This window comes from Myxine glutinosa, unplaced genomic scaffold (assembly GCF_964187855.1).
Source record: "Myxine glutinosa unplaced genomic scaffold, kmMyxGlut1.1 SCAFFOLD_2833, whole genome shotgun sequence".
In the NCBI taxonomy this organism is placed as follows: domain Eukaryota; kingdom Metazoa; phylum Chordata; class Myxini; order Myxiniformes; family Myxinidae; genus Myxine; species Myxine glutinosa.
In genome coordinates this window covers 1-57405 of record NW_027618927.1, presented here as the reverse complement: position 1 = coordinate 57405, position 57405 = coordinate 1, and the positions used below count along the sequence as shown (strand labels likewise).

The following is a 57405-nucleotide window of genomic DNA, read 5'->3' as shown; positions in this document are numbered from 1 at the left end:
TGCACTTTGCAATAACGACAAAGGGATTGCTGTTACGATTATATTTACGATATTATTAGAATTAACGCTATTTTTATTATTATGAAAACAACACTACTGCATTAAAAAAACCTGGGCTAATTTGTCCGAAGCGGCCTGAAGGTGAGGCATGAAGGCATGAAGCCTAAGGCCTATATATATGTACTGTGTCGTTGGAAGATCCGTAACACGTATGCGTTTAGATATTTGATGGTCATTTTAACAATCGGTTTGTTTGTGTTTCACACTGAATGAAAAACGTAAAGATAGAGCATGGCGATTGTGATATATGACAGGTTCGACGATATGTTCGGCCTGAACAACATTGGAATCAAAATGCCGGAGTGTGGAGTCAGCCGCCGTACTGCCGTAATGACATCAGACGTAATCACATAACCCTGTTATGTGACCAGATCCTCATCTCTGATTGGTATACGTTTGAGGGGACATGCAAGCATACATACATACATACATACATACATACGTACATACATACATACATACATACATACACACACACATACGGATGGACGCACACTGTTCTAGACTGCTTTGCCCTATGGGCTACGCCATAAAAAGAAAAGAAAGCAAAGCCAATCCACATTTGTTTTGTATTCAGACTTCTTTTACCTATGCTAAACATTACGAAAACGGCTAAAACAATAGAAAACATTGATGGCGATCTTGACCTTTTGACCTCAAAAGGAATGCGCTTCAGTGACCAAATATGCAAACCCTGCTCAAATTTCAAATCGATTGAATGAAAATTGATGATTTAAACCTTGACTTTTGACCTTTTGACCTAAAAAAAAAAACCCGATCAGCTTCTAGCTTTTCATTGGTGAACCAATTCAGTGACCCAATATGCAAATTGTTAAAATTTCCATTCAATTGCATGTAAATTGACGATTTTATGTGATGCTGACCTTTGACCTTTTGATCAAATTATTCATGTCTTCTTCATATTCTCATAATACAGTTTTATGGAAAATTTGATGACGAAGCTCAAATGGTAAATTGAAATATATCATTTGGATAAAAATTGATGATTTTAGGTGACGCTGTCCTTTGACTTTTTGACAAAATTATTAATTTGTCTTCTCCATATTCTCATAACATGGCTTTGTCGAAAATTTGATGACAATTTCTCAACTGGTTAAAAAAAGTCACGGCCCAGACGTGCGAAGGGAGGAGGCAAGACTTGCCGGTTGTGCCGCCTCCCTGTCGCCTGGGATGGAGAGGACCAGGAGGTGTGTCAAATACATCCGTTTTGAAGACAGTGAACATTGACCTGAGGATGGCAGTTTTATATGACGAGATGGTGGGCGGTGTTGTGCCGTTCGATGTGCGTTTGGGTGATCTGAGTCTGGAGCTTGGTGGGACTTGTGTGCCCTGTGCTACCGGGTGGGAAGGCCAGGGTTTTGACGGACCTCCTCTTGTAGAGCTCCATCCATTGAGGATGTGTGAGAGCGAGGTGAGATTGAGGATTCGTGCCGTGTGCGGTGGTTTCGGAGTGCACGGTGGCTTTGGTAGGGCGGAGGGCCGTGCACGCGGCTCCCGAGGTTGCGTGAATCGTTTGGGACATGGCCTGGCTTGGCGGCTTGCTGGGTTTCTCTGACCTCGTCATGCTGGTGGGAGCAAGGGCCTGGGATTTGACGACTCCCTTTATGCCATGCAATGCCTGCAGGGAACCGAACCCCGTGAGATCCAGTAACGTGCCGAATACTACGGCTTCGTGGGTTGTTTTGGTAGGGGCAGGAGGAGGTGCCCATGGCCAGATGTGTTTTGCCAAATCTAACCCTTCGAGGAGAACACGTATGCCCACACAGGGAGGGCCGCCTGAGATTTTGTGGACCCGAGTGGAAAGAGGGCCTGAGATTTGGCAGACCTGAGTGGAACACGGCCTGAGATTTGGTGGATCTGATTGAGAGGGAAGCATGAGATTTGGCGGACCCGAGTGGGAGGGGGGCCTGATAAAGATGAGGATCGGTGACGGTGACAATTGCATGCGCACACACACACAGACACACACACACACACACACACACACACACACACACACACACACACACACACACACACACACACACACACACACACACACACACACACACGAGTCATGGTTTGCATATGCACATGCACAATAATGGTTTGCACACATGTTTGGCTTTGGCTTTGCTGTTGGTTTTGCTTTTGCACGTTTTGTTTTGTTTTTCGTGACATCATATGCTGTGTATTGTTACACCACATTATTTTTATGCATTACTAGCCGAAAGCACCCGGCGTTGCCCGGGTTATTTTTGAATGAATTTACTTCTATTATTCAGATTTTACTCGCGGCCGTAGAAGATTGACTACTATAATTCAGCTCAGCTTTTAATTGCGAAATGGGCCCAGCCTGGCCTCACCACCTAGCCGATAACCTTCCCGGGCCCGTCCCGACATTTTTTGTTTTAGAGGTTTCCTCCTATCTTTCACCGTTCAGGAGATTAGCGCGTGCAGACAAACAAACAAACAAACAAAAACTTTCTTTTACATATACAGATATACACGTATACATAGTGTGCACATGTTGTATTGTCACACGTTACATGTGTCTACACATGTTGTGCAGGGATATGTTGTGTACACGCGTCTTGTGCGTGACATATTGCACATATTTTGTGCGTACATCCACACACACATGCACACACATGTACATACGCACACATGTGTACATACACGTACGTGTGCATGCGGACATACACACACACGTGCGCACACCCCGGTAGATCAACTTTTCATCTCCTGAGACTCACCCACGTGTGGGTATAGCAAGCAAAAACAACTTACACACACACACACACACACACACACACACACACACACACACACACACACACACACACACACACACACACACACGCGCGCGCGCGCATTAGGCCGAGTAGCCTGTGAAATGCCACCCATATCTCCAACATCCAATTGAATTGATGCATTTGCAAAGAATCGCAGTGCCGCGGACAATTGTTGGAGGGGATTCAGCTCATTGCTCCTCATTGTAAGTTGCTGCAGGTCATCTTAAAACATTACATTCAGCAGCCAACGGAATGATTCCTTCGAGAGTCTGTAACTCCGGACAAATTTGATATTGTCAAACTTCTCCAGAGAATTGCATCTATCCTCTAACATACCCGAAGCATGTCGGCGAACTGCCCTATTGCTCTCCTCTTCTGCCTCCTCTTGATCTAATTCAAGATGGAGGTCATGTCTTTTCGAAGCTGTTCCATGCGCTCACGCTTTCGAAGCTAAGTAATCTTTCACAATTGTGTTTTTGTCGAGACTGTATCTATCTTTCGGTGTGTGTACCTATAGCGTATCTTTAGGAAAATTTTCGGTGCTAATTTTTCGTACATGTATACACAATCGTCGGTTAATGCGTATCGAGTATTCTGAGGCCTAGTACTCGTAGGCTTAGGCTACCGTACCGTCTCCGACCTTGTGGTTTTGTTTTTCTCTCAGCGGTTCGTCGAATGCGCTGCAATTATTTTCGTTCTCTGTTTCGTCCCAGTCGTTCACCTCATACCTCCTTGTTTAATATCTCTACTCAAAAAAAAACAAACCCAAAAAAATATTTCCTTCTCAGGTCTTATTCGTTTATTTGTTGTTCTTATTTGTTCGTTCGTTCTTCGTTCACTTTGTTCGCGATCACGCGATCACGTGGTTAGAAATGTATAATCTCTCCCCTGAACAACTATTTTCTCTCATATATTATAACACCTTTTTCTTCTTCTCCTACAAAAGGATGCTTTCGTCTTGCTCACCAAATCTATTCATTCCAAAAAAAACAAAAAAAAACATCTCTTACAGTTCCTCTTTTCTACATTCCCTAAACTCTCCAGAACTCCACCCCTCCTTCAGCGTCCTCAAACGTATTTTTGACTCGAAGGTCTCAAACTCATTTTGCAAAAAATGTTCCTTTCCCATGAATCGTACACTTTTCAAAATCCAATCTCACCCCTCCCCTCCAAATATTCCCCATCCCCCCTTCCCTCCAAAACTTCCCCATCCCCCCTCCCCTCCAAAACTTCCCCATCATCCCTCCCCTCCAAATCCTCCACATCACCCATCCCTTTCAAATCTCCCCCCTTGCCCCTTCCCTCCCCTCCCTCCTAAACTCCCCCCACACCCCTCCCCTCTGAGACTCTCCCTCGCTCCTCCCCTCCTAGACTCCCCTCTCACCCCTCCTCCTTAAAGCATCCTCCCTGCTTCTTCCCCCTTCCAACTTTCACCTTCATCTCCCCCAACCTTCTGCCTCGCTCTTCCCCCTCCTCAAAAAACACCTCACTGTGCCTCACCCAATCTCCATCAAACCTTTTGTCCACCACATTCTTCCCTTTCTCCAAGCTATTCTGAAATCTCTGAAATCTCTGACACACCTTCAACAGCTCTCCCTACCTCTTCCACCTCTTCCACATCTTACCCTACCCCTCCTCCCCCCTGTTCTGTATCTGATGCTCCCCCTTCCTCTTCATTAACGGTATGGACCTCAAACATCCGGGGCCTTCGCTCAAACTTGACTGATCTCTCCATACAGGTTGCTTCTGACAAAACAGATGTGATCTGCTTAACAGAAACTTTCCTCCTTCATGATGTCTCTGATTCCTTGGTATCTCTCCCAGGTTACTCCCTCCTCCGGTATGATAGACCTGAGCCTCGTCCTGGAGGTGGGGTTGCTATCTTTATAAAAAACTCTTCCTCACTCGCCCTCCACTGCCCTCTCTCCACCTCACCCCCAGGAATACCTTTGGCTACGGCTTCCCCTTTGCTCCCACCTTTTGTTCATATGTGTGTTGTACCATCCACCAAACAGTGATGACTCCATCTACATCTCGCTGTCTGATAATATGGACCAACTTCTAGCTACCCATCCCAACTCTCTCTTCCTCATATGTGGTGATTTCAATTGTCACCATGCCAGTTGGCTGGGTGTGGGTACCGCTCTCACCAGCCATGGCTCTTCAGCAAAGGACTTCTGCGACTCACTGGGACTGACACAATCTGTCAATTTCCCGACCCGGATCTCAGTCAACGGAGCATCTTCTCTTCTGGACTTGGTTATGACTAACTTCCCTGAAAATGTCTGCTGCTCTTCTTCTGCTCCAATCGGCTCATCTGATCATGTGCTTGTCAAAGTGGACATCTCTCTGACCATTCTCAGAGAGCCTCCTCATTGTCGACGAGTCTGGCATTTCACTCAGGCCAACTGGCACGGTCTTCAAGCAGCCATCAATCATCTGGACTGGTCTCCCATCTCGACCGCCTCTGACATCAACTCATCCTGGGAATTCTTTCAAAGTAAATTGCTCTCTCTCATGCACAGATTTATCCCATCTCGTCTTCAGTTGTCATGCCCTTCCTCCCGTCCATGGTACACGGCATATTGTGGTGAGGCTGTTGCCCTGAAACAACTTGCTTTCGTCTCCTGGAAAGCAAATCCAACGGAAGGAAATCTCATTTCCTTTCACAAAGCCCGAAACAAGTGTGTGTCCACCCTCAGGAGAGCCAGGAAACAATATCTCACCGTTCTCAAGACCGAACTCTCTTATCTGTCTCCCTCTTCCAAATCCTGGTGGCGTCTGGTCATATCTATTTCTGGTGTTTGTTCCCCCTCCATCCCCTCCCTCACCTCAAATGGCTTAACGGCTGACTCCGCACGTGAAAAAGCTGAATGCCTCAACTCTGTGTTCGCCTCTAAATCTTGTGTCCCAAACCCATCCCTCTCTGTACCCACCGTACCCAGTCATACCCAGCTGCTCCTGGACTCTGTGTCCTTTCCTCCTGACAAGGTGGAAAAGTTTGTGTCAACCCTCGACTCTGATTCTGCAACTGGTCCTGACGGCATCAGCCCACGGGTCCTAAAATCATGTACTTCCGCTCTTTCACTCCCTCTTTCTGTTCTCTTCACCCTCTCTTTTGCTCAAGGTCATCTGCCATCTGCTTGGAAATCAGCCAACATCACCGTTTTGCACAAAAAGGTGCAAAAACAGATCCTAGCAACTACAGACCAATCAGCCTTCTCCCAATTATCAGCAAAGTCATGGAATCCATCATTGCTTCAGATATGAAATCTTTCCTCTTCTCCAATGGCTTGATCTCTGATCATCAATTTGGTTTCAGACCTGGTCACTCTACTCTGGACATGCTGCTTCTGCTTTCTCAACGATGGATGGAGGTCCTCAACACCAAACAGGAAATTAGAGCTGTCTCCCTTGACATTTCACGTGCCTTCGATATGGTCTGGCACCCTGCTCTGCTCACCAAACTCTCCTCCTTTGGTATCCATGGAAATCTCCACGCATGGCTGGCGGACTTCCTCTCTGGTCGTAGTCAACGTGTGGCCCTGAATGGGTTTCTCTCATCTCCTTTTCCTGTTCAGGCTGGAGTTCCCCAAGGTAGTGTTCTGGGGCCTGTGCTTTTTCTGGTCTTCATCAATGATCTCTCTGACTCTCTTGAAAACCCTCTCTATCTCTTTGCTGACGACTCTACTCTCTGTCGCTCCATTCCTCATCCCTCAGATCAGCAGTCTGCAGCCTCCTCACTCTCTGCAGACCTGGACAAAATCACAGACTGGGCAAACAAATGGAACATGTCTTTCAATCCTGATAAATCTCACACTCTAACGATGTCTCTCCGAAAAGACCGACTGGACAACCCTCCCATCCACTTTCTGAATAATCCTCTCCAAGAAGTTCTGTCACTCAAGCTTTTGGGTCTCACTATTTGCCATGATCTTTCCTGGGAAAACCACATTTCAAATCTGGCCTCCAAAGCCAGTCGCCGACTGGGCATCCTCCATCGTGCGAAGTCCTTCCTTGGCACACCTGAGCTCCTCACCACATACAAGGCTTTCATCCGCAGCTCTATGGAATACTGCTCTCCCCTCTGGTCTGGTGCTCCTGCCTCACACCTAGCTCGTCTTCACGCTGTTGAAACCAAAGCGTTCAGAATCATTGGAATCTCCCGCGATGAAGCTAACTCCAAGGGCCTTTCACTCACTCACCGCAGGCAGGTTGGTGGTCTTTCCGTCTTCTACCGACTCCTCTCTGGCCTTGCCCACCCAGCTCTCTCTGGGCTCTGTCCCCCAAATATTCCTACAGGTCGCACAAGATCTGCCTGCAACCCTCTGATGGTTAAACTGCCAAAATCAAGACTTTCTGCTCACCTTCACTCCTTCATTCCTCTTTTCTCCCGCCTCTGGAACAAACTCCCTCACTCTCTTCAATCCCATTCCACCCTCCAGGTCTTTAAAACAGCTGTTCACCACCATCTCTTATCCTCCCCCATCCAAAGCCTTGATCTTTTCTACCCCCGCTAATTTCGGTCCCCTTGTGTTTTATACCTCTCCCCCCCCCCCCCTTCCCACGCCTCCTCCCCCCAAGCCCTCTCCCTCCCACACTTCTCCCTGCTCTCAAATGTTGTGGTTGTGTGCTTCCCCTTCTCTCCCCAGCTTGTCTTCCGCTCCCTCTTTTTGTATATTTTGTTTGTCTGGTTGATTTGTTTGTGAAATAAATGTTAGCTCTTTCACGAGCCTCGATTCAGTATACAAAAAAAAAAAAATAATAATAATAATAATTCAAGCACTCCTAATGCAGCCATATTCACCATCCCATGTAACCTACCAATTATAATTGCAATGCAATGCAAAATTCAAGGTCTTAAATGCACTCTTAAACATGCCCTCGCCGACATGTAAAAGTTTATATGTTGTTTAAATGGTTAATTATGATTAAGTTTTGACCACGCATTAGATAAACACTCTTCGGCGATTGGAGACTAACATTCAACGGGTGATCATCGCACGATTAGCGATTCTACGCTCGTCTAAATATTAAACGCCTTTTGTAAATTCGGCCCGAAATATTTTACAATAACAGTGTTAATTCTGATAAATAGGTAACAGTAAGGGTGGGGTTATATGTGTAAAACGCAGTCATAATACTAGAAGGGCACTCGGTAGAGCGCATCCCTCCGCCAGGCTGAACAGTTTATGTTTTGTTTGAACAGTTTGTTTATGTCGGAGGTGTAATCCCACTGATAGGCCGGATCTGGACTCGGACCTGAACCTAAATCTAATCGGCTTGTTCTTGTCACCAAACCAACTCATCCCCCAAGTTTAGTCATATCTCGTCCATAACGTGAACTGATTAGACTAAGCATTGTCCCTGTCGAATTATGATGTCATAATTAAGGCACCAATGCCGTTATTGTTAACATCCCTTATCCCCCATACAATGTTCCTAACAATGAGCTATGTTTCAATTTTTTCCATGCAGCGGTTTTGGAGATATAGAGGTGCAACATTTTTCGGTTTTTCCAAGATGGCGCCTGTACCACATGACCTATGACGTCATGATTATCATTAAAATATTCGAAAGGAGGAGGCGCTCCTATGGTGATAATTTCGTGTCCATCAGACCAACAGTTGCTGAATTTTTTAAAATAATGATTGCATAAGTGTTGTACTTGTCGAATTATAACGTTATAACGAAGGCACCGATGACATCATCATTAACATATCTTATTCCCCATCGGGAGTATTTTAGTGGGGCTGCTTAACTGATGAATTGTGCCTTTTCCCTTAAAAGCATGAAACTTGGCACATGGCTAGAATACCCCAAAATAAAGATTTTTAGTCCAGGGGGCATCTCCAATTTCACCCCATATGGCGGCCATCTTGAAATTCAGGATGGCCGTCATACAAGACCTGTTTTGATGAATATCTCCATAATTAGAACAGATATCAAAATGGTTGAAGTGCCTATACCTACATTTTTAGGGTCTAGGAATCCAATGGCAACATAAAATATTCAATAGTATATGGCAGCCATCTTGAAATCCAAGATGGCCGCCATAACAGACCTGTTTTGATGAATATCTCCATAATTAGAACAGCTATCTAAATGGTTGCAGTGCCTACACCTACATTTTTAGGGTCTAGGAATCCAATGGTAACATAAAATATTAAGCAGTCATATGAAAATATTAATTTTGCATAGTATCATGCATACTGGGAATGCATATAAATACTCTTAACAGGTTGGCATTCTTCAGTGATTAAAAGTGTCTATGACATCGCAGACTGTAACTGTGCCATCTTGTGGTTTTCTAGTCTTTGCTACATTCTCCATCACATGCGCAGAGAGAAGTACAGGGAAGTGCAGCTTTCTTACACCGGCAACGACCAGTACATCCTTTTTTGCACCCACACTTAACAAGTTCATTGCAGATCTTTGCAGCCTCTGGAAGTGTTGTCCATATTGGTTTGAACTGGCCAGCAGACGTTTTTTGCCAACCCCATTCAGTGGGGCTTGGTAGATCAGGCTTAGCATGCAATGCTTGTCCCCAGCATAGTGCGCCTTGGTATACTGCCCGCTTTACGTGCTGCACAAGGGCATCATGTGTTGGTGGAATTGATTCCACAGGTCTGCCCTTCTTTGCAAACAGTTTCTTTCGTACAATGTTAATGTCAGTAGCAGTACTTGTGCGATCATACAACAGAATAACAAATCTCTCAATGACGTTCATGCAGGTTTCAGTTATCTCTGTGCTCTGGTGGCAAATTTCTGCTAGTACCTCTGTGAGCTCAGGGAATGATTCCCACACATTCCATGCAGTTACCTTTCCACGCCCATTAAACGCTGAAGAAGTGTCACACCCTGTTAGTGCATGAAACATGGGGAGGGCTTTAGATTTCTCAGGGCCAAGAGCTGTGGCTATATCAGGTGCAGAGATAAATCGCATGTTCTTGCCTGTCCCAAATTGTAACCATATCATCACTGAAAGCTTCTGGGATGCTGTAACTGCAAGCACGACAACATCTGTGTCCACAGTTTGTATGAGGACCTCACTATGCCCTCTCTGTGTTGCATCAGCAGCATGTAGGAACATCCGACCATCTGCCTCTTCCTGAGTGCACGGGGAGAGTGATTCTAGATCAATGCGTGGTGGAGCAGTAAGAACCTCTGTATCAAGTGTGACAACTAGCTCCTTGCGCTGGTCTTCAAATGATTTAATTGTTTCATTGGAAAGGAAGCTGAAGAGTTCACGCTTGTTTTCATCAACTCGAAGAAAGTTCTGCCACTGTCCAGGAATTGCAACTGAGGTATCTACTCGTCGGCGAACCCCCTTGCCACGCTTTTCACGGGTCATGCTCTTAAGGCTGTCGGGTAGGTAACGGTCCCACACCAGATCAAGTCGGGTTGCAGATTTGTACTGTGAGAAAACAAATGGGATGAAGACCTTTTCGGCATATTCGCCAAATGTTTTGACTGTGCCAACATCGGGCTTTAGCTTTTGAACAATTACTGCCCCGTCAAGTATGACACATGTCACCTCTGGCATCTGTGTGCTTGATGGTGAAAGTTCCTCTAAGCAGTCCAAAAGGTCGCTCTTTGTACCAGGTCGAAGCTTCCCATCCTTGGACAGAGATGGAGGGAAAGATTGATTTTCATGACGGAAAAATTCATCCAGGCTTCCCTCGCGGGTTTGACAGGCAATATAGAGGCGAGAAAACAGTTGAACATCACTCGTCAATGAGGCTACCTTGTGTTTATCTGTCAGCTGGTCTGTTACTGATGAGCTGCCAAACAGAGGTAACTTTTTGCGCGGGACGACATCATTCAAAGGCTTTGAGCGTTCAATCAGCCTCTCTTGCACAAATGACTCCAGAGCCTCCTTTCCCACTTTCTGCACGTCTTTCACACTTTGTACGACTGATGCACTTGCTATATCCTTTGTGTCAAGGACCAAAAGGTCAGCGGTTTCTTCAAGAAATGGATTACCTAGCTCCTCGATAACTGATACAAGTGATCTGACATGTTTGTCAAAGGTCATCTGGGTGCTTTTATTCTGATCATGATGCAGTGATGGCGCTTTGCTTTCATGTTGCTCCTGTGCAGTCTCAAACTCATCAATCACCCTTGAGACCTCTGGACCTGCAACCATCCATCTTTGCAGAGCATGGGCATTGTCCAGCAGACCCACAGCTCCTCCATCTCCCTTGATACGTGCATTGTTCTGTTCATGTGCATGATCTGTAGCAATTGAAGAAAATTTGCGTTGGGTCTTTTGTACCGTGAACATGCCAGCTCGGAAATTATCCAGACCTTTAGGGTGTGTCTTGTGCAAGTCCATCATATCACGCAAATGGACTGTGACCCATCTTGCATAGTGCGTATGGTCAAGAGCAAAGAACCACGGAAGAAGCTCCCATAAAGCATCTAAGTACATTTCAAAGTCAGCCTCCCTCAATGAGCGCACAAAGGTCAGGATGCTGTTCTCCAATGCCATCGTGAGACTCCAGTATTGGAACTGTGGGTGTTCCAATATGTTGCCATTGGATTTTATGTTGCCATTGGATTCCTAGATCCAATGGCTAACTCCCGCTCTAGCAGGGAAAATGGCCTTTAAAATGCATGTTGTGTTGTGTTGTTGTATTGGATTCCTAGACCCTAAAAATGTAGGTATAGGCACTTCAACCATTTTGATATCTGTTCTAATTATGGAGATATTCATCAAAATAGGTCTTGTATGATGGCCATCTTGGATTTCAAGATGGCCGCCATATGGGGTGAAATTGGGGATGCCCCCTGGACTAAAAATCTTTCTTTTCGGGTATTCTAGCCATGTGCCAAGTTTCATGCTTTTAAGGGAAAAGGCACAATCGATCCGAATTTTTTAGCTAAGCCGCCCAGCTATTTGGCAATGAGCCAGGTCTCAATTTTTTCCATGTAGTGGTTTCAGAGATATAGAGGTGCGAATTTTTTCGAAGTTGGCGCCTGCACCACGTGACCTATGACGTCATAATAATCATTAAACTATTCCACAGGAGGAGGCCCTCTCATGGTGAAAATTTCATGTCAATCGGACCAACGGTTGCCGAGAAAATGATTTTTTAAAATGCAGACACGTACGGCGTACGGCGTACGGTACACGGCACACGTATGTACCTGAATGCTTAACCCCGCTTTTCGCTTCGCGAGCACAGGGTAACAAACAGAGAGGGGTGAAAACATAACCTCCATCCACCTTCGGTGGCGCAGGTAATTACCGTCCATTAAGAACCAGCTCCCGTGTAGATAGCGGTAAAGATGCCATGTGTTATGGATACCATACACAGTAGATCCATTCACACTGATTTGCTTCATAGTTCCCATCACGGGAATCCACCTGTAGTTACACCAGCGATACACCAAGTCCCCAGTCCTAGACGACAAAGGACATCACGTGATACATTTGCTGCAGCGTCACCATGCCATATGCTATGAATGTACAAATTTGTTTAACCATCAATAAGACAACAAGCAAACCATACTTCATCAATCTATGCTAGACATCTGCAAAAAGGTAAAACATAATCTAGATAAAAAGGTGAGACATTGAAATGATCAAAAAGATCTGTGATATTTTCGGCCATCTCTTTGAACATGCCAAGCAAGGCTCTGCTCATTCAGTGTGGTTACCTGCCCATGCAAACTAATCGAAGAGGTCAAGAGCAAAACTTTGGGGTAAAATGTGGAAATATATTTTAATTCCGAAATATATTGTCGTGCGACTCCGGTTAACACTAGAGACCGCGGATAGGCCTGAACGGATTTATTCGGAGGCAACACCCAATACGGATTCGGCTATAAAACGCGCGGGAGGAAGAAGGAAATTGGAAGGCTGCGGCAAAAGCTTACCTGGATCGTGCCGACGGCAGCTTCGATCCTGCAAGGAAATTAATTCAACCGAACAACCAAGATTTTAATGGGAAGGGAAAATAATGCAAGGGTTTATTTACAAGGAATCGCGGGACAGGGAAATACGTGCCGGGACTAAAATGGCCTAAATGGGGATCCCGCACACCAGGCTCAACAACAGACACAGGAATGGATTAAAGGAAAATAATTGTCTCGTCGTGTAAAATGTAATGGGGATTTGCCTTGTCTGTCCTGTTGTCTTGTCTTTGGCTGCCGTCCAACACGGCTCCGTTCGGCCCCGATGCACCCACGAGGTCCCTCGCTCCAGCACCACAGCACCGAGCACCGCTCCAAGCACAAGCACCGCTCCAAGCACCACGAGGTAGATCTTCACACACGATCGATAAGCCAACTCTCAAGCCAACTCAACCAGGGCCAAGACTGCCACCCAACGCAACCAGGGCCAAGACTGCCAGCCAACGCAACCAGGGAGAGGACTCTCTCCACTCGAGATCGGACCGGGTCTGCCAGGGCCAGGAATCTGCAAGAGCACGAACCGCAAGAGCGCAAATGGCGTTCGGCGCTCCCTTAAATAACCTTCCCTCGGTGGTGACGTCAGCCCCGGCGCGCCGCCCAATCAGTGCCCTCCACCGACTCGCCGGCTGAAGGTCCTCCCCTACCGCGCTGCCCCTTCACTCGTTCCCTGTTCCGTGGTCATAGCGCGTGGCACTCGATGTGGCTAGGCCTGTTGGAGGTGTAATTGGCGGGAGCCATCATCGGCGGTGTCCTGGCCTGGTTTCCGGAAATAGTCTGGCGGCCATATTGGGAAGCCGATCGTAAGCCTGTCAAAGCAAAGGCGTGGCGCACTGATGATGCAGCTGGAGCGAATTTTAGGACCGCCGACTATTTAATTAATATAGAATACTAATATTTGAACTGATATTCGGGCTCAGAATCCCGTTCTTTAAGGAAATGGTGTTCATTAAGTTTGAAGTTGGTTCTAGACGCATTTTTCCTGGGGAATCCAATGGTTTAGAGCTTGTTTGAAAAAAAAGTGCCCAAAATTACCGCTCGGTGTTCTTTATCGTTCTTCTCATGACCCAATCACCCACTAGTAGGAATAAGAATCCTGACATGTTACACCCCTGTTTAACTCCTGTCTTCACCTTGAACCATTCTGTTGTTTCACCTTGGTCGACGACCGCACATTGAAAGTCTTGGTAAAGGGCTTTTACAAGGTTCACTAATTTTCCAGGTATGCTGTATTTCTTCATTATGACCCAGACTTTCTCTGGGCAAGGAGTCGAAAGCTTTCTAGAAATCTATAAAATTGAGGTACATCGTCGTTTGCCATTCTTTGGCTTGTTCTATAATATTCCTCAATATAAAGATCTGATTTGTTGTCATGTTATATGATGTTACTTAATTCAGTCATTATATTGTAACTAAGATGTGTATGTTTCTATTACCGAGATGTTAGAAACCACGCAGATATAATGATAACCAGAGTTTATTCTACACTGACATGGGTCAGCAACACATCAACAGTGAGTCAGTCACATAAATGACATGAAACGCTGTCATGTAGTTAACCCACACAATTCACAGTTAACCCACAAAACACACCCACACCATGTAGAGATGAGGTCGCTCTTATATTTCAGCTTGCTCTGGTGTTGCCTCACTGGTGAGCAAACAGGACCAGTTTGCAATATTTTTTCCTGATGCGCTCTTCCTTCATGTCATCATCGAGTGTTCTCACAACATGATGGAAACGTATCTTGCTGTATGATTGTGATACAGAATGTATTAAAGCAAACACATGGTTGCTGTCTGCCTCACAGTCAAACATGTGCCGATCCAAGGAAGCAAATGTAGACCGACCGACCTCAGAAAGGACAGAAGTGGAAATTGCCACTCTTATCCCACTTTCACGAGGCATTTTGCCATTGCTTACAGCCAGGAGCCTCTTGGCACAGCGTTCAGTCGCCTCACAGACACGAACAACACTGTGCGAGGGAACTATGAGGCCACCCCTGTTCTTGGTAACAATCAGGCTGTACATTGGTGTGGTTTGCCATTCTTCGTTGTTACTGGTCAATGCAGAAAGACATTGGCTACACTTCAGAGTCTTCCTCACCATCCTCACCACATAGCCGGCAATATAGCCAACACATGACTCTGTAAAGATGGAAAGTTGCTCAAAATTTGGAATATCCGCATAGTCGTGGTCCTCTTTTGCCGGCGATCTCAACTCCAGGTCGTATCGTCTGGCCACCAACATGTCGTGACTCTCGTCAGGCACAGCCTGCTTTGCAACGCACTTGAAGGAAGCCGCATTCAGGATTCTGGTTGAGTCCTGTGCAGAACAGTTCCCACTTGCAGACTTGATGTCATGTCGCATCAAGAGGCGCTTATATGCGGCAACAAACTGCCGGGCCGTTGGGTTATTCCCACTTCCACATGCAATGCGGACCGCTCCAAAGCAAAGTTCAATGTGGTCTTGGCTCATTTTGTACGTGAGCAGGTATCGCAGGGGAGATGAGGCAGGTTTGACATATGTGAAATACAAAATTTTGACACTCTCTATGCAGATCATGAAACCAATGAAGGGGGTTTTCAAACGCGTATTGGTCATAACTTGACCATTCATGTTTTTGATGTTGGACAAGTAACTGTAGGCAGTATCCAGGAATGGCAGGAAAAGTCCTTCTCGTGATGTCATGAGTGGTGCCTTGTAGTTTCGTGCCAATGGATTGCGAGAATTTAGAATGTCAAACAGTTTGTCCAATGTTTCAATGTATTGGCAGGTAGCCTCACTGCCCTGAAATTCTGATAGTTGCAAAGTGTCCCTGCAAAACCGAATTGCATCTGCCACACTAGTGCTCAATGTCTGAGCAGCTGTGTCCACCTTCATGACATTGCTCTTCCACTCGATGTGTTTCCGGGAGAGCTTATTTCCCAGACGCAAGCCTTCCCTCTTCTGCAGATCAAAGAGTGCCTGGATGTATTTCCACGCGATGACTTTTTTGTTGCCATCCTCCATCATTTTCATGGATCCAAGACAGTTTCTTGCAAGTTTAAGCATGTGACATGCATCGAGTACAACACAAATTTTCTTTTCGGGATTTGCTGGGTGGGGAAATGTTGGTTTCACATTCTGCGGCGTGATGTCGGCACCTAGCTCACGTAACATTGTCAAATGAGCGGACGGTCCATCGCAAGTTAAGGAAACCACCTCTGCACCGATATCATGCAATTTTAGTAGACATTGTGTCACCAAATTCGCCTGTTCCTTCCCCGACAATCCATTTATCATAAAGTACTAGGGCATTGCCCGTACTATATCTATATCTAAAATTATATCCCCCCCCTCTATTTACATGAAATGGTTTGGTCCAAAGCGAACGGCTTCCGGAGTTTGGTAAAGAAATCGCCATCGCGTGCACAAACGCGCAGGAAAGCGAATGAATCGCAAATTCGGTTTTATTAGTTTTAACTTTTAAAACATAGTTTAACGCCAACATAGTTTGCAAACGTGAAATAAATGAATACGCTCTCAAATGTGCCATCCGAGGCAGAGTGTGTCCTCCACGTTCGGCACACGCGATCGTTCGCTGCTCTCTGATTGGTTGAATCGTTTTTTGGACATAGCTCGGTAAGTAATTGTCCGATTAATATGAAACCTTGAAAAGGCACATCCTCGGGTCCCCAGCAATATACCTGGCAAGTTAAAAGTATATCGGACCCGTGGTTGTCGAGAAACAGCGGTCACAGACAAACGTACAGACGTACAAACGTACAGACGTACAAACAGAGATTACTGGAATTATAGATAGATGCTACAGGCACTTTCCAACTGTCATTCAGCTTCCATTCCCCGATTCCGATTCCCCGATCGACGTGGGAGCCCCAGCTCCTTCACTAGCAGACAAGACAGCCGGCTTAACGTTCGCCAGGATGATCAGTCGCCCTGCCCGTGAAATACCAGGATCGGGATTCGTACCAGGACCCTGAACAACGTCCTGCCCTACCTACTGCTACTGCGAAGTGGGAAGGCAATGGCAAACCACCTAGTGCTGTAATTTATACAACCCTCATTTGCAGTTATTGGCATCAGATAGCTAAGGAAAAATAACAACTATTGAACAATAAACTTCCAATTTAGTTGCATGTTCGAGTCCGGTGTATTGTATTACTTGCCCTGATGGATGTGGACGAATGTCACAATCGGCTTCCCAATATGGCCGCCAAGCAACTTCCGCTAGCTTCAGCCGACAGCCGTCATTGGCTCTCCAGTTTATTATATACCTCCGTGACTCGATGTGGCTAGGCCTGTTGGAGGTGTAATTGGCGGGAGCCATCATCGGCGGTGTCCTGGCCTGGTTTCCTTCCGAAGTCACTGTCAGGGAAGGGAATTATTTACTGTTGCGCTAGGGACCTAACTACATGTCTATGTTGGTCTGCATTTCCATAAGGGACAAAGGTTTAGATACCAGATGTGACACACAGGGGCTTTATCTTTTAATCCCTACGCTATTTAACACACGAACATCCTGGTATGTTCACAGGTATACTCTTACCCGACAAAACGCCTACACATGAAACTTATTACAGGGCAGATTCCTTAACGCGACAGATGAAGCACGTTACCTATTCAGATCTAGCTGGCTCTACATATCACTACCCCACCCGACATAACACAGCCCCCCACCCCCCTGGAACCGTAGCTCCTGCAAGGTTCACTGCAGGCGCTACCATTCCAGTCTTAACACTTACTGTCTGTCACACACTTAATTAACCTATGAAATAAATCAGGAGGGCTGTGGGAAGTGAGCCGAAGCTACTTACCTATCCTCCTTAACAAGAGAAACCCCTTAACAGTCATGCAAACAAATATGTACATTTTCTTCTTTGTTCCTGCGAAGGGAGGACACAAACAACACACCAAAACTAACTTAACCACAAACCTTAGCCAACTTACAAAATTCCAAAACTCTATAAAACATTTGTACAACCCCGGTCTACAGACCGCGTCCCCCGGTGGATGCCACAAGACATAACCTTACCTGCGGGGCCATCCCCAATGCGCCCCTAAATTTCCGCGGGCCCTGTCCAGATGTTACAGGTGAGTAACATGGCTCGGTGGATTTCGCCATCATTCATTCAACACGAACCCCTTATCCACGCATGCTCATTCCGCAACTCATCAAGGCATTTCAAAAGTCAACAAAGCACTTATTTCACCCCCCCCCCCCCCTGCAGGACCATGGCATTGATGTCATATTCATGTGTGTGCATTTCTTACAAGGCAGCGGGGAGGTACCGCACAACTAAGATGGTGGGGGCGCTTCAGGCTGTGGTGCCCGCAGTCCCAAAACAAGTCAACCGACTTACAAGTTCATTTCCTCCCCCCCCCCCCCCCCCCTTTACCTCTCGGCCCCATGACAGCCCAACAGCCCCTTTCCACCATTACCTCGCCGGTGAGGGTCTCCACACACCAGGCTCCTCCGTGGCCTCCTGCTTCCGCGCAGCTACACGGGTCACCAGGGATCTCCGTTACCCCACGGCGCCCAACCAGACCATCCACCGACGAGCTCCAATTTGTGGGTAAACAAAAGTGGGTAAACAGTGTAAGGTGGGTAAACCTTACCCACAAAAGTGGGTAAACAAAAGTGGCGAATGTGGGTAAACAAAAGGATTGTGGGTAAGGACGCTTTGGAGGTCACGTCTCTTCAAAGCTACCCATTCGCGCACGCTTTCGAAGTTAAGTAACTTTTCACAATTGTGTTTTTGTCGAAACTGTATCCTTCTTTCGGTGTGTGTAACTATTGGTGTGTCTTTAACAGTACTAGGGCATGCCCGTACTATATATATATCTAAAATTATATCCCCCCCCCCTCTATTTACATGAAATGGTTTGGTCCAAAGCGAACGGCTTGCGAGTACGGTGACAATCCCCCCCCCCCCCTCTATTTACATGCAATGGTTTGGTCCAAAGCGAACGGCTTGCGGAGTTTGGTAAAGAAATCGCCATAGCTCGGTAACTACTTGTCCGATTAATATGAAACCTTGAAAAGGCACATCCTCGGGTCCCCAGCAATATACCTGGCAAGTTTCAAGTATATCGGACCGGTAGTTGTCGAGAAACAGCGGTCGCATACACACACACACACACACAGAGATTACTGGAATTATAGATAGATTATTGGTGTTGGTTTTTCATACCTGTGTACAGAATCGTCGGTTAGTTCATGTCGCATATTCTGAGGCCTAGTGTAGTACTAGTAGGCTACCGTGTCTGACCTTGGCTTGAGGCTTTGTTTCTGTCTCAGTGGTTCTTCGATTGCGCTCGCAATTACTTTCGGTCTCTATTTTTCACATTCACGTTCGGTCTCTGTCTCTGTTTTCATCTCAACTCAAAAAAAAAAAAAAAATTCCCTTCTCTGTTCTTATCCGTTATTCGTTCTTATTTGTTCGTTCGTTCTTCGACCACGTTGTTTGTGATCACGTGTTCACGTCGTTAAAAAATGTTTCAACTGTCCCCTGAAGAACTGTATTCTGTCATAGACTATAACACCTTTTTCTTCTTCTTCTATAAAAGGATGCTTTCGCCTTGCTCACCAAATCTATTCATTCCAAAAAAAAATTCCATCTCTTACAGTTATAGTGCCTCTTTCATACATTCCCTAAACTCTCCAGAACTCCACCCATCCTCCAGCATCCTCAAACGTATTTTTGACTCGAAGGTCTCAAGAAACTCATTTTGCAATAAATGTTCGTTTCCTATTAATCGTACATTTTTCAAAATCCAATCTCACCCCTCCCCTCCAAATCTTCCCCATCACCCCTTCCCTCCAAAACCTCCCCATCACCCCTTCCCTCAAAAACTTCCCCGTCACCCCTCCCCTTCAAAACTTCCCCATCACCCCTCCCCTCCAAATCCACCCCCTTGCCCCTCCCCTCCAAATCTTCCCCATCACCCATCTCTTTCAAATATTCCCCCTTGCCCCTCCCCTCCAAATATTCCCCATCACCCATCCCTTTCAAATCTTCCCACTTGCCCCTCCCCTCCAAATCTTCCCCATCACCCCTTCCCTCCAAAACTTCCCCATCACCCCTCCTCTCCAAAACTTCCCCATCACCCCTCCCCTCTAAATCTACCCCCTTGCCCCTCCCCTCCAAATCATCCCCATCACCCATCTCTTTCAAATCTTCCCCCTTGCTCCTCCCCTCCAAATCTTCCCCATCACCCATCCCTTTCAGATCTCCCCCCTTGCCCCTTCCCTCCTAAACTCCCCCCACACCCCTCTCCTCCAAGACTCTCCTTCACTCCTCCCCTCCTAGACTCCCCTCTCTCCCCTCCTCCTCAAAGCGTCCTCCCTGCTTCTTCCCCCTTCCAACTTTCACCTTCATTTCCCTCAACCTTCTGCCTCACTCTTCCTCCTCTCAAGCCAACTCAACCAGGGCCAAGACTGCCACCCAACGCAACCAGGGCCAAGACTGCCAGCCAACGCAACCAGGGAGAGGACTCTCTCCACTCGAGATCGGACCGGGTCTGCCAGGGCCAGGAATCTGCAAGAGCACGAACCGCAAGAGCGCAAATGGCGTTCGGCGCTCCCTTAAATAACCTTCCCTCGGTGGTGACGTCAGCCCCGGCGCGCCGCCCAATCAGTGCCCTCCACCGACTCGCCGGCTGAAGGTCCTCCCCTACCGCGCTGCCCCTTCACTCGTTCCCTGTTCCGTGGTCATAGCGCGTGGCACTCGATGTGGCTAGGCCTGTTGGAGGTGTAATTGGCGGGAGCCATCATCGGCGGTGTCCTGGCCTGGTTTCCTTCCGAAGTCACTGTCAGGGAAGGGAATTATTTAATGTTGCGCTAGGGACCTAACTACATGTCTATGTTGGTCTGCATTTCCATAAGGGACAAAGGTTTAGATACCAGATGTGACACACAGGGGCTTTATCTTTTAATCCCTACGCTATTTAACACACGAACATCCTGGTATGTTCACAGGTATACTCTTACCCGACAAAACGCCTACACATGAAACTTATTACAGGGCAGATTCCTTAACGCGACAGATGAAGCACGTTACCTATTCAGATCTAGCTGGCTCTACATATCACTACCCCACCCGACATAACACAGCCCCCCACCCCCCTGGAACCGTAGCTCCTGCAAGGTTCACTGCAGGCGCTACCATTCCAGTCTTAACACTTACTGTCACACACTTAATTAACCTATGAAATAAATCAGGAGGGCTGTGGGAAGTGAGCCGAAGCTACTTACCTATCCTCCTTAACAAGAGAAACCCCTTAACAGTCATGCAAACAAATATGTACATTTTCTTCTTTGTTCCTGCGAAGGGAGGACACAAACAACACACCAAAACTAACTTAACCACAAACCTTAGCCAACTTACAAAATTCCAAAACTCTATAAAACATTTGTACAACCCCGGTCTACAGACCGCGTCCCCCGGTGGATGCCACAAGACATAACCTTACCTGCGGGGCCATCCCCAATGCGCCCCTAAATTTCCGCGGGCCCTGTCCAGATGTTACAGGTGAGTAACATGGCTCGGTGGATTTCGCCATCATTCATTCAACACGAACCCCTTATCCACGCATGCTCATTCCGCAACTCATCAAGGCATTTCAAAAGTCAACAAAGCACTTATTTCACCCCCCCCCCCCCCTGCAGGACCATGGCATTGATGTCATATTCATGTGTGTGCATTTCTTACAAGGCAGCGGGGAGGTACCGCACAACTAAGATGGTGGGGGCGCTTCAGGCTGTGGTGCCCGCAGTCCCAAAACAAGTCAACCGACTTACAAGTTCATTTCCCCCCCCCCCCCCCCCCCCTTTACCTCTCGGCCCCATGACAGCCCAACAGCCCCTTTCCACCATTACCTCGCCGGTGAGGGTCTCCACACACCAGGCTCCTCCGTGGCCTCCTGCTTCCGCGCAGCTACACGGGTCACCAGGGATCTCCGTTACCCCACGGCGCCCAACCAGACCATCCACCGACGAGCTCCAATTTGTGGGTAAACAAAAGTGGGTAAACAGTGTAAGGTGGGTAAACCTTACCCACAAAAGTGGGTAAACAAAAGTGGCGAATGTGGGTAAACAAAAGGATTGTGGGTAAGGACGCTTTGGAGGTCACGTCTCTTCAAAGCTACCCATTCGCGCACGCTTTCGAAGTTAAGTAACTTTTCACAATTGTGTTTTTGTCGAAACTGTATCCTTCTTTCGGTGTGTGTAACTATTGGTGTGTCTTTAACAGTACTAGGGCATGCCCGTACTATATATATATCTAAAATTATATCCCCCCCCCCTCTATTTACATGAAATGGTTTGGTCCAAAGCGAACGGCTTGCGAGTACGGTGACAATCCCCCCCCTCTATTTACATGAAATGGTTTGGTCCAAAGCGAACGGCTTGCGAGTACGGTGACAATCCCCCCCCCTCTATTTACATGAAATGGTTTGGTCCAAAGCGAACGGCTTGCGAGTACGGTGACAATCCCCCCCCCTCTATTTACATGCAATGGTTTGGTCCAAAGCGAACGGCTTGCGGAGTTTGGTAAAGAAATCGCCATAGCTCGGTAACTACTTGTCCGATTAATATGAAACCTTGAAAAGGCACATCCTCGGGTCCCCAGCAATATACCTGGCAAGTTTCAAGTATATCGGACCGGTAGTTGTCGAGAAACAGCGGTCGCATACACACACACACACACACACACAGAGATTACTGGAATTATCGATAGATTATTGGTGTTGGTTTTTCATACCTGTGTACAGAATCGTCGGTTAGTTCATGTCGCGTATTCTGAGGCCTAGTGTAGTACTAGTAGGCTACCGTGTCTGACCTTGGCTTGAGGCTTTGTTTCTGTCTCAGCGGTTCTTCGATTGCGCTCGCAATTACTTTCGGTCTCTATTTTTCACATTCACGTTCGGTCTCTGTCTCTGTTTTCATCTCAACTCAAAAAAAAAAAAAAAATTCCCTTCTCTGTTCTTATCCGTTATTCGTTCTTATTTGTTCGTTCGTTCTTCGACCACGTTGTTTGTGATCACGTGTTCACGTCGTTAAAAAAATGTTTCAACTGTCCCCTGAAGAACTGTATTCTGTCATAGACTATAACACCTTTTTCTTCTTCTTCTATAAAAGGATGCTTTCGCCTTGCTCACCAAATATATTCATTCCAAAAAAAAATTCCATCTCTTACAGTTATAGTGCCTCTTTCATACATTCCCTAAACTCTCCAGAACTCCACCCATCCTCCAGCATCCTCAAACGTATTTTTGACTCGAAGGTCTCAAGAAACTCATTTTGCAATAAATGTTCGTTTCCTATTAATCGTACATTTTTCAAAATCCAATCTCACCCCTCCCCTCCAAATCTTCCCCATCACCCCTTCCCTCCAAAACCTCCCCATCACCCCTTCCCTCAAAAACTTCCCCGTCACCCCTCCCCTTCAAAACTTCCCCATCACCCCTCCCCTCCAAATCCACCCCCTTGCCCCTCCCCTCCAAATCTTCCCCATCACCCATCTCTTTCAAATATTCCCCCTTGCCCCTCCCCTCCAAATATTCCCCATCACCCATCCCTTTCAAATCTTCCCACTTGCCCCTCCCCTCCAAATCTTCCCCATCACCCCTTCCCTCCAAAACTTCCCCATCACCCCTCCTCTCCAAAACTTCCCCATCACCCCTCCCCTCTAAATCTACCCCCTTGCCCCTCCCCTCCAAATCATCCCCATCACCCATCTCTTTCAAATCTTCCCCCTTGCTCCTCCCCTCCAAATCTTCCCCATCACCCATCCCTTTCAGATCTCCCCCCTTGCCCCTTCCCTCCTAAACTCCCCCCACACCCCTCTCCTCCAAGACTCTCCTTCACTCCTCCCCTCCTAGACTCCCCTCTCTCCCCTCCTCCTCAAAGCGTCCTCCCTGCTTCTTCCCCCTTCCAACTTTCACCTTCATTTCCCTCAACCTTCTGCCTCACTCTTCCTCCTCCTCAAATAACACCTCACTGCGCCTCACCCAATCACCATCAAACCTTTTGTCCGCCCCATTCTTCCCTTTCTCCAAGCTATTCTGAAATCTCTGACACACCTTCAACAGCTCTCCCTACCTCTTCCTCCTCTTCCACATCTTACCCTACCGCTCCCCCCCCCCCTGTTCTGTATCCGATGCTCCCCCTTCCTCTTCTTTAACAGTATGGACCTCAAACATCTGGGGCCTTCACTCAAACTTGACTGATCTCTCCATACAGGTTGCTTCTGACAAACCAGACGCGATCTGCTTAACAGAAACTTTCCTCCTTCATGATGTCTCTGATTCCTTGGTATCTCTCCCAGGTTACTCCCTCCTCCGGTATGATAGACCTGAGGCTCGTCCTGGAGGGGGGGGGGGGGGGGTTGCTATCTTTATAAAAAACTCTTCCTCACTCACCCTGCACTGCCCTCTCTCCACCTCACCCCCAGGAATACCTTTGGCTATGGCTTCCCCTTCGCTCCCACCTTTTGTTCGTATGTGTGTTGTACCATCCACCAAACAGTGATGACTCCATCTACATCTCGCTGTCTGATAATATGGACCAACTTCTATCTACCCATCCCAACTCTCTCTTCCTCATATGTGGTGATTTCAATTGTCACCATGCCAGTTGGCTGGGTGTGGGTACCGCTCTCACCAGCCATGGCTCTTCAGCAAAGGACTTCTGTGATTCACTGGGACTGGCACAATCTGTCAATTTCCCGACCCGGATCTCAGTCAACGGAGCATCTTCTCTTCTGGACTTGGTTATGACTAACTTATAGTAAGGGCATTTTATGAGATATTTCACAAATCTGTTAACTAAATTGTTACCAAAAAATTTCTTCACCAATATGTTTGTAAAGGTGTGTAATAACATGTGTTAAAATGTTGAAGTTCAACTCCCGTGGGAAACCCAGAAAAAAAGCTGTTGAATTCGGGTACCGAAAAATTATTTTCGAGAATTTATATTTTTTTTAATCGGCCCTTAAGTAACTTATGAGGGGTCAAATAAGGGTTTTTCATGATTCTGAGTTGATTGTTAACATTTATATTTTCACTTTTACATTTACACACAAAGTAGCTTTTATTTCACATACATATATAATACTCAAGAGTTATTTCTCATTCACAGTGTCAGAAGTTTCAACAGTCATTGTCTATGTCTTCTTCAGACTCAACAACATCATGACTGCAGTTTCTGCATGTAATGCCATTACAGACTCCACAGGCCGAGATGCACGTGACCCCATTCTTCTTGCAGCTGCATCGCCGGTTGCTGCAATCTCCATGACAATTACAGCTCGTGAACTGCAATAGCTCCTCAGGAGCCGTGGGGTCCAGTGTTGGAACTGGCTCATACCCATGCACACCTATGGTCCATCCATAGTCACTGGGGTTCAGAGACATGCTCTGTAGAATGCATTGTTTGTTTCCCCAACCTCCATAAAGACCACCTGATCATTACTTGACAATTCACTTTCACTGGCTGGCACTTTGGCTGTCATCACTGATTGATCCTCAAGCGCAGCATCAACCGCAACCTCATCATTGATCTGTTCATCGGTTTCCTCCACAATGGTGTCAAGAGTGCCAGAAGTATCTGGAACATCATCTCCACTCCTACTATTAAGGAAGCAGTATTTGTAGTTTTGTGTCTCCGTGTAAGACTCAGTGTATCCCAGCCGGTGGAATTTGTTGAGCATCCATTTTGACCCAAATCTATGATCAAGTTGTATGGCAAGCCCCATTTGGTGTGGCAATACTCCAGATCGAGGTCGACAGGCCTTAATAAAATTCTGCCCCCAAACGGCAACTCTTTCGTCTGTCTTGACAATCGGTCTCAAGAACATCTGAAGGCTTGCAGGAACAAGTGTCAGCTGACTATCGATGTCAGTCATACTGTGTGTGGTGGGGTATGACTTTGGACCTAAATCAATCAAGGCAATATCATTGGATATGAACTTGAGTGCCGTCTTTATGATCTGAGTCTTCTCATCTCCATGGTCAAGATTAGCATGATGCGCTCGCAGAATATTGTCGGTGCCATCTTTGAGACAGAGTACATCTGCCCTTCTTTCCTGTGTTGTGAAATACAAGGTGTCTTCGTATTTCTCTAGAAGTTTTATCTTTAGCCAATGCTTTGAATAAGAAAGGCTCTTCTCTGGTGACTGATCAAACTCCTGCAGCTTTTCATGGACTTGGTCCATGTTCATTACCCCATGCTCTAATTCTGAGTCTAACCATTCGCAGAATTCAATAAAAACTGCCTCTCGCTCCTCATCAATACTCCTCTGTCCTCTCTTCCTTTTTCCTTCCTCATCAGTTTTGGACAAACTGTCACCTCTCGCAAACATAAGTTTGCATCGCAAATGGTACAGTGTTTCTTCTGCTACCAAGTCGTTGATCCCTTCCAGGCGTCCAGTGACTTCAGTGCCCCAGTCATCCCCGCGACTCCGTGCTGTCTTCAGCAAGCTTGCCTTCAGTGTATCTGCAGTCAAATTATCTGGCACTCTGTATTTCTTTCTAGCTTGTGCTGGATTATTTTTGTAGAGCTGGGCTGGTTGGTTGCAAAGAATGCATACATCCTTATGCAGGAGGTCAACTGACTGTGATCTTCTAGAACTGCAGCCAGTTGATGAACTGAACTCACAAGTAGTGCGTCTTCTCTTCAACTTTGATGACTCTTTCTCTGCCTTTGATGCTTGAGCTGACTTCTTGGTGGTTGCAACAAAGTTGTTGTACAGATCATTTTTACACTTCTGGTGGTACCTCAGTTTTCCTTCCTTTTGAGCCTCCTTCATACGTTCCACAACAGTAACATTTTCGACAGTTTCTGCTTGTTTCAATAAAGTTGAGTATCCCTTTGGAGTTGCCTGTATGAGCCTTTCAGCTGGTGTATCCGAGCATGCACAGATGAAGCAATTGAGCACAGGTGGAGTAACGTCTTCATCCATATTGCTAGACTCCATGTCCTGCAAAGTAGAAAATGAGATATATTTAGAAATTATTTTTCCACAAAGGAGTGTCTGTGGTGAAATATAAATGTTAACAATCAACTCAGAATCATGAAAAACCCTTATTTGACCCCTCATAAGTTACTTAAGGGCCGATTAAAAAAAATAAAAATTCTCGAAAATAATTTTTCGGTACCCGAATTCAACAGCTTTTTTTCTGGGTTTCCCACGGGAGTTGACCTTCAACATTTTAACACATGTTATTACACACCTTTACAAACATATTGGTGAAGAAATTTTTTGGTAACAATTTAGTTAACAGATTTTCATATGTTTCCCTTACTATTACCTGAAAATGTCTGCTGCTCTTCTTCTGCTCCAATCGGCTCATCTGATCATGTGCTTGTTAAAGTGGACATCTCTCTGACCATTCTCAGAGAGCCTCCTCAGCGTCGACGAGTCTGGCATTTCACTCAGGCCAACTGGCACGGTCTTCAAGCAGCCATCAATCATCTGGACTGGTCTCCCATCTCTACCGCCTCTGACATCAACTCATCCTGGGAATTCTTCCAAAGTAAATTGCTCTCTCTCATGCACAGATTTATCCCATCTCGTCTTCAGTTGTCATACCCTTCCTCCCATCCATGGTACACGGATTCTTGTGGTGAGGCTATTGCCCACACACAACTTGCTTTCGTCTCCTGGAAAGCAAATCCAAATGGAAGGAAAGCTCATTCCCTTTCACAAAGCCCGAAACAAGTGTGTGTCCACCCTCAGGAAAGCCAGGAAACAATATCTCTCCGTTCTCAGGACAGAACTCTCTTATCTGTCTCCCTCTTCCAAATCCTGGTAGCGTCTGTTCAAATCTGTTTCTGGTGTTTGTTCCCCCTCCATCCCCTCCCTCACCTCAAACGACCACACGGCTGACTCCGCACGTGAAAAAGCTGAATGCCTTAACTCTGTGTTTGCCTCTAAATCTTGTGTCAAAAACCCATCCCTCTCTGTACCCACCGTACCCAGCTGCTCCTGGATTCTGTGTCCTTTCCTCCTGACAAGGTGGAAATGTTTCTGTCAACCCTCGACTCTGATTGTGCAACTGGACCTGACGGCATCAGCCCACGGGTCCTAAAATCCTGTTCTTCCGTTCTTTCACTCCCTCTCTCTGTTCTCTTCACCCTCTCTTTTGCTCAAGGTCATCTGCCATCTGCTTGGAAATCTGCCGACATCACCGCTTTGCACAAAAAAGGTGCAAAAACAGATCCCAGCAACTACAGACCAATCAACACTCTCCCAATTATCAGCAAAGTCATGGAATCCATCATTGCTTCAGATATGAAATCTTTCCTCTTCTCCAATGGCTTGATCTCTGATCATCAATTTGATTTCAGACCTGGTCACTCTACTCTGGACATGCTGCTTCTGCTTTCTCAACAATGGATGGAGGTCCTCAATCCCAAACAGGAAATTAGAGCTGTCTCCCTTGACATATCACGTGCCTTCGATATGGTCTGGCACCCCGCTCTGCTCACCAAACTCTCCTCTTTTGGTATCCATGGAAATCTCCACGCATGGCTGGCGGACTTCCTCTCAAGTCGTAGTCAACATGTGGCCCTGAATGGGTTTCTCTCGTCTCCTCCTCCTGTTCAGGCTGGAGTTCCCCAAGGCAGTGTTCTGGGCCCTGTGCTTTTTCTGGTCTTCATCAATGATCTCTCTGACTCTCTTGAAAATCCTCTCTATCTCTTTGCTGATGACTCTACTCTCTGTCGCTCCATTCTTCATCCCTCAGATCAGCAGTCTGCAGCCTCCTCACTCTCTGCAGACCTGGACAAAATCACAGACTGGACAAACAAGTGGAACATGTCTTTCAATCCTGACAAATCTCACACTCTTACGATGTCTCTCCGAAAAGACCGACTGGACAACCCTCCCATCCACTTTCTGAATAATCCTCTCCAAGAAGTTCTGTCACTCAAGCTTTTGGGTCTCACTATCTGCCATGATCTTTCCTGGGAAAACCACATTTCAAATCTGGCCTCCAAAGCCAGTCGCCAACTGGGCATCCTCCGTCGTGCGAAGTCCTTCCTTAGCATACCTGAGCTCCTCACCACATACAAGGCTTTCATCCGCAGCTCAATGGAATACTGCTCTCCCCTCTGGGCTGGTGCTCCTGCCTCACACCTAGCTCGTCTTCACGCTGTTGAAACCAAAGCATTCAGAATCATTGGAATCTCCCGCGATGAAGCTTACTCCAAGGGCCTCTCACTCACTCACCGCAGGCAGGTTGGTGGTCTTTCCGTCTTGTACCGACTCCTCTCTGGCCTTGCCCCCCAGCACTCTCTGGGCTCTGTCCCGCAAATATTCCTACAGGTCGCACAAGATCTGCCTGCAACCCTCTTATGGTTAAACTGCCAAAATCAAGACTCTCTGCTCACCTTCACTCCTTCATTCCTCTTTTCTCCCGCCTCTGGAACAAACTCCCTCACTCTCTTCAATCCCACTCCACCCTCCAGGTCTTTAAAACAGCTGTTCACCACCATCTCTTATCTTCCCCCATCCAAAACCTTGATCTTTTCTACCCCCGCTAATTTCACCCCAATTCCACTTTTTTGAAATACCAACTTCTGTCCTGGAAGTCCTTGGTGTCCTTGTGTTTTATACTTCTCCCACCCCCCCCCCACCCCCCACCTTCCCACGCCTCCTCCCCCCAAGCCCTCTCCCTCCCACACATCTCCCTGCTCTCAAATGTTGTGTGCTCTCAAGTGTTTGTGTGCTTCCCCTTCTCTCCCCATCTTGTCTTCCGCTCCCTCTTTTTATATATTTTGTTTGTCTGGTTGATTTGTTTGTGAAGTAAATGTCAGCTCTTTCACGATTCAGTATACAAAAATAAATAAATAATAATTCCAGATACCACTGGCTGCCAGGGGTAATTGCCGCAGAGGGCGGCCGCAGGCATCGCTCCTAAGAGCCTGATCTGTACCTGCGGACACATACACCTTCCCCACCCATAAGATCCCAAAACACATTTCCTCCCCCGCTGCCATTCAATTCTCAACACAATTCCATAGATGGCGCAAAAGATGTGCCATGGCCTGCTACATGTGAAATCCCATTCACATTTAAATCATTACATTTCCACAAGCACATTTCAACAATAATCACCACGACTCACTCATATTTCCATTTCCAACACAATAATCATCACTCACTCATTTCCTCCAACCTCACGACCACATGAAAACACATCACCTCTACACATAAACAAACGCCACCCACAAGACTCTGTGTGGCACACATTCCAATCCTCCTCACCGGCCATGTCATCACTCTCACCCGCCTCCCAACTCCAAATTACATGTCCCAAAATTTCCATAAGCAGGTCCTGACGCCTGGGACAGTAACCATCAAGGCCTTACCCCTACCTTGATGTACAGGTAACTTCCAGTTGGTCAAGTCCAAAGGTGCAATCCACCCTCAAAATCCCAAAACTTATCCTTGGGCCTATCAAATTTCACCAAATTTCTCTTTTCTCCACACTATACTGGCAGGTATGTGGATCCGCATCCAACGGTGATTATCACTACACAACTACATGTGGCTACGACAGCCCCGCACCTCTACCGTGCAAGGGTCATCGGGACAAGGTGAGCAGTCAAAACGCCAACATGGCCCATGGGTGTCCATAAGGGTGCGACCCACCATCCATCCTTCGGCCCCCCTGCGAGGAACACAGCTGCACCAGCCCCAGCTGGCCAATGTGGTGAGCACCTGCTGTCACAACACACACTACCACACACACACTACCACACACACAACCTCGGCCCTGGGGGAGACTGTCACAGTGCGTGGCATTCCCCTCACGTCACCTACGCCACCCTCTCGTCCCCCAGTCCACAGAACCCTAGCCCCGCTGTGCTCACCCACACTTGACCACACCAAGGTCCAGTCAACAGCCATGCTCCACCAGGAGACCCACCCAGAAGACATGGTCCACACACCTCGGACACCCATAGCACCATGTTGACCCTCAACTACACAACTACATCCCCATGACTCCGCATCCCAAATATCGGCACAGTCGCCCCCGCAACCAGTTGAAAGCTGTCCTGCTACCCTGTCAATTTTATCACAGCCTCCAACACTTTGGTCTACACACCTGGATCAATAATGGTGTCACTATGCAGTGTCCACCATTTCTCTTCACAAAATTCACCCTTAAATTTGCATGTAACCCCGAGATTACCCATGCCAAACATTTGTCACAATTCACTCATTTCACCAAAGAAAGATGCTTTGCCATACACATGCCAGCCGAGCATGGCCCATATGCTCGGCTCGTTACACATCTCCCGATTCAACACTCCCATGGCTCTCTTCCCAAACCGAGAGTCCATAAATCATAACGGACCATCTGTGGAAGGTCACGCTCACACCATCACGTTCCACAGATGCCCCAATGGTTGTCTGGTAGGCCATCTCCGTCCCTGTCCATTCGGTTCGACCCGCGTCCATAGACCAGCACGGCATGGCAGGTCACCACATGCCGGCTGTCCCAGAGTCTCAGGAGGAGGGTGTCAGGCCGCATGCCCGGTGGTCACCACATCAGGCCCAAGTTGGCCGTCCGCAGTACCACCACCAAAGTGCGACCCGCAACACCTCCCCCTAGTGGTCCTCAATAAATGCCATTCCAGGCTTGAGAAACCACCTCGGACCCCCCCGGAGGTCTTAACCCCCACCAGGGTCCAGTGACCTTGTCGGCCCGAGCCACATGCCCGGACGGCGCCCCAACGGACAAGGGACACCACACTCCCCCAGACCTCCCGTGGGGCCCAGGCCGTATCATGCCACCCATGGCTGGACCCCACGTCCAAATCTCGCCAGCACAGCCCCCCAGCTGGCTGGCATCCCCAAATTTTGAAAGGGGCAAATTTTGCCCGAGGCCATCCCGAACGACCTCCACTGGTCCACATCCCGCAGCCTGGGGACCGAATCCAACCACGGCTGTGCCAAATCCATTTCCCATTTCCATTTAATTTTAAATTTCCTTTTAACAATTTGCATTTCCCATCCCAAACCGCAGCTGCAGGTAACAACCTCCACCACAGGTTGTTCTGCCCCTCCCTGCAGCTGTTCCACATTCCCTACGGGGACCAAATCTCCTGAGGCTCGATCTCCCGATCCTCCAAGGTCCAAATCCAGCCCGGAGTCAAAACACTCCCCCAGCTGGGTATCCAATTTCGGAGCCTCCTGTTTCCAATTGTTATGCACGGTGAGGGTCACCACGGTCACCACAACCACCTCCTCGGACCAACTCACCTCCTTCCCCAAACTCCTTTGGGCCTGGTCTACCTTGTCCTCCATGGGACTGTCCCAGGTCCCCAGCCGCTGTGTCAAATCATGCTCATAATCCCCATCATCACCACAAATCATTTCTGGCCCCGACAGGCCTTCTTCCCCAATAAATACCCGGTTCGGCTCCATCGCACGGACCCCCAATAATGTTACCCTCTCTTGCTCTGAACCACCGCCCTGGCACAGGAAGGATTCAATTCCATCCCCCGGTTGGGGTGTTGTGGCATCCACTCGGTCATGATAAACCTCCTGGCCAGCAGGTGTGAAACATCGTCCATTACCATTTCCACATTCCAAATTTCTTTCACCCATTCACCTGTGGGCACTCCACGTTCACCTGTGCGCATTCCCCATTCACCTCTTCACATGCCGTTCGTGGTGCAATTCCCAATTTGGCTTCCCCCCGTTCCGAATGAATTTCTGCCACCCTTGGCTTCTCCTGGGCCCTGTTGGCGCCAAATCTCCTCATTTCTCCGTTTAGTTCACTCCCCTGTGACTCCATTTTGTTATTCAATCCCTCAATTTTTCCTTCCAACCGCTCACCCTGAGCATCCATTTTGTTTTTTTTCTCCCATATCATTTTTCATTACCCCAATTTGTCCTTCCAACCGCTCACCTTGAGCCTTCATATCCCTCATGTTGTTATCCATTCCTTCCATTTTATTTTCCAACCCATCCTTCATTCCCTGCATAAACTTCATTAAGGCCTGTAAATCCATCGGGGCCGTCTTGCTAGTAGCGGGGGAAGTTCCGACACTACCCTCTACCCCCACTACTTCCGATTCACTCCCACTAGTTCCCGCATCTTCCATTCTCCTTTCCTCCATATTGCTTACTTCTTCCATCCGTAAGGAGTAACTTCCCCGTGTGTCTTTTACAGGAATGAAATTTAACTTTTAACGACGCTCCGTCAGCGTCTCGCGCACTGATCGCCGATGCAAATTTATCGCCTCTGACTAAAAAATTTTGTTTCCAAATTCTCCACACTGACACCAATTTTTTTTAGGGTTCAATCCCACTACTGACTACCAGTTGTCGTGCGACTCCGGTTAACACCAGAGACCGCGGATAGGCCTGAACGGATTTATTCGGAGGCAACACCCAATACGGATTTGGCTATAAAACCCGTGGGAGGAAGAAGGAAAATGGAAGGCTGCTGCAAAAGCTTACCTGGATCTCGCCGACGGCAGCTTCAATCCTGCAAGGAAATTAATTCAAGCGAACAACCAAGATTTTAATGGGAAGGGAAAATAATGCAAGGGTTTATTTACAAGGAATCGCGGGACAGGGAAATATGCGCCGGTAATAAAATGTCCTAAATCGGGATCCCGCACACCAGACTCAACAATAGACACAGGAATGGATTAAAGGAAAATAATTGTCTCGTCATGTAAAATGTAATGGGGATTGGCCTTATCTGTCCTGTCAACTTGTCTTTGGCTGCCGCCCAACACGGCTCCGTTCGGCCCCAATGCACCCACGAGGTCCCTCGCTCCAGCACCACAGCACCGAGCACCGCTCCAAGCACAAGCACCGCTCCAAGCACCACGAGGTCGATCTTCACACACGATCGATAAGCCAACTCTCAAGCCAACTCAACCAGGGCCAAGACTGCCAGCCAACGCAACCAGGGACAGGACTCTCTCCACTCGAGATCGTACCGGGACTGCCAGGGCCAGGAATCTGCAAGAGCACGAACCGCAAGAGCGCAAATGGCGTTCGGCGCTGCCTTAAATAACCTTCCTGCGGTGGTGACGTCAGGCCCAGTGCGCCACCCAATCAGTGCCCTCCACCGAGTCGCCGGCTGGTTGTCCGCACCTACCGCGCTGCCCATTCACTTGTTCCCTGTTCCGTGGTCATAGCGCGTGGCACTCGATGTGCCTAGGCCTGTCCGAGGTGTAATTGGTGGCGGCCATAATCGGCGGTGTCCTGGCCTGGTTTCCTTCCGAAGTCAATGTCAGGGAAGGGAATTATTTAATGTTGCGCTAGGGACCTAACTACATGTCTATGTTGGTCTGCATTGCCATAAGAGACAAAGGTTTAGCTACCAGGTGTGACACACAGGGGCTTTATCTTTTAATCCCTACGCTATTTAACACACGAACATCCTGGTATGTTCACAGGTATACCCTTACCCGACAAAACGCCTACACATGAAACTTATTACAGGGCAGATTCCTCACCGCGACAGACGAAGCACGTTACCTATTCAGATCTAGCTGGCTCTACATATCACTACCCCACCTGACATAACAATATTATCAAACACCTCCGGGTTTACAGTTTGTAACATCCTGAGAGTGGAGCATGTTCTGAATGTGAGCTTGGATGGTGCATTGGATTGAACAAATACCATTCTCTAAACCTCTACAATGGATTAACTTGGAATCAAATTACACAACAGAAGCGAATGAGTAAAACCTCATGGATTATAAATAAATCATTCACTCAAGGCATACAACAACAGAAATAAAATAAGAAAGAGATTTTCACAAAAAATCAAAATGTTCAGCGGTGAAGGAATAAAACAAGACGGAAGCTGGAACAGCACTCGGTAGAGCGCATACCTCCGCCAGGTAAACAGTTTACGGTTTGTATCCACTGATGGGCTAGATCTGGAGCCGGACCTGAACCAAAATCCAATCGGCTTGTTCTTGTCACCAAACCAACTGATCCACCTTGTTTTGTTCGAACCCGTCCACAACCTTTTGAGATATCGTGCTATATATTGTTTTGGCCCCATCTCTCAATGGTGAAGAATCACATCAAAATTATATCAGCCGAATCCGGATCTTCATCATAATCGAATCACTCCATCCTTGTCACACATCCAACCTATCCACAAAAGCTTGTCCGAATCCATCCATAACCTCTTGAAATATCCTGTTCACAGACAGACAGACAAACAGACAGGGGTGAAAACAAAACATCCACCCACTCTCGGTGGCAGAGGTAATAACCGAGAGTAGAACAATTAAAACAAAGACAAGGCATGTCTAATGGAAGATTGCTAAGAGAAGGTGAGGAGGGAGAACCAGGAAGAACACATTGGAGGAAATATGACCGGGTCACCACAAACACCATTAATGTAGTGGCAAATTTATTGGGCGTTGTGTTTGGTGTTGTGTTTTGTTTACATGATGGTGTTGTGTTTTTTTTACTTTCACAGTACGGTATGGTTAAGCACTTTTAATAAACTGCAAGCGCATTCTTTCAATAAATTGGAAATGGTACCTGGTGTTGTCGTTTTTTAAAATTTGTACACATTTTTTGTAAAACTGTAATCATGTGCATTTGCGGTGGAAAACATGTTAAACTTTAAAAAATTTGCTCTATAAATCAGGAACCACTGGGAACCTATAACCAATCCCTCTTCTCCCCATTAAAACAATACAACGGCATACATTCTCTGGATTTGCCTCACCATTCACGGATTTTGCCTCGACATTCTCGGTTTCGTTCCTCTCCATTCGTGGATTTTCACGACTCGGGAACCTAGCCCCCCTTTTTCCATTGAAATAATGCCCCCCTATTCGCGGTTTCGCAAATCGCGGGATTTTCCAGGAACGTATCCCCCGCGAGTAGTGGGGTCCCATGGTATGGGACCAGGATTGAAATTGATGATATATGAGCAGGATTGAAAATAACAAATTGACATATTGTGGGTAAAATTACATACCCAAACTGGCAATTAAACCCAGGTCCTCTGGAAAACCATACCAGTGTTTTGTCATTTGAGCTATCTGACTCCAGGGAAATACGTATAAAGAACATGGATATAGCTCAATTCCATAATTGCTTCCCCTCCAGGGAAACACTTATAAAGAACATCGATATAACTCAATTCCATATGGAACTGTGTGTTTTGTGTTTGTTTATGACAAAATATAATTATAGTATTTTGGTTGGTCTTCGGGTTTTCAGATCGGTTAACTCTAATGGTTTCTACAGGACGAGTTGAACTTAAAGGTTTATATGGGTTTCAGACCAGTTGCATCAAATGGTTTTTATTGGGTTCAACTGAATCTTGTTCGGTTTCTACTGGAAACTCCACTGGTTTCTGATATTTACATTCTCAATGTAATTATCATAAAAAATGCAATATACATCATTTAATAACGATATCCATGAAAATCACCATTTGCTGAACAAAATTGTTCACCTAATGGCGAAGGCTTGTCCACCGCCTGCATCCACAGATAGGAAGTCAGATCCAATTTCTTGAGAACACTCAAGGGCTGTTGAGACATTAAGAGAGCATATTACAAACACGTATGTACCACAGTCAGATTGGTGCAGAGGTAATGCACTTACCTTTGGGTTATCTATTCTTGATTCAATTCCTTGACGCGACTAAGAATTGTTTGAATGAGGCTTCATAGACAGGGCATTTCAGAACAAAGTGTGTCGTTCTTAAGATTGATGTTAAGCTGAGTGTCCTGTGTGCTCTCATTACTTGGTGTGTGTTGAAACATCTCATGGTGTGTTTTTAATGAAGAATCAGCAAGTTATCGGAGACACGCTCAACAAATTCCAAATGCTGGTCCAATTCACCTTCAGTCGAATGTCAAGCCTGGTCAGCTGGTTCCTGAATTAATTGAGCCAAAAAAACCTCTCAGGCGGACCCCAGGGAAGGTATTTCGCTGACTCCACAACAAGGTGAGAATATTTGGCCCATTAAAGAAGTAAAGGTAGAGGTAGTAGACTTGCACCAAACCATTCATTCAATCATCCTCTTTTTATCACTTTTGTGGAATTGTTTCCTTGTGTTTGTCATTACGCTTCCCTCACTTTAGTCTCTAAAATGTACTGCTCATCACCACCACATGCACTCAACTTGCATATCGATTATCTCTTCTAGGCACACCGATTCTTTCCCATTTTGTTCTTCTCCGTACCTTTCTTCTCCGTACCTTTCTTCTCAATTTTGTGTTATTTCTCTCCTCGTGCATGTCACCTGCCTCCCCATACACTCCGTTGGTGTGTCAACTTGTTGACCTTTAATTGTCTTTTATCTGCTCAATTAACATAGACCAATGTGAACATGTAAAAAAAAATATCCCTGAGTGGGCTGACGGTCATGTCTTGAAGTTGGAGTTCAGAACTCTGCTGATTTGGGTGTTTTGTCATAACCTGTCCACAACATTTTGCTATATATCGCTTTTGGCGTGACCTCTGAATGGTGAAGAATCACTCAAAAAATTATCGGATCCAGATCCTTTTCCGAATGTTCACCAAAATCTAATCAATTCATCCTTGTCAAATATCTAACCTGTCCACCAAGTTTAGTCCGAATCCATCCATAACTTTTTGAGATAGCCTCCTGACATAGACAGAGAGACAGACGTGGTAAAACATAACCTTCGGTGGTGGCGGTAACAAACACTGCACAATCACAACACGATACCATGGCCATAATTAATTAAACAATTCAAAAACTTGCCAAGCAAGGATCTGCATCCCAGGTTCAACTTTAAAAAGCAAAATGCCCTCATTTACCTCGCACTCCGGAGAGAGTCAGAGACAAATAAATTGCAGCCAGTTTGGGAAGCAACATGTTTGTTACACCTCCAGGTCACGAAATTCGAGAAATAAGGTCGACAGGTGTGCGACTGCTGGTTTATAAGATGTGTTGTCATTTGTAATTTAATCTTGATCGATCTAATTTCACATCTAACATATCACCATTAAAATGAAAGGATGACACCTTGGTTACTTCCTGATAATGGTCGTATGTTCTTTCAACAATGCATCATTGTTTTTGCAGTGTTATTTTGATGGTTTTCAACACTTAAGGGAGAAAAAATCATATCACGTTTTGCTTTTGTTTCCCTCGTTTGCAGTGGAATATTTTCTCTCAAAAATCAGTCCTTATTTTCCTTCTGGAATCTAGATACCAAACAGGGGGAAGGGATATTTGCATAGCTGTCCGGATCCGAGGGCAGGGAGTTGCTTGATACAATGGTAGTCTGTTTCACCACATGTTTGCAAGGAAAGATATGCAGATTGCAAAACAAGAATGAGAGCAAGGTTGCATTTCAAGGTAATTAACCTGACAATGGTCAGAATTCGTCCTCCGGAGGAGTCACAGAGAATGTAGAAACATCACCCACAGTTTCAGGAATGCAGAGCATTGTTCATGCAGATTAGGCCTTTATGGCCGACATCTCGACGCCATTAGTCAAAGAGTTTTATATCAATCCCCTTCCAACTAACGACATCAAAACATTCATTATATATATATATATATATATATATATATATATATATATATATATATATATATATATATATATATATATTGTTGCGGCTATGAGGATTGTGTTTTTTTTTTATGGTGTGTATTGTATAGTAAATTGTTGTAAATATCACCCTCTGTAAAATGTAATGATTCCTTGTAAATACCTCCGTAGTGTAAAGGTCAAAGGGCGTCTCGGTAGTTATTCCATGAAACACCACATTGCAGGACCCGATAAAACCCTTGTTCAGTAGCTTATATCTTATTATGTGTCTTAGGGTAAGGCTGTGTCTCCCATTAATTTAAATACTCCATTGCACCAAGTGAAATAAGAATAGGTCCCCTTTCATTTCTTTTCAATGGCCAACTGCATTTTGGGCGGTTTTCTTCAACCACCATTGGCCACGAGGCAGGGTTGGGGAAGAAAGGCGTGTCTCCACCTCGTCATAGAGGGGAGGAGTGAGCCAGCCCCGAACAACCAACCGAGCACGAGGGGTTTGGTTTGAGAGGGCAGAGGAAGAGCGTTTGGGGGAGGTTCGCAAAGGTTGAGGGGCGGGGCCTATATAACCTGCCGCGGGGGCGTTCCCCAAGCAGATGAGCTTTTACAGAGGAGAGACGAGTTCAAAGGAAAGAGCTGGGTCGTCAGAGCAAGAGTGCGTAGAGAGGTCCATGACAAGAGCTGAGTTGGTCGTCAGGGGTGGTCAGTGGTTGCGTTGAGTGGTTGCGTTGAGTTGTCGGTGGAGAAAGAGTGGTTGGACAAAAGAAAGAGAGAGGAGAGAACCCGTCACGCCAGACCCCCCACCAGCGCGTCGGCTCCGACCGTGATCCGACCCGTGATCCGACCCGTGATCCGACCCGTGATCCGACCCGTGATCCCGCGCACACGACAGGATCGGTGGCATCAGCGGCCGTCGAGGTCCAGCCCGACGTCCCGTGCGGGATCAAGCTCCAGCCAGCTCCGTGCCGTCCTCCCCCTCCAGCCACACACCTCCTTCCAGCCAATCCACTCTGCAATTCCCCGTGTGAGTCGTCTTTGTTTGTTCTGTTCTGGGTAGGTAATTAAGCTTGTATAAGGAATTCACTGTGCCACCTGCGTCTCATGTCCCTGTACATAATCGTGACTGCTCCTTTTTGCTTGTGTGTGTAAATAATAAATCCCGTTACTCTTCTGTACGTCTTCTTCCTCTTTGCATTCGGTCGCTTTAGAGTTTTCCCGATTGAGTAGCTGTGGCGCGATACGGCCAACGTTTGGGTAAATCGGGTTTTAGTCAGGGAACAACTGTTCGGCCGCGGTTACACCACCGCTCGGTAAAAATAACATCTAATCCGCGGACCGTAACAAATTGGTAGTCAGGAGTTGGGATTCGAACCTGGGACTAAATTTATTTAGCCCAAATTTTGGACACCAATTGTGTTATTACAGTAACAAATTGGTGTCGGGGAGTGAGATACGAGGCCCGAAGCGCGCTTAACGCGCTCAAAATTACGAGCTGCTGGAAATTTGTGTTGTAAAGCAAAACCCGAATTTTGAAATTGCGCCATGGCTGGTCAAGGCGACGGGATGCCGGTGGGAGAAATAGAGATAAACGGGGTGGAATCGACCCAGGACCTCAGGGAAATGTATATGGAGGATGTGGTTGAGGGGGTATCAGGCGCACAAAATGGCGTCCTTGCGCACGTGGGTGTAGCGGCACCAAATTTTGCTGCGCCCGCGACCGTAGCAGCGCCACCGGTGGATTTGAACCTTTTTATGATACAAATGAAGGCCCTTATGGACAAGAATAGTGAGCAAATAAGGGACGAAGCAAGGGCTCAGAGTGAGCGGTTGGGAAACCAAATTGTGGGATTGAGGGCTGATAGTGAGCGAATGAGGGACGAAGCGAGGGCTGATAGTGAGCGATTGGGGGGCGAAATGGGGAACCGGATGGATGCTCAGGGTGAGCAATTGGGGGTAATGAGGGACGAAGCGAGGGGTACCGGTGAGGGATTAGACAAGAAATTTGAGGGATTAGACAAGAAGTTTGAGGGGTTAGACAATGGGATAGAAGGGATGAAACATGGGTTAACGGGGGTGGAAAATAGAATGGCTGCCCAGGAGAATCAGATAGAGGGGGTGAAAAATGGGTTAATGGGGTTAGAAAATAGGATGGAAGACAAATTGCGGGAGATAGGGGAGCAAGCCGCCCGAGAAATTAAACAAATGGGAGAGCAGATAGAGGAGGTGAAAATCGGGGTAGAAACCAAATTGGATGCTCAGAGGGATGAATTGGGACAGATGAGGACGGCATCTACAAAAGAGAGGGAGGAGATGAAAGAGGAGATACGACGAGGTGTAAGTGAGGAGGTCTCGGGGGTACGCGAGGAGGTAAAGCGAGGTGAAAAGCGTATAGAGAAAGAGGTGAGAAATGGGATGGCAGAGATACAAGGGGGCATAGAGGACCTGACGGAGGAGGTGGAACAGCTGAAGGAGGGACAGACGGAGTTAGTGGAGCAGGTTCAAAGGAACACTGCGGTACTAGGAGCGTTAAAGGCGACACAAAAAGAAATTAAAAATGACTTAATAGCGACACAGAGGCAATGTCAGATGGTACGTGAGGGACTGACAATGAGGTTGGACGAGGTGACAGAGGTAATGGAGACAAAGGACCGGCAGGTGAGGACGCACATAGAGACGGTCAAAATAGCCTTAGAGGACGAACTTGAGGAGACGCACCGGGAAATAAAAGAGGTGAAGCAAAAATTAGAGGAAGTGGAAGAAGAGGTGAGTGAAATTAAGAAGAGGCGGACAGAAACTAAGAGAGAAATACAGGAGGAGGTGATGGAATATGTACAAGGTCGGTGCTCAACTCATAATGGTGTGCTCACTAACCAAATAAAGAGTTTGCAGGTGGTGAAGGAGGTGCGGAGACGAGGTGCCAAGGTGAGTGGCGATATACGTGGAAATGTGTATGATGTGAGGAAAGCTTCAGTCGGCTTGGGGGTTGATTCGGATCCGGGTGTTCGTGAGAGGCCGTTGGTGAAGTGTGCGACAGGTACGGTGTGCGAAGGAGGAGGTGTGCGAGAATGTCCGACTCTGGGGTGTGTGAGGAAAAAGTGCGCGCCGAGGAGTGAGTGTGCTGTCGAGAGTGAGTCGGTCGTAGCGCGTGTGCGAGGGAGCACATGGAAGCGCGTAGTGAGGAGTGTTACAGAGGATGTAACGAGAGAGTGTACACCTGTGGTGAGTGTTACGGAGGAAGTAACGGGAGAGTGTGCGCAAGAGAATGCGCGAGAAAGGTGTGTAACGGACAGGTGCATGAGGAAAGAGTGCGCTGTCGAGAGTAAGGGTGAGTGCACTGTCAAGAGTGGAGGTGAGAGTAGTAAGAGTGACACGGAGCGTGAGTTGGTTGTGACACGTGAGAGAGGATGTACACCTGGAATGGAAGGATGCACACCAGGAATGGTAGAGCATGTGTGGGAATGCACACTTGAGTTGGTCGTGAGGCACGTGGTTGGGTGTGCGAGTGAGAGCACACCTGTGATTGTCACGGAGGAGGTGACCGAGGAGGGGGCGCGAAGAGGTGTGTTGGTGAGGTGTGCGAACAACGAGTGGGTGCAAAGGTGTGAGGTGGTCAGGTGTGTGACCAAGTCTGTGAGTGGAATGAGTGTACCTGGGTGTGTAAGAGAAGGTGCAATGACCAAGAGCAGGGAGACGGTTGGACGTATGAGCAAGAAAGGGGTAGCGTATGCGTGTAAGCATGCAGGTGAGGCATCGACGGTAACCGGTGTGGAAGTGTAACTCAGTGTAACGTATTGATTGGCCCTGGTAACTCATTGATTAAATCTGGTAACGAAGCAGAATGTGCATGAACATGGTAATCTCTTGAAACACCTGGTCAAGGCCCCAGGCTAGAGCACCCTCCTACTGTGTAAATGGAAATCATAGCAGGAGGGGAGCGAGTTGATGCCAGGACTTGGTGCAATGCATGACCTCGGGGCATCAGCGGAGAAAGGATTAACGTTTCAGCGGACAGAGGATTAAGTCCAGTTTGTCCATATAAACTAGAGCAAACGTGGAGTCGACAGTACTTGCTACGAGAAGCCCTGACCAACGGGAGTGGCAGAGCGAACACCAGCCGAACGAGAAGGACCAAGCGAAAAGAGTTAACCTGATCCATTATATTATGCGGTATTATTTGGTAAATGGAATGAAGTGAATAACCAGTTAATAAACCAGACCCTTTGTAAACCTGTGTCCGGTCATTGGAGTCCTGAGTCCACCACTACAAATTCCACAACAATCTGGAGGCACCGCTGACATCAATTGTACAAACAAGTCTTCTTTAAAAGGTCTTTAAAAGGTGAGTGTGTCTTGTTTTGTCCAATATGATTTACGAACTTGGAAGTTATGTGTACATACATGGGGGAGCAGGTGGTCTGGGGCTTCCTTGCGCACCGATGCCGCGATATAAGTGGCATGACCCATCACGAATGGTACTTCGATAAACAACACGATGATAATTCGTTTTTTTTCTCTAAATGATTTCTGTAAATACGTATTTTTGCGCTGGTCATTAAGGGTCTTGCTGTGACCTGGAAGCAAACGGAGCAAGCGTGCACCTTGCGACCGTTTGCTTCCAGGACGTGTAAGGCCGGTACACTCGTTTACCCACCCGCACACGTATAAAGTACTTCTTTTTTTTGCTCTTGTTCAAAGCACTCGACTTGCTCGGCGCTCGGCGAGCGACAGGGAACCGGGAAAGGGAATTATATTTATATATACTAGGGCATGCCCGTACTATATATAAGCTAGGACGTGCCCGTACGTGGGTGCCCGTTCCTTGCCAAAAAAAAAAAAAAAAAAAATTTGTGTAGGGGTGTGTGTGTGTAAACATCCTAGGGCGTGCCCGTACGTGGGTGCAAAAAAACATGCGTGCAAACAACAACAACAAAAAAAAACTTTGAAACCACGTGGCAGTAACGACCACAGAACCCCCCCCTCTATTTACATGAATGGTTTGGTCCATTCGCAACGACCACAGAACCCCCCCCTCTATTTACATGAAATGGTTTGGTCCAAAGCGAACGGCTTGCGGTGTTTGGTAAAGAAATCGCCATAGCTCGGTAACTACTTGTCCGATTAATTTCAAACCTTGAAAAGGCACATCCTCGGGTCCCCAGCAATATACCTGGCAAGTTTCAAGTATATCGGACCGGTAGTTGTCGAGAAACAGCGGTCACAGACAAACATACACACATACACACATACACACATACACACATACACACATACACACATACACACAGAGATTAATGGAATTATAGATAGATATATATTTCCAATATGGTATTGCGACAAAAAGGCTTATATCTTTGGAAACGACTGGTCGGATTTAGACAAATTAAAACTCGTTCGATCAACAAATAAATTCATGACAGACAATCCCACCTAATGCCGGTCCAGAATTACTATGAAAGATGGCGATTGGATCAAAATTGCATACCAACACTCCCTCACTGTCCCTCATTGTCCCTCATGTCCATTCCGGCACCCTGTCTCCTGCTCCCGTTTTTTTCCCTCCCTTTACTTCCCATTGGCGGACGTTTTGCGAGAAGCAAAGCGTTTTGCAGGAAGATAAATAGCATGGGTGAAACAAAACCAGTGCTGTTGTGTTTTTTTTTTTTTTGACGAAATTTGCCAGATAAATAGCATGGGTGTGTAACGTATTATTCTGACTTGTATTTGCATTGTTGTTGTGGTTTATCGGACGCGCTTATTCGTCAGACACGAGTGAATCATCACCGCGTCAATAAACGCGCTTTCCACTTCCGGCACGATGGAGTCTGCTTGAGTTCGTTACATGGTGTCAGAAGTTCGTTGATATTCACGCCATAAGCCGCCATTCGTCTCCATAAATATGGCATCTCCGAACTTTGATCATCCCTCGATCGACTGGGAGAGTCTGGATCTCTACCAGGAGTTTTGCCGGTTCAGAAATCACGTCAGTTTTGTCTTGTCAGGGCCGCTCGCAGACATAACGAAGCCTCGTCAAGCAGGATGGCTCGGAACGTGGATCGGCGAACAAGGTCGTCAAATCTACCAAACTCTATCTTGGGAGGAAGGAGAGAAAGACGACCCGCAGGAAGTGCTGAACAAATTCCAGAACTATGTGCAGCCCAGAAAGAACAAAAGAGTTGCCAGACACCGACTGAAACAAAGGCGCCAGCGGAGTGGTGAGTCTTTTGATCATTTCATAAAAGATCTGAGGATAATTCTCATGGATTGCGATTACCAAGACCCAGACGACATAATCGTCGATTGCATCATTGATGGCAGCCATGATAAGAGGGTCCAAGAGAAATTACTCGATAGGGGTGAGGAGCTCTCACTAGCTAAAGCTATAGAAATTGGCCAACAGCTAGAGCTCTCGCAGAAACATATGAGAATAGTCCGAGATGAAGATGCTCTCATCTCAGCCCTCAGATCTGAAAACGAACGAACTCAGCACCAGACTCAACGTTGTAAGAGCAAGCCTGATAGGCATACACAAGCCACCGAGCTGTTCAAAGCTGAGAATCGGTTTCGGAATGACGGTCCCTGCAGCAAATGTGGCCAGTCAGTGCACAGGCAAGCCAAGTGTCCAGCAATTAATTCTAGCTGCTCCTACTGCAAGAAGCCTGGTCACTGGTTTGCGGCGTGTCGGAAGAGACTGCGCGACCTAAAGTCCCTTGATGAGGAGACCAGTCTAGATCATGTAGATCTTCCTCAAGAACTCGTCAAGGAATCTGAAATTTTAAGGATCTCCGCTCTACAACCAAGCATCAATACGGCTACTCATGACAAGTGGGCACAGACCGTCACGTTGCTGGGTCAGCCGACTCGGTTCCGGATTGACACGGGTGCAAGGTGCAACACACTAACACTCAACGACTACCAGTTAGTCCAGCACCTCACAGGCGATCTACAATCGTCGCATAAAGTTCTTAAAACATACTCGAACCATACTATCCATCCTGTCGGTACCGTGACACTCCCTCTCTCTCACAAAAACAAGACCGTTAGAGCCAGTTTTGAGGTCATTGACCTCGATCAGGAGAATGTAATGTCAGGCGCTACCTCGGAAGCCCTAGGCCTCATTGTCAAGCTCGATAAGTTGTCTCTTGTTCAGCCTCTAGTCAATGTGTCTCAGGAAGCAGTAATCTCTGAGTTTCCAGAAGTTGCCAAGACAACTGGAACTCTTCCCGGAACTTATCGGATCAAGCTTGTAGAAGGGTCACAGGGAGTAGTTCACGCTCCTCGCAGACAGCCTGCAGCATTGAGAGAGCAAATAGTTGACAAGCTACAAGAGATGGTCACCGAAGGTCACATCGCGAAGGTAGAACGACCGACTGAGTGGGTGAGTTCCATGGTAGTAGCTCTTCGCAACGGCAAAGTCCGCATCTGTATAGACCCCAAAGACTTAAACAAGTGCACAAAACGTGAGCACTACCCAATGAGAACTGTTCAGGAAGTTTTAGCTCAAATCCCTGGAGCCAAAGTATTTTCTGTGCTTGACGCCCGCAGTGGGTTCATGCAAATTCGCCTTGACGAGCCTTCTTCATTCTTGACCACGTTCAATACACCTGTAGGGAGATACCGCTGGCTGCGTCTCCCTTATGGATTGAGGTGCTCGCCGGAGATATTCCAGCGAATCATGGACCAGATGCTAGAAGGGATAGAATGGGCAACAGCGGTAATGGATGACATTTTAGTTGCTGGTCGTGACATCACCCACCACGACTGTGTACTGAAGCGAGTTATGCAACGAGCTACAAGTTATAACCTGCAACTAAACTTCCGAAAATGCCTCATCCGGCGAACCTCAGTCCCTTATGTAGGCCACCTGCTTACTGCAGAAGGAGTGCTACCAGATCCATTCAAGACGAAGGCAGTTGAGAAAATGCCACGTCCAACAGACAAACAAGGCGTCAAGCGTTTCCTTGGATTCGTTCAGTATTTAGGGAAGTTTATCCCCAACCTAAGTGACACGAGCAAGCCTCTCCGTGATCTCTGCAAGGCGGACGTGGAGTTCTCCTGGCAGTCAGCTCAGGAGCTGTCCTTCAAGAAGCTGAAGCAAGCATGTATTTCAGCCCCGGTCCTTCAGTACTACGATGTAAGTCAGCCAGTTGAAATACAAGCCGATGCCAGCCAAAACGCTGTAGGAGCCTGTTTGCTCCAGAATGGCAACCCTATAGCGTTCACATCACGCAGTATGACCGATACTGAGTGTCGCTACGCTATGATTGAGAAGGAAATGCTCTCAATCGTCCATGCAACAGAAGCATTTCACTACTATATCTTTGGAAAATCAGTAGTGGTATATAATGACCATAAACCCCTTGAGGAAATCTTCAAGAAGCCTCTCCTATCTTCTCCCATGCGTTTACAGCGTATGTTGCTCAAGCTTCAACGGTATGACTTGGAGGTTAACTACTGCCGTGGTTCTGAGATGGTGCTCCCCGACACATTGTCCCGTGCACCTCTACCGGACACCGACTCAGAAGCTGGGAAAGACCTTGAGCCTGTGAACATGTTCCAGTTCCTTGCGATCACGAGTGGGAAATACCTCGAAATCCAGGAAGCTACTCTGAGTCAAATGAGCCTTCTCTGCGGTGTCATTGCAAGTGGATGGCCTGACTCCCGAAAGGAAGTCCCAGCACAGGTCCGTCCGTACTTTGACTCCAGAACGCAATTGGCAGTCTCAGACAGTGTTGTCTACAAAGGCATGCGCCTTGTCATCCCGCCAAGCCTCAGACCCAGAATGCTGAGCTTGATTCATGAATCGCACCTCGGAGTGAACAAGTGTAAGCAGCGTGCTCGCGAGGTCATGTATTGGCCCTCAATGAACTCTGACATCGAAGAAACTGTACGGAATTGTTGCAAGTGTGCAGAGTATCAAAGCGCTCAGCAACGGGAGCCTCTCTTGCCGACTTACACGCCTGATCTTCCATTCATCGAAGTTGGAAGCGACGTTTTTGACTTCGAATCAAAGCAGTATTTGCTCACGGTCGATTATTACTCCAAGTTTGTGGAGGTGGATTGCCTCAAGGACATTACAGCTCGCTCTGTAATCGAAGCTCTCAAGCAGCAGTTTTGTCGACATGGTATTCCAGAGAAGCTGCGAAGCGATTCCGGAAGTCAGTACACGTCAGAGGAATTTTCTCAGTTTTGCAAAGAATATGGCATAACTCACGACATTGTGTCCCCCAAGCACCAACGTGCCAATGGAGAGGCAGAAAGAGCGATCCAGACAGTGAAAAGGCTCTGGAAGAAGTCAGCAGATAAGTACTTAGCCCTGCTAGACTACCGCACCACTCCACTTGAAGGAATAAACTTGTCCCCGGCTCAGCTCCTAATGGGAAGACGCCCCAGAAACACACTGCCTTGCAACCGCACTCTTCTCATGCCTGCGCGGTATGACCATCACCTTGTGAGATCACGCCTTGACACACAGAAGGAGAAACAAAAATACTATCATGACAAGCCATCTATGTCAGATTTGCCACCGCTCCAGCCGGGAGACAGTGTTAGGATGTTGCCAAACCCGGAGGCCAGGCATTGGATTCCGGCTGTAGTTGAGGCGCACCACAACAGCCCCCGGTCATATTTGCTGAGGACCCCAAACAATGTGTACCGGCGTAACAGGCTCCATCTCCGCAGAGTGCCTCATTCAGCCAATGTTGGCCCGGTGGGAAGTCAGCCACTCTCTCGCTTTTACTCTTCCCAGGACATGAGGGACTTCCCTGATCCCACCACTCAACAGGACACCCCAGTGGGGAACTGCTGCAAGTCCCCAAGTCCAAGTGAGCAAGCATCTGAATCCCAAAGTCTCCCAACAGTGTCATCGCCTCGAGCCACTGCATCTCCCAGAAATACCAAGTTCATCACAAGGAGCGGCAGAGCGGTTAACCCTCCCAGACGTCTGGATCTTTAAATTTAAATCAATTGATTCACGTGATCTGAATGTGATGCTGTTTGCTAATTAATTCAGTGTAAGTTTTACTTTATAGAGTTATTTGCTTTGCTGGTTTCCTTTAAAGTGGCTTCCTTGAAAGAAAGGAGGATGTAACGTATTATTCTGACTTGTATTTGCATTGTTGTTGTGGTTTATCGGACGCGCTTATTCGTCAGACACGAGTGAATCATCACCGCGTCAATAAACGCGCTTTCCACTTCCGGCACGATGGAGTCTGCTTGAGTTCGTTACAGGGTGACACGACGAAATGATTGGATTTTGGTTCAGGTCCGAATCCAGATCCGGCCTATCAGTGGGATACAAAACATAAACTGTTCACCAAGGCGGAGATATAATAATAATAATAATTCTGTATTATTTAGTTAACCAGTTTGTGTGAAACCTCAACCTAAATATAAAAATTGATCTGCTTGGTGTTAGTTTAAGGGCTGTTCCAAATTTATCCTGATTATGAGAGATAATTACAGGAAATGTGTACTGTTCTTGTTGTGATTATGAGAGATAATTACAGGAAATGTGTACTGTTCTTGTTGTGATTATGAGAGATAATTACAGGAAATGTGTACTGTTCTTGTTGTGATTATGAGATAATTACAGGAAAAGAGTACTGTTCTTGTTTTATGAGTATGAGAGATAATTACAGGAAATGTGTACTGTTCTTGTTTGTTGAGTATGAGAGATAATTACAGGAAATGTGTACTGTTCTTGTTTTATGAGTATGAGAGATAATTACAGGAAATGTGTACTGTTCTTGTTGTGATTATGAGAGATAATTACAGGAAATGTGTACTGTTCTTGTTTGGTGAGTATGAGAGATAATTACAGGAAATGTGTACTGTTCTTGTTGTGATTATGAGAGATAATTACAGGAAATGTGTACTGTTCTTGTTTGTTGAGTATGAGAGATAATTACAGGAAATGTGTACTGTTCTTGTTTTATGAGTATGAGAGATAATTACAGGAAATGTGTACTGTTCTTGTTGTGATTATGAGAGATAATTACAGGAAATGTGTACTGTTCTTGTTTGGTGAGTATGAGAGATAATTACAGGAAATGTGTACTGTTCTTGTTGTGATTATGAGAGATAATTACAGGAAATGTGTACTGTTCTTGTTGTGATTATGAGAGATAATTACAGGAAATGTGTACTGTTCTTGTTGTGATTATGAGAGATAATTACAGGAAATGTGTACTGTTCTTGTTTGTTGAGTATGAGAGATAATTACAGCAAATGTGTACTGTTCTTGTTTGATGAGTATGAGAGATAATTACAGGAAATGTGTACTGTTCTTGTTGTGATTATGAGAGATAATTACAGGAAATGTGTACTGTTCTTGTTTGATGAGTATGAGAGATAATTACAGGAAATGTGTACTGTTCTTGTTGTGATTATGAGAGATAATTACAGGAAATGTGTACTGTTCTTGTTGTGATTATGAGAGATAATTACAGGAAATGTGTACTGTTCTTGTTGTGATTATGAGAGATAATTACAGGAAATGTGTACTGTTCTTGTTTGTTGAGTATGAGAGATAATTACAGGAAATGTGTACTGTTCTTGTTTTATGAGTATGAGAGATAATTACAGGAAATGTGTACTGTTCTTGTTGTGATTATGAGAGATAATTACAGGAAATGTGTACTGTTCTTGTTTGGTGAGTATGAGAGATAATTACAGGAAATGTGTACTGTTCTTGTTGTGATTATGAGAGATAATTACAGGAAATGTGTACTGTTCTTGTTGTGATTATGAGAGATAATTACAGGAAATGTGTACTGTTCTTGTTGTGATTATGAGAGATAATTACAGGAAATGTGTACTGTTCTTGTTTGTTGAGTATGAGAGATAATTACAGGAAATGTGTACTGTTCTTGTTTGATGAGTATGAGAGATAATTACAGGAAATGTGTACTGTTCTTGTTGTGATTATGAGAGATAATTACAGGAAATGTGTACTGTTCTTGTTTGATGAGTATGAGAGATAATTACAGGAAATGTGTACTGTTCTTGTTGTGATTATGAGAGATAATTACAGGAAATGTGTACTGTTCTTGTTGTGATTATGAGAGATAATTACAGGAAATGTGTACTGTTCTTGTTGTGATTATGAGAGATAATTACAGGAAATGTGTACTGTTCTTGTTTGTTGAGTATGAGAGATAATTACAGGAAATGTGTACTGTTCTTGTTTTATGAGTATGAGAGATAATTACAGGAAATGTGTACTGTTCTTGTTGTGATTATGAGAGATAATTACAGGAAATGTGTACTGTTCTTGTTTGGTGAGTATGAGAGATAATTACAGGAAATGTGTACTGTTCTTGTTTTATGAGTATGAGAGATAATTACAGGAAATGTGTACTGTTCTTGTTGTGATTATGAGAGATAATTACAGGAAATGTGTACTGTTCTTGTTTGGTGAGTATGAGAGATAATTACAGGAAATGTGTACTGTTCTTGTTGTGATTATGAGAGATAATTACAGGAAATGTGTACTGTTCTTGTTTGTTGAGTATGAGAGATAATTACAGGAAATGTGTACTGTTCTTGTTTTATGAGTATGAGAGATAATTACAGGAAATGTGTACTGTTCTTGTTGTGATTATGAGAGATAATTACAGGAAATGTGTACTGTTCTTGTTTGGTGAGTATGAGAGATAATTACAGGAAATGTGTACTGTTCTTGTTGTGATTATGAGAGATAATTACAGGAAATGTGTACTGTTCTTGTTGTGATTATGAGAGATAATTACAGGAAATGTGTACTGTTCTTGTTGTGATTATGAGAGATAATTACAGGAAATGTGTACTGTTCTTGTTTGTTGAGTATGAGAGATAATTACAGGAAATGTGTACTGTTCTTGTTTGATGAGTATGAGAGATAATTACAGGAAATGTGTACTGTTCTTGTTGTGATTATGAGAGATAATTACAGGAAATGTGTACTGTTCTTGTTGTGATTATGAGAGATAATTACAGGAAATGTGTACTGTTCTTGTTTGTTGAGTATGAGAGATAATTACAGGAAATGTGTACTGTTCTTGTTTGATGAGTATGAGAGATAATTACAGGAAATGTGTACTGTTCTTGTTGTGATTATGAGAGATAATTACAGGAAATGTGTACTGTTCTTGTTGTGATTATGAGAGATAATTACAGGAAATGTGTACTGTTCTTGTTTGTGAGTAGATAGATAATTACAGGAAATGTGTACTGTTCTTGTTGTGATTATGAGAGATAATTACAGGAAATGTGTACTGTTCTTGTTGTGATTATGAGAGATAATTACAGGAAATGTGTACTGTTCTTGTTGTGATTATGAGAGATAATTACAGGAAATGTGTACTGTTCTTGTTTGTTGAGTATGAGAGATAATTACAGGAAATGTGTACTGTTCTTGTTTGATGAGTACGAGAGATAATTACAGGAAATGTGTACTGTTCTTTCTTGTTTGTTGAGTATGAGAGATAATTACAGGAAATGTGTACTGTTCTTGTTGTGATTATGAGAGATAATTACAGGAAATGGGTACTGTTCTTGTTGTGATTATGAGAGATAATTACAGGAAATGTGTACTGTTCTTGTTTGTTGAGTATGAGAGATAATTACAGGAAATGTGTACTGTTCTTGTTGTGATTATGAGAGATAATTACAGGAAATGGGTACTGTTCTTGTTGTGATTATGAGAGATAATTACAGGAAATGTGTACTGTTCTTGTTTGTGAGTAGATAATTACAGGAAATGTGTACTGTTCTTGTTGTGATTATGAGAGATAATTACAGGAAATGTGTACTGTTCTTGTTGTGATTATGAGAAATAATTACAGGAAATGTGTACTGTTCTTGTTTGTTGGGTTTTGCTGACGTTTCCACAACGTCGCTACAACGTTTCACTTTCGTTGTTGCAACGTTTTGCTCCAACGTTTTGGGGACACTCAAAATGTTAAGTGAATCGGATAAGAATTCAGGAATTATTTCATTATTAGCGATTAATGAAGTACTTATTTAATTAATTACATTGCTTATTAAATTACAGTAATTACATTACAGTAATTACCTGAGGTAATTACAGTAATTAAAGTTCCGGTAATTACAGTAATTACAGTAATCATTACAGTAATTGCAGTAATCTTATTACAGTAATTACATTACATTAACTCAGGCACCTTTTGAGTAAGGAAGCTGATATTTGGACATGACACTGACCGAGTGATGTGGCTGTCAAGGAAAATTTTGATTTATTGATTAATCATTTAATAAATTAACTCGTTGATTTATAAATGACTTATTTAATTAAAAGTCCTCAGAGACACATCTTCGGATGAAATACTTGCAGATTGGTTATGCTATGAGCCAATTGATTAAGGAAAATATTTTGTGATGGCCATATTGGCAATTTCGTGGCCATATTCGTGGCAACTCAGTTAGTGCCACTGCACCTTTAAAATGCATCCCTGCGTTCATTTTTCAATCGATTGAGTTGAAATTTTGAACAATCGGAGCTGGACTGTCGTTGTTAACGACTCTAGCACGCACTCGTCCAATCAGGATGGAGCGGTATGGTCCCCGGATTATCACTGCTCGCAGTTATAATTAATTTTACTTTTCTCTTGGTCATATAATTTTGAAGACATGCATGTCATGTCATGATAGAGGAAATGTTTGTTCTGTGAAACGGAATAAATGTTGTTTATTTGTGTGGGTGTGTATTTTTGTGTATTTGGATATATTTTCACGACTAATTCCAGTTATCGTCCGGCAAAATGTCTGCTCGTTCTTTTTCCTTTGAGTCGTAAATTCCTGTTGAACTCTCATTAAAATGCGGAATTAAGTACGCTGTGTGATGATGGAGATCCTTGATGACGAATCAGGAATAGTGAATGAGCAAACAAATATCACGGATGGTACGCCGGATAGGGAAAATGTAGATGAAACCCCTTTTGCTCAGGTGCTGTGCAGCGCTGCACAAAGATCCATATGAGCGGGGCCTGGGTGCTGTGTAATTAGTACACAAAGAACCAATTACTAGGGTGCTGAATAAACACAAAGATCCATTTTTGGAGCTGGTTCTCCCGGTGCTGTGATTTATTCAAAGAACCAAATCTTGTAAGAATTAAGATATGATTTGTCGACATTATAAATACTTTAATATATGTAACGATTTTGTAACGATCATCCTGCAAAAGGTCTGCTCGTTCTTTTTCCTTTGAGTCGTAAATTCCTGTTGAATTCTCATTAAAATGCGGAATTAAGTACGCTGTGTGATGATAGAGATCCTTGATGACGAATCAGGAATAGTGAATGAGCAAACAAATATCACGGATGCTGCGGCTAGAGCAGTGGAAGCGATTTTTGAATTGTTCAATGATTATTCGATATTGTTATGACTTATTGTCAATAGGTATACTAAGTGGCCATGAGGTAGCCTGTTGCTATGTACAGTTTTATTCTATTGTTGATTATACCACATAGCTGTGGTGATAAAGGAAATGTTCGTTTAAATAGATGATTATGATAGGACCATGACTATAAAATCATGATGATTATTATGAATGATATCATAGGGTTCAAATGCAGAATGCTGCATGAACTTGGGAAAGAACTTTCAAGCCCTATGGGATAAATTGGGTATTACAAGCGATGGAGTTTCAAAATTTAGCATGATTGAAGGAATGTGACAGTCCCATTTCAGGAGTTTTACGAAATTTATATTGCCAAGAGATTTTGGGTACTATTAAAAGGAAAATGATGAGATATTTTTCCCAAAGAACTTTAATATCTGCCATCCATTTTGGCTGTCTCACGAATGAAGGATGAGTTGCCTTTAGTGGTTGCAAAGAAAATTTGTGGAGACCAGGCAAAATGGGGAAATATGTCAGATATGACCCTAGGACAGGACGGTGATTCATCAATTAACATGAGGTACGAACCAGAGGTGACGGTCAATGGATGGACCTGTCCTGACATCATTGGGGAAAGGGCTTATGCAAGGAGTCATCCAAAATGATTAATTTGATTTATAGATGAATATTGATGAATTAATTGAAATTGAATAATTGATTGAATTGTTAATTGATTGAATTGTTAATTGATTGAATCTAATTGATTGAATTTAATTGAATAAATTTAACTGAATAAATTGAACTGAATAAATTGAATTGAATATATTGATTGTTTGATTGATGAAAATGCGGTCTCAAGAAAGAAGCTTTGATATCTTTGTGAGATATTATCAATGTGGAGACAACCTGGGAAAATTGAGCAAGGTGGTGAGTTTATATACAGATATATATGTGCGGTTACCATTGTGTGATTTCCCCGTCAACAGAGCGGACACCTGAGGATTCACCCATTTCATACTGACCCTCCAGCTCATCTGCAAATACTGATCTGTCAGATTGGATTGTGCAAAAGCCACAACTGAGGGAGACTCTCTGGAAATCACCGTGTGAACAGGTGGAGAGATCCTTCCTGGAGGTACGAGTGAAGCTTTAGAGGAACCTGGAACAAGCTACAACACATCCAATGCTACTTTGATAAAAGGCAGAATGGGAAATGGAGCCTGCAAGAATACACAAGGACAACCAGAGATTCCACAAAAAGGTACTTGTACACATCATATGTACGACCGTTATGGTGCCGAAGCTATAAGGCAGGTCGAGAATTGGTATTTGTGGACAAAGGGACATGATGAGGAGTTTCCAAGAGATGGTACATTTGAGCGAAGTCGATTGGAAAGATTGGAACAAAGATTGAAAGCCAGGAAGAGACAGAATCTAACGGTAGACTGGCTTGCATTCCATCTTTGGGATGGTGAATCCAGACAACGGGAACAGCAAGAACGGATAACGGATCTAGAACTTAAAATAAAAAGGATACAGGATACAGTGGAGGAGACAAATGCACAACTGCCCTCGAAATTAGGAATGAAAGTGACGGTTGTCCCATCTGATTTCCAGTTGTCTCCCCAAAAAGGACGGTACAGAGAATTTTTTCGTGTTTCAGGAGACGAGAGATTGCAGTGGCAACTCAGGGATGTAGAGATGCAGCCCAGCAATACAAATGCACAGGTGCACAGACCAGAAAACGACAGAAACCGGTGTTTCGAGTGTGGAAAGATGGGACATTGGAGAAGAAGATGTCCGTACATCAACAGGAGGACAAGGTCATGGGGCAAACCAAGATCAAGGGTACCAGTGCGTACCGGTACCTCAGACAATGATTAGGCCTTCATTGCTGCAAATCCCAAATGATGATTGGCCTCAACAGATTCGATTACTGGACAAACATGAATAACTGTCGATGATTCTTGGGTCTGAAAAGTTTTCGGAGCAAGAATTATTCATTCTTTCTTTTGCTTGTAAACAAATTAGTAATTAATTGATCAAATGCCGAAATTGGATCTTTTATGTTGGGCACACAATTTTAAATTTACAAAGTTGGAACAATTGCTTTGCAAATTTTTGAAACTAAGTGACAAGAGTCACATGATGATCAGGTGGGAATTTCGGACTAGTGTTCCGCATGATTGATAGGTCAGTGGTCGACTGACATGCAAATGGGTGTGTAGTCAAATTAGGATAAATTATGGTGGGAACTGAAAGGGTAATTTCAATGTGACATTATAGGGGTTTTCTAAGAATAAACTTTTTGGTCTATTTGTGTATTAGCATTTATAAAATTGAAGGACAAATTTTATGAAATTGAAATAAAATTGACACCCATCTTGATCTGTAAATAATGGTTCCAACGCAAACAAATACGCATAATGCATGTGTGTGTGTTTATGTGTGTCAATGTTAGTGTTTTTGTTTTTTGTTGTTTTGTATATCAATCTTACAAGATTGTTGACACCGACAGTGTGCCTGTCTGGAAATGGATAGTTTTATGTGGATGGGATTGGGATATGTGGATGGGATTGAATATCCAGAGAATCCGTAAAACAAAATAGAAATATAATTTGATTATGAACATTATCTCTTTTGTCAAGGGAAATGGAATATAAAAATTTGATGTGCTGGGTTATGAGCAGCCATTAGTTAATAGTAAAATTGTGAGTAATTTTGGGATTCCATTTTTGATAGAATGTATATGAGAATAACATCTATTTATGGATATGAGCTTCATAAAAGGAAATGAGGAAGTACAAAATCATCCAAATTTGGGAGAGGTCTTACACTGACTTCCCAGAATACTCTGCTCATGGATTTTTATATATATAAACTTGAATTTTATCAGCATATAAATTGTGCTGTATGTATGGATGTGTTTTAGGCATAGATGATATGGGAAAATAGTAAAGAAAATTTTGCTGGTTTGAACTATTGTGGGTTTTCAGTTCTGGAGTTTAAACAAAGTCACTGGTTAACAGATGAGAAAGGATAGTAAATAAATTATTCTCTGCTGGGCAAATTAAGTACGATATTACTAAGACTTATGAGAGCTATTGTTCCGCCTTACAGCAGTGGAAAATTATTGGGAAAAATTAGATCCAACATAATGAATCTATAAAAGAATGTGATAGGGATAATATCCTCAATTTGTACTAATTATTTGATTGTGGGTAAAGGAATTAAGTCATCGTAGTGGATTGTTAACAGCAGCCTGAAAATGTCCTGAGAGTGTGCATCCATGTAATCAGAAATCCCAGATTTGTTTTTTACAAACAACATTTTGGTAGAGGTCTTGTGTGGAACACTTCCTTGGTAGATAAAAAACGGTACTGCATGCTGGCAGCCACTTTTGCGGCCAGTTAGGCCAAACAAATTGAGAGGAAATTGTAGTTAAATACGTAAGTTACACATGGCTATTTGAAGAAGAAAAAAAAAGGAAATTTGTTGAGATGGGAAACATTTTTCGAAGGTTTATTAAGGTGTTATAATATGACATGTGGCAAGGCAAACTATTGGATGGGAAAATTAGATCTGGCTATAGAATAAATTTATTGACCCCTTGAAGTTAATTCTTCGAATCATTGTTTCACTGGCATTTTTGTTCAAATTGGAAATAGTTTGGTAGAGCTTTGGTTAAAACCTTTGGTTGCGGTATCTTGGAACGAAATGATAAACCATAAGAGATTGATAAGA

The 57405-nt window shown here is 45.2% G+C and overlaps 1 long non-coding RNA gene across 1 annotated transcript; it reads right to left on the bottom strand.

Moving 5' to 3' along the window:
* Positions 1–11993: 11993 nt before the first annotated feature.
* On the bottom strand, positions 11994–37661 carry LOC144889331 (uncharacterized). Its single transcript, XR_013621699.1, has 3 exons — positions 37587–37661; positions 36250–36325; positions 11994–12264 (listed from the first exon to the last, which is right to left on the bottom strand). It is a non-coding gene; the product is annotated as an uncharacterized LOC144889331 (long non-coding RNA).
* Positions 37662–57405: the final 19744 nt, after the last annotated feature.